The 72,089-nt window shown below is 33.5% G+C and overlaps 3 protein-coding genes and 2 non-coding genes across 5 annotated transcripts; 3 read left to right on the forward strand and 2 right to left on the reverse strand.

The window, feature by feature from the left end:
• Nucleotides 1-6,527: 6,527 nt before the first annotated feature.
• On the forward strand, nt 6,528-6,634 carry LOC113868232. The gene has a single exon (XR_003505256.1). It is a non-coding gene; the product is annotated as a small nucleolar RNA R71 (small nucleolar RNA).
• A 9,460-nt stretch (nt 6,635-16,094) lies between these two features.
• LOC113866598 (E3 ubiquitin-protein ligase SIRP1-like) lies at nt 16,095-17,054 on the forward strand. Its single transcript, XM_027501416.1, has one exon. It carries the CDS (start codon nt 16,095-16,097, stop codon nt 17,052-17,054), a length of 960 nt encoding a protein of 319 aa, XP_027357217.1.
• Nucleotides 17,055-17,794: 740 nt separating this feature from the next.
• On the reverse strand, nt 17,795-20,661 carry LOC113867545 (probable pyruvate kinase, cytosolic isozyme). The gene is made up of 3 exons (XM_027502936.1): nt 20,413-20,661; nt 19,072-19,533; nt 17,795-18,608 (listed from the first exon to the last, which is right to left on the reverse strand). Exons 1-3 carry the CDS (start codon nt 20,659-20,661, stop codon nt 17,796-17,798), a joined length of 1,524 nt encoding a protein of 507 aa, XP_027358737.1. The 3' UTR covers nt 17,795.
• A 3,127-nt stretch (nt 20,662-23,788) lies between these two features.
• LOC113866599 (probable serine/threonine-protein kinase cdc7) lies at nt 23,789-31,109 on the forward strand. Its single transcript, XM_027501417.1, has 15 exons — nt 23,789-24,110; nt 24,188-24,246; nt 25,309-26,259; nt 26,404-26,464; nt 26,550-26,612; nt 26,905-26,968; nt 27,068-27,161; nt 27,848-27,931; nt 28,027-28,116; nt 28,200-28,227; nt 28,520-29,035; nt 29,169-29,230; nt 29,778-29,887; nt 29,960-30,047; nt 30,464-31,109. Exons 1-15 carry the CDS (start codon nt 23,789-23,791, stop codon nt 30,770-30,772), a joined length of 2,901 nt encoding a protein of 966 aa, XP_027357218.1. The 3' UTR covers nt 30,773-31,109.
• Nucleotides 31,110-47,473: 16,364 nt separating this feature from the next.
• On the reverse strand, nt 47,474-47,580 carry LOC113868206. The gene has a single exon (XR_003505232.1). It is a non-coding gene; the product is annotated as a small nucleolar RNA R71 (small nucleolar RNA).
• Between the last annotated feature and the right edge of the window lie 24,509 nt (nt 47,581-72,089).

The following is a 72,089-nucleotide window of genomic DNA, read 5'->3' on the forward strand; positions in this document are numbered from 1 at the left end:
ATAATTCTCATGAGCTATGCTCCTGAACCTTGGATCATGTTGAGGATTTGGCCTTGATGAAGAGGCTCCTGCTAATCTTCCTCTCTTTGTTCAAGGAGTACCTCTAGAAGAGCCAACTGGAGTGTTTTCTGATGTCCTTACCATTTTTTAAAAAAAAAATTTCATGCATAAAAAGAATATTTCAATACACTGAAAGACATGAATGCAATACAATGTAGGACATTTTCAATTTCAGAATAGCAGAATATGAATAATGCAGAATTTAAGAATATCTTAACAATGCAGAATATGGTTCCTTGAAGCATTTAAACTTAGATATTCATGATTTTGAATGCAAAATGCTAGAGTTCAAGAGTTACATTTATGCAGAAATTTCTTCCTAACTATTTTTCACTTTAAGCCCTAAGGTTAACTCATGCAATTTGTCAATGTAGGTCCTTTTCCATCTAAAAATCTATCAATTGAAGTGGGAATTACTCTACATTGCCTTGTAATTGCATGTTCAGATTAGTTATTAACAAGAAAATTTCTGTTTTTCCATTACTCAGTGTTTTCCACAATTCTACAAAATGAAGAACCCTAATTTCTAACTCAGAGAAGTAGAATACTGACCTGGATTTGGAGAAAATGTGCAGAATAAACTTCAATTGATTGCTTAGAAACAGATTTCGTTCAGCAAAGGGTCAGAAAGATCAAGAATTTGAGAAATGAGATGAAGAAATGAAGATTTGAGATTCTGAAAATGGCTCTGCGTGGTTCCTTTTATGCATTTTAATGGACACGCTTACTGCACGTGGCCACTTTTTTCAGAAAAAATGGAAGTTGTAGAGATGATGTTGTGTGCGTGTTCACTATTGCTAGCAAAAGTGAACACTCTGAGGGTAAATAGCATGCGCGTGTTCACTTTTGTTAGAAATAGTGAACGTTCCAGAGGGCTTTGCATTGAGTAATTTGAAATGAGCTGCGCATGTTCACTTTTTCCAGAAAAAGTGATCACGCGCAGGTAATAACCTTCTGCGTGATTACTATTACTAGAAAAAGTGGTAACGCGCATCAACTTTAACTTGAAACTACACATAACTCATGCGCGTGATCACTATTATTAGAAAAAGTAACTACGCGCATCACATTACCTTATTTAAGCTTGGGCATGGTTACTTTCACTGGGAAAAGTGATTGTTCCAGAGAAGGGTGTCTTCCAAAGGGTTCTGCATGTTCACTTTCATCAGCAAAAGTGATTGTTCCAGAGAAGGGTATCGTTCCTTGCTCCTCTACGTGATCACTTTCATCAGCAAAAGTGATTGTTCATAATGGAACCCTGTAATTGAAGCTCTGTGTGATCACTTTTCTGCAAAATAGTGACTCCTTTTGTTATTCAAAGCTCCTTAGAAACTTAATTTCCTAATGCATTCAATTTCAATCATCTCATTTATGCATCCACAGCATGAACCTTCATTGAATTAACACATTATTCCTAAAACACATATAAAATAGAATCTAAAATCAGAAAATTGCAGAAATTGAAATAAAGAATTAACAAAAGTTTAAGTAAAATGCAAATAGAGTAAAAATGGTTCAGAAATGTGAGTTGCCTCTCACAAAGCGCTCTTTTAACGTCACTAGCTTGACGTTAAATTTCCTCACTGCTGAGAAACCAAGTTAATGCAAAAAGTGTTCCTATTGAATTCTCCTCCATTGTAAATCTTCAATCTTTGGCCATTGACTTTAAACTTTCTCCCTTCTCTTTGATCTTCAAGTAACACAGCACCAAAGGGAGATACTTCTTTTACCATAAAAGGTCCTAACCATCTAGACTTGAGTTTTCCAGGAAACAACTTCAATCTAGAATTGAATAGTAGAACTAAATGCCCTGGTCTGAATTCTCTCTGCAAGATGAATCTGTCATGTATTCTTTTAGTCCTTTCTTTATACAGTTTTGCATTTTCATATGCAATTTGTCTGAATTCCTCCAGTTCATGTAGCTGTAACACTCTCTTTTCTCTAGCCTTGATTGAATCAAAATTCAGCCATTTAGTAGCCCAATATGCTCTATGTTCAAGTTCCATAGGAAGATCACATGATTTTCCAAACACTAATTGATATGGTGACATACCAATTGGTGTTTTGAATGCAGTTCTGTATACCCATAATGTATCATCAAGCTTCCTTGACCAATCTTTTCTTGAGTTACTGACTACTTTCTCTAAGATCTTCTTGATTTCTCTGTTTGACATTTCCACTTGTCCACTTGTTTGAGGATGATACGGAGTTGCTACTTTGTGTTTTACTCCATACTTATCCAGAACATTATCAAGGTATTTATTGCAGAAGTGTGATCCTCCATCACTAATCAAAATTCTTGGCACTCCAAATCTTGAAAAAATGTTTTTCTTTATGAAGGAAATCACCACTTTGGCTTTGTTTGTTCTGGTTGGTATAGCTTCCACACATTTAGACACATAATCCACTGCCACAAGTATGTATTCATGAGAAAAAGAAGTTGGAAAGGGTCCCATAAAGTCTATTCCCCATACATCAAACAGTTCCACCTCCAAGATATTGTTCAAAGGCATCTCATGTCTTCTGGAAATGTTACCAACTCTTTTGCATTTATCACAGTTTTCTACATAAATTTTTGCATCTCTGAACAATGTAGGCCAGAAAAATCCAGCTTGTAATACTTTGGCAGCTGTTCTTGATCCACTATGATGGCCTCCATAATCTGAATTGTGGCAATACCATAGGATATCAGCTTGTTCTTTCTGTGGAATACATCTTCTCAAAATGCCATCTACTCCAATTTTGAATAGATGAGGATCTTCCCAAATATAGAACTTGCTGTCATGAAGAAATTTCTTTCTTTGCTCCCAATTCATTCTCTTTGGAATGTGCTGAGTGGCCTTAAAATTCGCTATATCAGCAAACCAAGGTACTTCATCCACAGTTAGCAGCTTTTCATCAGGAAATTCTTCATTAATATCCAAGTAATCTGATGGCATTGTATCCAACAGAATTCTGGATAGATGGTCTGCAACACCATTCTTTTTTCCTTTCCTATCTCAAATTTCTAACTCAAATTCTTGAAGTAGTAGAATCCATCTCAGCAGTCTTGGTTTAGCATCCTGCTTAGAAAACAAATATTTCAGAGCAGCATGGTCAGTATATACCACAACCTTGGACCCTACTAAATAAGACCTGAATTTATTAAAAGCAAATACTATAGCAAGCAACTCTTTTTCAGTAGTTGTGTAATTAATCTGTGCAGAGTTTAGGACTCTACTAGCATAGTAAATCACATGTACTCTTTTATCTTTTCTTTGTCCTAATACAGCATCCACTGCATTGTCACTTGCATCACACATTAGCTCAAATGGTATAGTCCAGTCAGGTTTAAAAAGAATTGGAGCAGAAATCAATTTTTCTTTTAAGATAGTAAAAGCATGCATACAAGATTCATCAAATACAAATGCTGCATCCTTTACAAGCAAGTCACTCAAAGGTTTGGCAATTTTAGAAAAATCTTTAATGAACCTCCTATAAAACCCAGCATGGCCTAAGAAACTTCTAATTCCTTTCACATTCACAGGTGGAGGTAATTTACTAATCACTTCTATTTTAGCTTGATCAACCTCCATCCCTCTAATTGAAATCTTATGGCCAAGCACTATTCCTTCTTGCACCATAAAGTGACATTTCTCCCAATTCAACACCAAGTTGGTGTCTTGACATCTCTGCAAAACAATGGACAAGTTAGATAAACAATCATCAAATGAATTCCCAAAAATAGAAAAATCATCCATGAATACCTCAATTATTTTCTCAACTAAGTTAGAAAAAATAGCTAACATGCACCTTTGAAATGTAGCTGGAGCATTACATAGCCCAAAAAACATTCTTCTATATGCAAATATTCCAAAGAGACAAGTAAAAGCAGTTTTTTCTTGATCAATTGGATCTACAGCAATTTGGTTATAGCCGGAATATCCATCTAAAAAGCAGTAAAATGCATGTCCAGCTAACCTTTCTAGCATTTTGTCTGCAAAAGGTAGAGGAAAATGATCTTTTCTGGTTGCATCATTCAACTTTCTATAATCTATACACATCCTTCATCCTGTGACAGTCCTTGTGGGTATCAACTCATTCTTTTCATTTGGTACCACAGTCATACCACCCTTTTTAGGTACCATTACACAGGACTTACCCGATTGTTGTTTGAAATAGGATATATGATCCCTGCATCTAATAGTTTAATGACTTCTTTCCTTACCACTTCCTTCATGGCAGGGTTTAATCTTCTTTGAGGCTGCACCACTGGTTTAAAATTTTCTTCAAATAAAATTCTGTGCTTACAAAAGGATGGATTTATACCTTTCAAATCTGAGATGTTCCACCCTATTGCTGATTTATGGGTTCTCAAAATTCTCAGCAACTTCTCCTCCTCTTCTTCCTTGAGTTCATTACTTATGATAACTGGATTTTCATGTTTATGATCTAAGAATGCATATCTCAAGTGAGATGGAAGTTGCTTTAATTCCAGCTTCTGACTTTTCTCTTCTTCTCCTTCATTTTTCAACTCCTCTTTGATTGATTCTTCTGTGGGTATTAAAATAGGTAGAGTTTCCAACTACTGCTCCATTTCAAATACGTTTTCATCTTCAAAATTCAGAGATTTAGTATTTCCTGCAGCTATGGTTTCTCTCAACACAGAAATTTCATCAAATCCATTTAAAGAATAAGGAGTGATCATAGAATCCAATGTATCTACTCTCATACATGTGTTATCATCAATTGGATATTTCAAAGCTTCAAATACATTAAATATTACCTTTTCCTCTTGAACTCTAAGCATTAACTCTCCTTTTTGCACATCAATGAGAGCTCGTCTAGTTGCAAGGAAAGGTCTGCCCAAGATTAATGGTATGTTTGCATCTACCTCCATGTCCAATATGACAAAATCTGCAGGAAAAATAAATTTGTCAACCTTAACCAACAAATCCTCTACTACTCCATATGGATAAGTATATGATCTATCAGCTAATTGCAATGTAATGTTGGTTGGTTTCACTTCCTCTATCCCCAATTTCTTCATAATGGCTAATGGCATCAAATTAATGCTTGCCCCCAAATCACACAATGTTTTTCCCACAGTACAATTTCCTATTTCACAAGGTATGCTAAAGGATCCTGGGTCTTTTAATTTTTGAGGAAGTTTTCTTCTAAGAATAGCATTGCACTCCTCTGTCAAGGGTACCGTCTTATCATGTTCTAACTTCCTTTTCTTGGAGAGTAGTTCCTTCATGAATTTAGCATAAGATGGCATTTGCTCCAAAGCTTCAGCAAATGGAATGTTAATTTGCAGCTTTTTGAACACATTTAGAAACCTTTCAAATTGCTCCTCTTGCTTAGGATTTTGCACTCTTTGAGGATAAGGCAATCTCTTATATTTTTCTGGATCAATTGGCTTGTAAGTGTCCTCAAATAATTGCTTCTTTGTCTTTCTTTCAGGATTTTTATGAACTTCTTCATTCTTTTCTGAATGTTCTCTCTTTAGTAGCTTGAAGTTTCCTTGCTGCAATTCTTCTTTTAAATTTATTTCCTCTGCTGCATTTTCTACTTGCTTTTCTGCTGCAACATTATTCAGTTTCTTTTCAACTGATTTTGGACTGGCTACAATAGCTCCACTTCTTGTAACTATAGTTTGACATTGTTCTTTTGGATTCACCACTGTGTTACTTGGAAATCTTCCTTCATCTCTGCTTGTTAATTATTCAGCCAGCTGTCCAATTTGAGTTTCTAACTTCTTCATACAAGCTTCTTGATTCTTGATGTTGGATTGAGTGACTTTCATGAATTGTAACATTGTTTCCTCAATCTCGTTCATTCTTTCACTCATTGGTCTAGCTGAATATTGACTCCTTTGAGGTTGAGTAGAAGAATTTCCTTGAAAGTACTACTTTTGTTGGTGATTTCCTACATTTGTAAATGGAAGAGATGTATTAGTGCTTTTCATTGCAGAATTCTGAGGATTCCAATTATAAAATTATTGATTCCTATTATTAGAATACTGAAATCCAGGAGGAAATGATTGTTGAGGATAAGATTGTTGCTATCTTTGATAATTCCCCATATAATTGACTTGCTCTTGTGGTTTAGGGGTAGGTACATCACATGCACCATTAGCATGATTCCCTCCACAAAAATCGCATGTTAATTGACTTATTACCACATTTCCAGTCTGCAAATTATTAATCTGCTGAGTCAAAGCTGCTATTTGATCAGAAAATAATTGGTTCTGCAGCTGATTCTGTGCAAGAAAAGTTTCCATCATCTTTGCTTCATATTCATTGCCTCTTCTTGTATTCCTCAAGTTGGAATTCTGATACATGGATGAAGCCATCATTTCAATGATTCTTTGGGCTTCTTCCAAGGATTTCATGCTCAAAGATCCTCCTGCAGCTGCATCAATCATAGTTCTAGTTACTACATTCATTCCATTATAAAAAGTTTCCAGTTACATCCATTCTGGAATATAATGATGTGGACATCTTCTCAGCAACTCTTTATATCTTTCCCATGATTCATAAAGTGATTCTCCTTCTTGCTGCACAAAAGATGTTATTTCTCCTCTCAGCTTAGCAGCTTTTGAGGGAGGAAAATATTTTTATTAGAAATTTATTCACAAGTTCAGTCCATGTGGTGATACTTCCCTGAGGCTGTGCTTGTAACCAACATTTGGCTTTGTCTCTTAAAGAAAATGGAAATAGCCTCAGTCTTATAGCATCTTCACTTACTCCATTCATCCTTATAGTATCACACAACTGCAGAAAATTAGAAATATGCAGATTAGGATCATCAGAAATTCCACCAGAAAATTGGTCCTGTTGCACTAGGTGAAGTAAGGCTGGTTTTATCTCAAAATGATTAGCTTGAATGGTTGGTCTAACAATTGAAGAATTATAGCCTTGCATATTTGGAATTGCATAATCTCCTAGTGTTCTCATTCTCTGTTGTTCTGCCATTTCAACTTTTGGAGTTGGTTGTCTAAAAGGTAAATGTTTCCTATTTGCAAAAGGAGTGACTTGAAATTCTGGAGAATGTATAACCTCTAGATCACTGTCACTTCCTACAGATCTCTCTGCTCTAGTCTCTTTTCTTAATCTCCTAAAAGTTCTATCAATGTCAGGATCAAAGACAAGAGTAAATTTATTTTTATTTTTCCCACGCATATACAACTAAGCACAGATATAGTATAATGAAAACAGAAAATTGCACATGTAATGTAATAGTTGCAGAAAATTTAAAGAAACAAATTTTCAATCTAGTTATTTTCCTGTTACTAATGATATTGAAACAAATTATTCCCCGGCAACGGCGCCAAAAACTTGTCACAATCTTTACAACTGTTGTTACACTGAAGGTAAACTGACTAGCAAGTGTACTAGTGTTGTTGTAGCAAGTTATAAAAGATCTTAGAATCAAATTGAGTTCCAAGTATCGTCCTTATGGAATAAAGTTCTCAATTACCACTTCACAAGATCACAATTAGTTGAGCTTTACAAATTTCAGATGGATTTGGTATGAATGTATCAAAAACAAAATTAGAAAGTAAAACAGAACAGTTATTACAAAAGTATATAGTAAACAGATGTAGAAAGAGTAGTTAGGAAATTGTTTCACCAAAACTTCAACATTGAATGAATAAAGTTCTGAACTTTCAAGCTTTTAGATGGAATGACAATCAGTTTCACGTTATATTAATCAAAGGACAATCCCTTGCCTTAATGAATCTAACATCTAATCTAATCACTCTAATCCCTTAGATCTAATCCAATCAAATGTTGCATTAAGTTTAAGAAACCAAAAGATTGCAAGATTAAGATATCTTATCCCTAAGAAACCAATAACCTTGGCAATTAATTCAGATCTGAGAAACAAATTCAATTCCCATTGATAAGAGTTCCTCTATGATTAGTTGATCAAATTTCCATTCAATCACTACTTTAACAGCAAAATCAATCACTCAATCCAATCCAAAACTCAAAGTTCAAATCCAAAATCAATTCAACATTTCCATTTCAGATTCACAATTCCTAACCACAAAGAGTTTAGGCAAACATTACAAAAAAAGAAGAGAAGATAAGAGAAGAAGAGAAATGAACAAAGAAGAAACATCTTCAAGCCAATCTCCAATCTGATCGCTCAAGAAATAAAGCTTGGTGTTCGTCCTCAATCTCCCTCTCTGACTCTATCAACAAAAATAAATGGAAAATAAAAAATGAACAAAAACTACAAATTTCCTGAGCTAACTGCCTTTTATAGAATTCCCGCTCTACTGGCGTGATCACGTTTTCCAGCAATAGTAATCACGTAGAGGCTAATTCTTCATTTGCACTTGCGCGTGTTCACTTTTGCTGGTGATAGTAGCCACGCGCACTTCAAAGTGTTCACTTTTGTTGAAAATAGTAGCCACGCAGAAGCTTCCCTTGCTAATGTCATGCGCGTGTTCACTTTTGCTAGAAATAGTGAACATGCAGAAGCTGCCTTCTTGCGCATGTTCACTTTTGTTGATAATAGTGAACACGTGCAGCTACTCTTCTTGGAGAATTCTCTAGAACGCTCACTTTTTCTAGAAAAAGTGATCACACAGAAGCTTTTCTCATTGCAACTTCTCTGGAACGATCACTTTTGCCAGCAAAAGTGATTACGCAGAAGTTCTTCTCAATGCAACCTTTCTGAAACGATCACTTTTGCTAGCAAAAGTGATTACGCAGAAGCTCTTCTTCATTTTATGGTTCTGGAGTGATCACTTTCACCAGCGAAAGTGATCACTCACAGGCTGTTCTTCAATTATCAACTTCTTTCCTCTAATTTTTGCTACTTTTCTTCTATTTTTCCTGTGATCATCTAATCCTCATGAACTTAGCTCAGAATTCCCTACAAAAGCATACTTGAAATGTCACTTTTTACATAGAAAATCAATGAATTTTAAAATAACTATGTTTAAAAGTGACATACAACATTTTATTATTTTTTTAAGGGTTTTCTACTATTTCTAGCATGTTTTCTTTATTAATTGCACTAAAAACTATGGTAAAATACTATTAAAATATGGATTCATCAGTTCGCCAGCTAAACTCTACCTCAAGAAAAGGGATATATCTCCTAGGAGGCATTCAGGACTTGCTTTATGGCAAACTACTTCCCGAGAGACCTACAAAAGCAAAAGGCACGAGAGTTCCTTGAGCTGAAGCAAAGATATATGTTAGAAGGGGATTATGTAGCTAAGTTTCATGAACTAAGGAAGTACTGGTCCCACTTCCAACATGAAGGTGGTGATGAAGATCTGTGTGCCCAATTTGAAAATGGGCTTAGAGTTGATATACGCATGGCTGCTAGCGTATTCCAAGTAACGGACCTCCCTACCTTGGTAAGCAAATGATGAGTTTATGAAGCCAACACGAAGGGAAAGTATAACACCTTAAATTTAATTTCAATAAATAAGAAATTTTGCAAATTTTTGAAATAATAAAATTTTTATTTTTAATTTAAGTTTCATCAACCATTTTAAATAAAGAAAGATGTTACAAATTATATCAAACAGTTACTACAGGACTTATTCAAATACAACAGTTTTTCAAAATAATATCCTAAGTCCTATAACAGTTCTATCCACTCCTTCACTGAGTCCGGTACTGATCATCTTGATTACCTAAAAAATGAATGTAAGGGTGAGTACTCTACACTACCCAAAACACATAGTCAACGTAGAGTCTCACCTTCAGCACATTTCCAATACATTAAACAAACACAATCACAGGCAGCATTTCACATCCATAAGTACAATACACAAACTCATGCATATGCACGCTAGCCACACTCTCTGTGGCACTATGATCACAGATTTTACACCATGAATGGTCGTCGGTTACCCCCGCCTCACGGATACCATGTGGACAGTCACGGGTCGCTCAGCAAAAATAGTAGTAAGAGGTTTAGTCAGGAAGAGAGTGTGTGGCCTGTGGTGCACCCGTTCCGCAGTCGGTGTCACCACCACTCTCTCTTGTACAAGGTATTTCTACCGTCCTCATCTTCCACATACCAAGTGTATCGCTGAACCATTCACAGCACATTACAATAGTGCTATACCCCTATTCACATACATTTCATTCACACACACAATATTTATGCTTGCACACAGCACACAGCCTATATTCAATTCACAGTACTCGGCACATAGCCCATGTTTTATCCATAATATACGGCACATAGCCTTCATTCATTCACAATATCATTAATTCACCAATCAATGGCATTCCATCACACACAATCACCTCCACGGGGCCTAACTATTCCAGCACACATCACATTACACACCAATTTCCATTCAACACTTAATTTCTACTCCCTATCTCAGCCATATTGCATTAATCAACAAAACACACAAGAATTATAACACATTAAGATAGGGTAGAGTCTCCCCTTACCTTGGATTGAAGACTCACACGCTAAATCCACCAAGAAGTGCTTTCCCTCACGGATTTTGTCTTAAACACATGGAGAAACTCAATGAGAACCCAAGGAAACTCAGAAATAGAGAAAAGGGGATGAGAAACAGAACCCTAACCATTAAAACTCACCTCTAAGCGTTCTCCACACGGATTCAACCTTCAATCAAGCTCCTGAACGACTTTGGAAGCAATTTAATCGGTGGAAAAGGGTTCTGGGTCGAGAGATTCGAAGGAATTTTTGAGAAAATAACTTCTCAAATCCTAAACTACCTTTAAATCCTTTTTTGGTCGTGACACTCTCGCTACAGCGAGATATTCTCGCTGCAACGACACACCCTCATGCTGCAGCAAAAATATAAGATGAAACTGCACCCTGATTTCTGCAGAATCTTGCTACAGCGAGACCCTCTTGCTACAGTGAGACTACACCCAGAAATGCACCCTAAACTGTCGCTACAGCGAGAAGGCGACAATTCTGGTCCTTCCTCCCAAGGCCCTCTTGCTACAGCAAGAATTCTCTCACTGCAGCGAGAACAGCCCAGAATTACTCCCTGCACTTAGATACTTAGCCAATTTCAGCCCTATCCAGTCATGCATACACACATCCATATACTTAATATACATAATCATCATTATCAAGTAAGTCAACACACACACATATATGCATTTAGATTTATATAAATACAATAATTAATATTACAAAAATTCAGGGCGTTATAGAAAGTCTGTAGATAACAGGATTGGGACACCAATGAGGCAAGACAGAAGGCCTCTGAGATTCTAGAAGAAATCTTACTCAAGTCTAACTCAATCTAAGGCGAGCGGGATTGCACCTCATAGATGTGGTAGCTACAACTCCAACGTCTCTCGAGAACCATTAAAGTGTTTCCAATGCGAGAGACCCCACATGATTCAAAACTGCCCACAATCAACTTCTGCATGTGGTCATTATGGAAAGATGGGGCATCCAACCAATGCTTATTGGTTTGCACCCTAAAGGAGTGGAAATGTTAATGGGAGTAATAAGCCAGCACCTAAGAGCAGTGATGGATCAAAGTCCAATGTGCAAGGCAAGGTATTTACCATGACTGGCTCTGAAGTGGCAAAGTTTGATGATCTCATCTGAGGTAAATGCATTCTGAAAGACAAACTCTTTGATGTTCTTTTTTACTCTGGTGCTACGCATTCTTTCATTTCCTTAACTTGTGTGCATTGCCTTAAATTGGTAGATTTATATTATTGATGAAAAATGTTTGAATGTTTTTGGATGAAGAAAGATTATTATGTACAAAAGTGAATAATGTAATATGATCATGAAATTATGAGATGTGTGATCATAATAAGTGATTATGATTATTGTAATACATTGAAGGGAGTAGTTATAATACATATATTGTAATACATTGATGTATATAAATTATAACTCACGTATTATGACATGATAATCTATAAAAAAGAATGAGAAAATGATAAATGCTGAGAAAAAGTATAGATAGTCATAGAGACACACTAGAGGTGTGGAAGACGAGTGATTTTGAAAATCTGGGAGAAATAAGGGTGATGGGTGTTTTTCTTTAAAATGTGCATAATTAATGAAAATAAAGGAAAAAAAACACAATAGGCCTCACACTCATTTCCTGACCTAAACTCCTAACCACACTTTTTCCGTGTGTAACGGCTAACCAGCAACTAGATATGCTATGAAGTCCTCAAGGAATCCTAGGGGCAATTGATTATGAAAGTATGATGAATATAAAATAGTGTAGAAATTGTGTGATTATAGTATATGTATTGTAACATATCGATTGATATTGTTATGATATGTGTTATAATATATCGACGAGTGTGATTAAGACACATATATTGTGACATATCGATTGATGTGATATAATACATATATTATATACAAATTAGTGTAGAAATATATGTTATGAATATTACAATATGTGCTTGATTTTTTGCATGTGCTTTGTTGTGGTAATCATTTGTATGAGCTGTGTGTTATTGTTAATCAATGTATGATAAAAATACGTTAGAGAATATTTTCAATATTGTATAATTCTTCTTTTAAATAAGAGATTTAGTGGGGCAGAGAATACTCATCCTTACTAACTATTTTCAAGAAATGGATTTTGAAGAAAAATTAAAGAAGATTGACCGATCTAATAAGGAAGGACTGCTCTATAGGGTTTATAATATCTTGAAGAATTGTATTATTTAATAAACTTTTATTTAAATTAATAAGGTTATGTAATTATTCTAAATGTTTATTTTCAATTTATAACACTTTGACAAGTCTGATTATAAAGATTAATTTGAAGTATATTGATAAGACTAATGGTTAGCTATTTTAATTATAGATTATATTTATTTTATAGAAATTTACTCTGCTAGAAAACATGCCTTTTATGTTTCAAATTTTTACGTATCTATCATGAATTAAGTAAATTTAGGAAATAAAAATGTTAGTTTTCATTCTATTGGTAAATTTAAATTTTATAAATGCTTCCCTTGAAAATTTTGAATATCTTTAAGTTTTTGTAAAATTGAATAGTTGATGAAAGTTTAACTTCTTTCCCAATTACTTAAACCATAAAAATAAAAAAATTTACCTTATTTTTTTTCTTCGTCATACTTTATGTCATAATTTGGAGTAAAAATTTGAAGATGTTACAAAATCTACTTATATTTTATTTCAAAAAGGGTTTTTGACACATTACTCAATAGATTTGAAAATAGGAAAGAAAGAGTAAAGAAAATGTGTGAAATGACGTTATTTTAACATTTATGTGTCATTTAATAAGACAATTTAAATAAGTAAAAAGCTAATATGTATGACCATTATTATCTAATAAATTAATTTGAGACTTTATTTTTAATAAAATATTTTATTTAAGGATAATAACCTTTGATAGTTAAATCTCCCTAGACTAGCAAGAGAATATGAATGAAAATAAAAATAAGTCAAGCTTGTGCCAAGTGTTATAAAGGTTCAAATATTTCAAAGTGTAAATATCTTACGAGGTTTGTTTGAAATTTGGATTAGTCTAAATTTATTATCTTGTCTAATAATTTCTAGAATAAAAAAAATACTCTAAATTTAACTTGCTTGATCATACTCTATTTTAAGATTTGGCAACAAAATTTAGTAATTTAGGCCTAATAATAATAATAATGAAAATAATGATGACCATAATAGTTAAATATTATAACTATACATTTAAGTGTTTTTTTTGTTTGCTTACTAATATTATTAGTGAGTATAGAAATCAAATGTGTTTAGAAATATAGATCTAGATAAGAGAAACTGTTTAATTAAGTTCAATAATAAAATAGATATTAGGCTAAAGATGGAATTTGAAAAATTATGACAATTTTTTTTAAAATTATATTAATAACTTTTATATTAAGCTATCATATTTACAAATTTTAATTTATTAGAAGTTAGTTTAAATTCATATAATGATTATTGATAGTGATAACATTTACATATTATATAATCATAAGGTTTGTGAAGTTTTTTCTTGCAACTTTTTAATAAGGATTTTACTTTCAATTTATTTACAATACCTTTTAACGAGATTCTCGTTTTCAATGTCTTGAGTAAATACCTTTCAAAAATAGGTTTTTCCATTCAGAACTAGATTTTTTAAAAAATATTTAGATTTCAAAGCATGCCTCCAAAGCTTAAGTTTGGATTTAACATTTTTTAATTTCATAACTATGACTATTTTATTTACAAAGAACATGTACTTAGGGATAATTTTTTGTACATCACTAATAAACACATCAAATACTAGGTCAAATAATTAAAGACTCAAAGGAGAGTCTTAACATACATTTATTCCTATAAAAAAATTCTTAGATATGCTTCTAGGAGTTCTCACACATGAAATTATCTTCTCATGTACAACCTAACTAAATATATGCTACATGAACTCATTTTCTGTCTAAAACCTTTCACATCATTTCTCTCTATACATGGTTATATGTCTTTTTTCAAATCAATAAAACTCATACATACATCTTTTCATTTGTAATAGTACTTTTCTATCAACCTTCATAAAAAGTATATAGCCTCTATTGTAGACATTCCTAATATAAAATTAATTTTAATTTTTTTATATAGGGACTAAATTTTTCCTTTTTCATTCATCTAACATATTTTTAGATCCCAAAATATCTTTAAAAAGCTTAATAAATCAATTAATTCATTGTTATTCCATATATTTTCAAACACTAATAATTATACTATCAAGACTAACTGTTTTACCATTCTTCTAAGAATTTTATTTACTTCTCTAATTTAAATTATGCAATAATATACCAAATTTAATTCATTTTTTTGGTTTCTAATCATTCAATATTTCCATTTACTCCATGTTTATCATTAAAAAGTTATTAAAATAATTTTTTCATCTATTTTTGATATCTTAATTTGTACTTATAACTTTTTTTCTTCATCTTTAATACATTTCATTTGTTTCAATCTATGATTTTCTTTTCTTAATTTTCACAAGCTTATATATATATATATATATATATATATATATATTTCTTTCACCATTTTTTGTTTCAAGTTATTAAAGGCATCGAACGTATAAATTTTACATAAAACCTCAGAATCACATGACACATCTTAATAGATTACGTTAAGCGTTGAATTTCACGAATTAGAATGGTAGATAACTCCCCCTAAAATTCTAATGGGATAACGTTAAACTTTTGATTTACCAAACCAAGATTAAAAGACATGGAGTTAAATCAGAATCGTATATAAACTATAAAATATCTTTTCTGAATCCTTGGAATCAAGGCTGACCATTAGGATGCCACACACGTGCATGATTTTTTTCACCAAAATTCGCTTTCAACTTTAGAAAACGCCAAATTCAGATTCACCAGTTGTGATCACAATTAAAGTTGATGGACTTTATTAGACGTTATTATACTCTAGCTAAAAAAGAGTATGTTACAAATTTACCATCCAATCAACAACATAGCTTTGCATAATAAAAGCAAAGCAAGCAAAATCTGAATTCAAATTTAACCTTAAAGAGCCATAATAGAGATTAAAAAAACGATTGGTGTAAACCCTCTACCTAAAACAAACCAAAACTAAAAAAGAACATTTGTAAGAGGTATAAGAGGGCATTAAACCATTGGATGTTATTTCTTAATCCACTTCCACTAGTCAAAATGGTATGAACAAACTTTTGATTGATAACCAAATTTCATTTGATGTTACGTTTTTTTCCCTTTATATTATGAACTTATGGGTTATCACAACTGGAAATTAGATTGTTCGTGTTTTGCATAACATGTCTCTTTCAGATTCTTCTGTTCCTTGGATGATGCTCCAACTTTGCTATGTGTCACAGGATTTTTGGATAAAAACTTACGGTAGCTAGAAAAGGTTACGATATCTGCTTAATCAAAACAAGACCAGGTACCTTCATTGAGTGGTTATTATTGATTAACTATTACTGTTGCCCATTTAGATAAACAAGAAAAGGGAGGAACTAAGGGAGTAAAAAACAAAACAAAACAAAAAAGAATTACAACAAGTTATGTTAAAAAAAGGAGATGGAGAATGATATGGAGGCTGTGCAATGGTGCAACATATGCTCCAAAATGGTTCACCCAATGACTAATGCTGAGAACAAGTGCCCATTTTGTGAGACAGAATTTTGTGAGGTAATGGACAACCTAAGGGACCAGAATGATGTTATTGATTTAAGGTCAGCTTGGGTGTTCTCACTTTATGCCCCAATCTTTCTTGGCTTATTGAGTGCTTTTAGCCCTTCTGTAGCAAGCATTTTTTCACAGGGGAGTAGCAGCTCAAGAGGGGAGGAAGAGGTTGAACAAGAGAGGGATAATGAACTTGTTCTTGGTGGAAGGAGAAGCACCTCAACTTACATGATGCAACTTTTCAGGGGTCTTCATGTAAGGATGGTGTCTGAATTTGAGAACCTTGAAGACACTAGGAACATGGATAGTAGTAGTATACTTGTCCTTGATCCATTCAATGAAGGTGCATTGATTGTTAGAGGTCCTAACTTGAACCACACAACTAGTCCAAATGAGAATGTTGTTAGCCCCTTCAATGACATTGTGGTAGGATCTGGCTTTGATTTGTTGCTGCAACATTTGGCACAGATTGGCCCTGGTGGATATACAAGTGTGAACCCTCCAGCACAGAAGGCAGCAATTGAAGCAATGCCTTGTGTGACTAGTGAGGAAAAATTGCAATGTACAGTGTGTTTGGAGGATGTTGACATTGGAAGTGAAGCAACGGAGATGCCTTGTAAGCATAAATTCCATGGTGACTGCATAATCTCATGGCTTAAACTTCATGGTTCTTGTCCAGTTTGCAGGTTTCAGATGCCATCTGATGATTCAACTGTTGAAGCCAATGTGAGGATTGGAAATAGGGACAATCAAAACAGTGAGCTAGTTAGAGCTGGAGAAGAGAGAACAAGAAATGGAAGGAGGACTTGGTTTCCAATGCTGCAGTCATTTAATAATTTTCTTCCTTCACCTTGATCAATACTATGATTGTTCCAAATTGTATATATGTTTTAGATTTCCCAGTCTGACTTTCTTGTACCATTCAATTATGTACATGTTTGTTAATGTTTGCAAAAACTAATAAATATTAGTAATATTTTCTACTTAGATTTATGCATTCTTTTTCTTCCTCACCAATTTAAAAGGAAAATGAGCGTGGTGCCACTGCCGATGTTTAATTCCCAAGTAAACCATCAAATTAAAGGTGCCAAAGAAAAGGTTTCTGAAATTAGCAAATGTTCATTTCAATCCTTGATATTAAGGGTCCATCAATTTGATCCTCGACTCTAACAACAAACAGTCATTTTGATCCTTGACTTTGGTGCACATCAGTCGAATTGATCCCTAGCTTTGTTAAATTCAGAGACCAAATTGATGGTCATCAAATCAAATTCAGACTAGAATTGATTGATTTTGTAGTGTTTGGGACAAAATTAATTGGTTGTGTCGATTTCAATTTGAAGGACTTAATTGATTGAAAGTTATACAAGTTAGAAATAAAGTTTTCTTTTCTGTAATACAAAAGACTGCTCATAATTAGAGGCACTAGTTTAGAGTATTATTCTTTAATTCCCGCATGGGATCTCATCTTCAATCAAGTGAAGAAAAGGACAAAAAGCTATATTTTGAAAAAGTGAACGAGTAAAAGAATAAAACAAGCCCAAAACTAAAAAAATGCAAAACTCAAAACAAGGGGTTGGTCCAAGTCTCATGTCTTCAGTTAACATCCAATATCTTGATCACAGTACCAGATTCAACTCGATGCAGCGCTACAATACAGTCTCGAGGCTTGCACAACTCATTTTTCTTTGCATATGCAAGAGCAAACTCTAAGGTTTCTTCTGTTGACTCAGTTTGAGAAGCTCCACAAGAACCTGTGCCCAAAACAGGTATTAGACCCCGGTAAATAAGACTATGCCTTGCAGGGGTTTCCTCACTACAGAACCATTCAAAAGAATCTGTTGTTATCTCAGGAACTACCACAGATAAAATAGGCATGCTTGGTCTATACTTTGCCACCAACTTTGCAGTGGTTCCACCTCTTGTAAGGACTATGATTAAAGCAGCATTGATGCAATTTGCAGTTCTAACTGCTGCAGAGGCCATACTCTCTAAAGTACTCATTGGAGTTGGAACTGTTTCCATCATTCTCTTGAACAGTTCACCGTAGTTTATGAAATTTTCTGCTTCTGAACATATTCTAGCCATGATTTGAACAGCAATGTCTGCATAGGCTCCTGCAGCAGTTTCTCCACTAAGCATGACACAGTCTGTGCCATCAAGAACCGCATTGGCAACATCGGTGGCCTCGGCTCGTGTCGGCCGAGGAGATTTGATCATGGACTCCAACATCTGGGTTGCAGTCACCACAGGCTTGCCTTGTATATTTGACTTGTGTATCATAACTTTCTGAGCAAGAAAGATCTTTTCAACGGGAATTTCCATTCCCAAGTCTCCTCTTGCCACCATAAATGCATCTGAATTTGCCAGTATTTCATCAAAATTGGCTATGCCCTCTTGATTTTCAACCTAACAAGAAAACAAATAATACCATGTGGTCGATTAATTAATACAAGGTTTGAGAAAACATGTTTTGTTTTCACTTTCTATTCTCATTAGAAAAATATTAATGTTACTTTGTTTCTTTCTTTCAAAGATTTGTATAGGAAATGATAAAAATAATTTTGAAAACAAAATCAAAGGGAAAATAAGGTGACATTTTGGTAGATATTCCATGAGTACTTATAAGAGAAGAAAATTAATATAAAAAATGTATAAACTTCTCGCGTAAATTAAAAAAACATAGAAGTGTTAAACAAGAGAACTGTTAAAAACAGAAAGAAAGCATATGTTGCTTTTATCTCATGAGAAGAGTTTGTTTTATTCATATAAGTACTTAGTTAATCCAAATTCAACCATTTAAATTTACTTTGCATTTCTAAAGGAGAAAGGATGACAATTTTTTAATTTAGAAAATTGACAATAAAGATACCTTAGACATGAGAAGTATGCTTTTTGCATGCTTTCCAAGTAGTTCTCTAGCTTGTACAAGGTCTGAACCTTTTCTAACAAAAGAGAGAGCAATCATATCAATCTTATTAGGAACCCCCCAATCCAAAATGTCCTCCTTGTCCTTCTCTGTGAGGGTTGGAAGATCAACAACTACCCCAGGAAGGTTTACATTCTTCCTTTCTCCAAGAACAGCCGAATTTTCGCAACGACAACGAACCAAACCATTCTCCTTGTCACATTCAAGGACAGTGAAACTGATTGTGCCATCAGCACAAAGAACATTGCTTCCTGGATTCAAATGGTGTGCCAACTTCTTGTAGCTCATACTGATCATCTTTTCATCACCTTTTATGCTATAATCAGTTGTGATTGTGATTTCTTGTCCTCTATGGATTTGTATGGCCTTCCCTTCTTTCAAAAACCCTGTTCTGATCTCTGGACCCTGTAATAATGTTTCCAACATAAGCACCATATATATATATATATATCACTGGCAGAGTGAAGCTCTAAAAAATCCATCACCAATGCCATCAAGGATCAAGCACTTAGCTTTAAACAGTTTCCCCAGAGAGAATAGTTCATAGATTTCAACTTTGCTTTTACTTTTTTTCGAGAATGGAGATGTAGTAGTTTATACAATACAAAATCCTAACTCTTTTCTTTTGTAATGTATATGTAATTTTTAAGTTCAAATATGCTTTTAATCTTTTAAAATATAATTTTTTTTATTGAAATTAATCATATTTAAACTTTATACATTTATTAAAACGAATAGAATTGATAAAAATGTCATTTTAAAACAATAAACTGAATTGAAGCCTTTTTCCATAATGAAAATAAAATTCGAGGAATTCTTGCACAATACTTTCGTATAACAACAATAATAGTAATAAACTTTAAATGTGTTTTTGATTTCTAGATTTTATTAATTTTTTTATTTCTTTGAAATAATTTTTTTTATCTTTATAATTTTGGGAATTTTAATTTTAAGTCTCTCTGGATAACGTACTCTAACCCAAAAAAAAAAAAAAGGGATAAAACTAAAAATTTATAAAAATGCTGAACCAAAATTATTTTAAAAAAAACTAAAATAAAAAATTCAGTAAAATATAAGAATCATTTTAACCTTGATGATAATAATAATAATAGACGACAAACTCTGCAGATTCATCATCTTTTACTGCCATTGAATTTGTGGTTGAGTTGGAATATAAGGTGCATACCCAGAAGAAGAATGAAGCAACCTTGGAAAGAACAGTAAACAATTTGAACAAACAACACAAGATAAAATAAAGGAATAAGTACAACGTCGTAAAGTAACCTTGGTATCCAACATAACAGCACAGAGAATGCCTGTGTTGTTCATTGCAGTCCTAAGATTGTGAAGGGTCTCTTGGTGGTAAGAATGAGAACCATGAGAAAAATTGAAGCGAGCCACATTCATCCCTGCCTTGAGAAGCTTCTCTAGCATCTCCACTGACCTGCTTGATGGTCCCAATGTGCAAACTATCTTCGTCTTAGGCTTCAAACTCTCTCTCCCCATTGTTCCTCCTACTAACATCTTTTCCATTGCTTCCTTAGATTTCATTATGTGCTCAAAACATGCAAGAACTTTATATTAGAGAAAAGGGTTTTCTAAGAACTTTCTGACACACAAGGAATATATAGGTTCTGGCATGGTCAAGATGCTAGGAAACGTATTTGACACATTAGTGTAGTGTAGCTTCAAATCCAAGCACAAATAAATATGGACGATCAATTTTAAACGGTTTAAACTTTGAAATAGAATATGCTCTTAAAATTCCACGGGATGAATAAATTGAATGGAATTTATACCCCCACCTAATTTATTGCCTGAAAGAGAGCTCAGAGCAAGAAGATTTAGGGTAAAACTTGAGATGAAGCTATGTGCAAGCAACAGAGAAATCTTCAGTTGTGCTTCCCGTTGAATTATGAATACTAATAATTAATAACAAGAATATTCCGTACCAATACAATGTACGGATTTTAAGATATTTAATATTTATATTTTATTATTTATAAAATTGAATTTTTTTTATCTATGCTAAGTTTATATTTAATAAAAATACTTAAAATAAAATATTAAATTATTTATAAATCCTAAATATTAAAAAATATATAAGATTAAGAAACATATCTATAAAATTAATAAAAAATTAACAAAATATATAAAAAAAGAACTCTAAATAATATATATATATATATATATAATATAAAAAAAATATCTTCTTATCCTAGTGTAAGTTTAAAAACTCAAATAAAAAATTTAAATTGAATGTAAGAGTTTTTAAACTAATACTAATATGAAAAAATCTTGCCTCATATATAATCATTAATATTGTATTATTAATAATATTTAATAATTTTATTTATATTGAACATATATTTAATAGAAAAACATTGACTTATTAGAAAAATTTAAAATATTCATTTAGTATCTAAAAATTGATTTGATATAATTTAATTATTAAAATTATAAAATATTTAATAATAAAAAATAAAAGATTTAAAATATAAAATGATATATATATATATATAACAAGTATCAAGTTGCTTCAAAATAAGTTTAACTTGGATGAGTAGTGATTCTAACGAGAGTTATTTTACATAATAATATTTATTAATATTAAATATTGTTAATCAAATTATGAAATATTTTTAAAATTATTTGTTAAGAAATATTATTTCAAAGTTTAATATACATTTTTAAAACACTATTAAATATATATATATATATATATATATATAATTTTATTCAATGGTTGGACTGAGGAAATTAAATATTAAAAAAATTAATAAGTGGAGTGACTTACGTCAATGTTATCCTAAATCTTAAAATATTCAATAATACATACTAGTTTTTCAATAATTAATTTATTTTTAATCTAAATATAAATGTAAAAGGTATTTGTTTTATTTAATATATTTTATTTTTTAAATAAAAAAGATTTTGATATATTGTCAATTACACTGTTATCATTGTATGATTACTTCATGAAGTCACACTCTTTTAGTTACACATAGATATAGGGCGTGTATCATATAACAAAACCTTTTAAAATGATAAATAAAACGATTTAATTATAGCCATTAAATTTAAGCAATGGTCGAGAGTTTTTGGATTAAATTTTCACGTGATATATCAATGCTTGCCTACATTCTTACCGATTAAATAATTCAAAAAATTACGTTAAAGACTAATTTAAGTACATTTTCATTGAATTTTTTATATCAAATTAATATAAAATAGACATTTTTTTTAAAATTAAAAATATCTTATTTTTTGGGTTTTTAAAAAAGTTAAACGAACGAGTTTATCTATTTTATTTTTAATTTATGAGAAAAAATTTATTTACTTTTTATGCAAATTTCTCTAAACTAAGTTTAGTGATAATTATTATTATACTCTCACGCAAATTATTTTTTCAAAAAGCATATATGCTTTCAACATGAATTATAAACTTTATAGAACGAAATATAATAAGGATGAGATGACGGATTATGATACATTGATTGGAGTATAAGGATGAATAATGTACCATGTCTTGTTATGACTACGAAAAAGGGTGTAAGCGGTGATAACAGGCGCAATTTGCAAGGTGAACGATGATATATGATGTGAAGATTTTTATTCCAAAAACTAATCTCAATATTTTATTCAAATTTAATGACTATAATTAAGTGTTCTCATTTTGAATAAATATTCTCACATAATACACTTCCCTATTTATCTATCTATATAATATATATGATAGTATAATTCTTATTTTCAAATTTTACATATATCTAAATATATAATATTTTTATACTAATATATTTACTAATTAATAGTATTTAATAAGAGTAAAAAATTCTATAATCAATACACATATACAAAATTTAAATTTGTAAAAATCAATTGAGAAAGAAAAATAATGAGATACACGTGAAAAAATAATTTTTATTGAAAATTTAACAATTTTTTTTGAAAAGGAACAAATATTTATTTTTATTATGAAAAAAATTTAAAATTTTAAAAAAATTTTAAACATGGATAAAATATTTATAAAACACATTAAAATTTACAATTATTATCCTCTTTTCATATATTTATTTCATATAATAAAATTTTATAATTTTTATAATTAAACACAAACTAATCTCTCATACATAAACTACTCATTTAACTATCTAGACAATAAGAGTGAAATATTAATTGTTAACATAAAGAAGAGTTTTGTATTTTCAACAAAATCATGAGTGGTGATGCTTTGATCTCAATCATTATATTCAAATTTCTCATTTTTCTGACATTTTAATTTTCTACTATGCAATAATTTTGTTTTATATATTTAAATTTTTTTTTTTTAAATTACAATAAACCTATTCAACGTACAGGTATGACAACCTGTAGTGTACAAGAAACGCTCCTTTTGTTTGGGTACACAAGAAACATAAGTGTGGGCCTAGACAAGACAAGGGAGCAAGCCCGAAAGCCCATCAAAATTAAAAAAGAAAACAAAAGAAAAAAAAAAAAGAAGAAGCGGGAAAACCCCCCAAAGCTCAAAACGCTCCAAAATCCAAAACGATTCTCACTCCATTTCCCGCTCCACTCTCTCTCTCTCTCTCTCTCTCTCTCTCTCTCTCTCTCTCTAAAACCTAGTTGCAGTCTTGCAGATCCAAATTGCGAGCCAGCCATGGCTAATCCCTGGTCCGAATTCGAAACCAGTCTCGAACTCGAAGAGAAAGCGTGGCACCTCCTAGCGCTTCTGCTTCGAATCGGCCACGCCGTTTACCCTCAAAACCTCGCATCTCAATGTCGTTTATTCACAGCTTCACCGGATTTCATCTGCCACGTCACCTCTCTCACCGGTTCTCCTCTCTCTGTTACCGATAACGGACTCGTCACCCCCTCCGTAAACGCCGTTTTCGCTCTCGGAAGTTTCTTCTCTCTCCATTTCCCTCGTTCGCAAACGCACTGTTTCAGAAAACGCAAATTGCTTTTCTCAACCGCCGAAGGTTATCTTGAAATTGAATTTGAATTTGAATTTTATTTTGTGTTCCGATGATTTGATTCGATATTTTGGTAAAAGCAGATGGAAGAGCTTACAAGAGATTAGCAATTAGTAGTGGAGTTCAAGAAGTTTCTTTTCAGGTATTCCTTTTTTATTTTTATTTGCCTAATGAAAAGGTTATATGAATGTGAAATCGTAACCGTGTTTGCTGATGAATTTGATTGGCTTGTGAGTAGTTAGTGTGCCTTTGATATGTGACAGCGCCAGTAGCTTGATTAAGCATGGATTGCCTTTTCTTAAATTTAGGATGCAATTTTTTATTTTTTATTTTATATAGTCTGGTGAAAAAATATAGAGTTACAACCATTTGGATAGGAATGATTATGGTTATTATTCGTAATTAATTTCTGAGGGTATAATTTGGTTGCCTTTCCTTTCATCACAGGCATGCACGGGATGCTTGTTTGAATGATAATGTTTAGAAAGTAATTTTAATGCATAGTGAAACACAGTTATTTAATGATACATTTTTATTGAATTTGATAAGCTGCTATGTACTTTTGATATTTGATAGTGAGTGAATTTCATTATCTTGCAGTTAGGGTGCATTATAGTAGGAGTTAAAATTATAGAAATACAATCAATTGTTTTTAACTGTTTATTATGAGGTCTGTTTGTTTTGAAATTTACTATAATTAATTTTGTTTAAATTAATTTTACAAATTAATTTTGTTGTGAAAATTAATTTTACAAATTAATTTTGAATCGATAAACGAAATTGAGAAGTGGGAATATTGATCTTTGAAAACGGTAAAGCAACGGGCACATCGGGTTTTTGAGTGTATAATTTGGTTGCCTTTCATTTCATTATGCCTTTACGGTCAGTCTGTTTGAGCATCTTTAAAGAAAAAACTTTCTCAATTAAAAACATGATTAAATTTTATAATAATTAGAGAAGATTACTGTAGTTTTTTAAAAGCAAAAACTAAAAAAAAAAAAAAACACGTTTTAGTGCTTTCCTCGTAGGTTATCTTAAGTAACTTATAAGGATAAAGTACATTATAAAACGCTTGTTTTATCAGGGCTTAAAAACACACCCTCTTAATCAGCTTCATAGAGTGATATATATCTTTTCTTTGTCTATGATTGTATTTTGTGCTGAATATGGTACCGAATTTTGGGACTTTTTCTTTGTGATGCAGAGTTTTCCTGATACTGTAAAGGCTGTGATGAGAAGAAATTTCCCTGCCATAAAATTTGAACCACCGAATATAAGTAGAGGGAATTTTGTATTCCCCTTGCGTATTGAATCTATTGATACGAATGGAGAGTGTTCAGGTTGTTCAGTGCCAAATTTTAAACATAGGGAAGCTAATAATGATGCCAGCACTAGTATGTCTCATGGAGAGGTTTCTAGATCTGTGACTAAAGCTAGTGATAGTTTGTTCATGACTGGAAGTGCCATAAATTGTTGGAAGCTAGCGAGCATAGATAGATTCAAGGAATGTAATCTCTTTGTGAACCTTGCTCTGCCAACTTGTTTCCAAGATACCTCGTTATGCCATGGTGGTGGTGTTGGTAGCATTGAGTTCTGGAAGAAAATGGATTACTTTGACACATTTAGGCATGGATATCCTGAACAGGACATTATCCATTCTGTGGACGTGGATGGTTTATGTAAAAGTAATACATACAAAGATCCAAGAAGAGAATCCAATGAAGATGACAAAATGGAAATTGGTTCAAAGAAAGGGCTGATTGGTTCTGACACAAATAGAGATAAGGAAGATGTTGCTCAGATGGTCAATCCTATTCCACGTGGAGAAGAATTGACTAATGGTTCGGAACAAACAAACCTTATCCATGAAATAAACTTGGAAAAAAATAAGAGTGGGAGAAACACTAAGTCTACTTATAAATCAGCTCAGTCCACTGCAAGTCCAAAGCAGCTTTTAAAATCTTCCAGCATACTAAAGGGAGGGCAGAAGAATGATCTGCACCCGAAGTCACAAATTCTCAAAGAGTCACTAGCCTGCAATAAATTTGATAATGTTCCCAAAAATGTTGATCGATGTAAAAATGATCAGAAACTTATTACGAGGAAGCAAAATCGTAAAGAAAACATGGCAGGAAGTGTTTCCACGACTCCCAAGGTGAGCTGTTTACACTAAGAGCTATAGTTTGGAATAACCTGTGCTTTTGAAGATGTTTTAGGATCATTTGTCCTGTTTGCCTAAGATGTATAATTTATGTGTTCACTATTCACATTAACCATTTTGGTTATTTTGTTGATTTAGGTGGAGAAAAAAGTATATCCATCTTTTGAAACTTTTACAATAGAGGAAGAAGAAGGTTCAGGTATTAGGACTCTACTTCATTTCCTTACTGACAAAAAAAAAATTCTATTTAAATTGCATTGACATCGCTCATTTTTTTCATTTAGGTGGTTATGGTACCGTTTACCGTGCTCAAAGAACTACTGATGGAAAAAGAGTTGCAATAAAATGTAAGTAACATCTATCTTTTATATTAATTTTTAGCTGTATATTTAGTGTTGCGATTTAACAAAAGGGGAAAAAGGGGCAGTGTCCTCCACTACAAATTGGTGCTACCTATTTATCGTCAAGAACAAATATCCAGTTTTTACTTGCGTTCAGTTTCCATCTTATAACAGAAACTGAAAACGATTCTTTGTATGTAATCGTTTTTATTTTTATATTACTAATTACTATATGATCAGCGTAGTGATTTTTGAGAAATTGATATTGATGCTACAACATATACATGCCATTTTACAGGTCCTCATAATAATGCTCATAAAAACCACGTAAATAATGAGCGGAATATGCTCGAGCGTTTTGGGTAAGTATATGACATATGATTCAATATTTGTTTATTTAAGCTGCAACGCGTCCTGCTATTGTCAAATGTCAATATGTGTATTTTTTTGTCATGATGCAGAGGTAAGAACTTCATAATAAAGATTGAAGGTTCTTTCAAAAATGGCAACAGTGACTGCTTTGTTTTAGAACATGTTGAGCACGACAGACCTGAGGTAATTGTTGAACCCATTTAAAATATATATTTTCTTCATCAGGAAAAATAGCTGTTTTCGGTTTCAGACATTTAAACATTTTTATTTAATCAACGAGTTGAGTTCAGGGGATGAATTTCCCGTTTATCATTTCCCAAATTTTAACCGATTAGCTCAGGAGAAGATCTCTAAACATTCTTTGGAGTTTGGAATTTGTTATTAACAATTCTAGGAGAAGAATTACTCAAAGAACTGTAGGAACTAGGGAATCCAATGAAAGAATAAAATTGAAAAAAATTGTATTGGATTAAGAAAGAATTGAGAATGTTAACAATGAATTTGAATAATCCCTCTCAGCCTTCCTCTTTTCTGTTTATAGCTATTCATTATTAACCGTTTTCAATATGACAACAAAATTAACGACAACGGACTTAACTGAACGACAACTCTAATAACAATAACAGAATTAACAAAACAACACTATATAAAGTCCTATATCAGAATTCCTCTTTAACGGACCTATTTTTACTTCTTGATTGTTAGGTTTTGGAAAAAAGAAATTAGTATATGCAGGAAATGGATAAACCTTTCCTGAGATATTCTTCTTATTTAAATTAAATGATTTTAATTTTATATGTTCATGATAATACTCTAACCTGCTCTACATTCATGTTTAATGGAGATCATTTTCCCTTCTGGATCTGTAGGTTTTGAAAAAAGAAATTGATATAGTTCAGCTTCAGTGGTATGGGTATTGCATGTTCAGGGCCCTTGCTTCCCTGCACAAGGAGGTATTTTCCCCTTTGCATATTCAGAATCTCATATGACTTTGACTTAAGACAGTATATGCAATTGTTTTGAGAAATTGAAATTCTATTCAATGTAGGGAGTGGTTCACAGAGATGTTAAACCTGGAAACTTCCTTTTCTCTCGAAAGCTAAACAAAGGCTATCTTATTGATTTTAACCTTGCCATGGTTAGCTTGCTTCTCTTGGAGCTACTTTTTGCTGATCATTTAATCTAAAAATAATCTGATGAATTATGATATTTTCTTTCCAGGATTTGAAGCAGAAGTACAACATTGGAAGTAAGCTCATGTTCACTATCTCTTGCTTATTCTTTTGACTTCGAGAATTGAAAAAACTTGCTGAATCTTTTCTTTTTTTCTTGCCTGTACTTTTCATAAAATAAGACTAGGCGCCCCTTTGGATACTTGGGTAATTAATCTCAAGTGATAGGACAGCATCTTAGAACAAAAGAAAAAGATATCTTTCTTGCTTCTACATGAATTATATTGATTTCCTTCAAAAATCCCTTAGTCAGTGATCTTCATAATATAATCTGGTTAATTAATTTAGTCAATTTGTGCATTTATTCAGGTAAATCAAAACCAATCCTTGATACGTTCAGTAATGTTCCCCTCTCTTCTGGTACTTCTCCACTGGTCCAAGACAAGAAACTTGGTGGAAGCAAGTGTTTAACATCTAATAAAAGGGTGCTGGCAGATTATAAGAATTATTCTGAACTTAATAGGCATGTGAAGCAAAAGGCTTATGCCGGTTCTCTGAAAAATTGTCCTGATAAGGCTGCTGGGAGTTTACTTAGAGCACAAGGAACAGATGGCTCGGGTATAACCTCTGCCAAAGATGTTACTAGCACTAGAACTGCTTCTGCAGAGAGGCTCAGAGAACCCATACCTTTCCGAGGAAGAAAGGAGCTTATCAGCCTTGTGAAGAATTCTATGCAATGTGCAAATAACAGTTCAATAAAAGGTCCTTCTTCTCATAGGAAAAGGGTCACTGCTCCGTCAGGCAAGGTAGATGGCAAGATTTTTTATCTCACCCCAATGCCTCTACATTCAACCACTGTTGCTGCAGGTTTATTGAGAAGCAAAGGTGTGATTCTAATTGCAATACTTGAGTTTTGGGGAGTTGCATTGCTACCTTAATCTACTCCTTATTTCATCACTTTCTTGTTTCTTTCCTAAACTAAACGGCTTAGCATGCTAACTGCCAATATGTTATCTAGGAGATGGAAAACATAAAAGAGAAGGTTCATGTGTTGGAACCAAGGGATTCCGGGCGCCAGAGGTAGGATCTTGTTGTCACTTCTTTTCACTTCTATTTTCAAACAATAGTAGGTCCAATTTATGTTGATACAGATAAAAATACTATCTATACCGAATATTGACTTAGGGAGTGCTACTTTCATATGCTTGTAAAACAAGAGAAAAATAAGCTACAATTTAGCACTTGGAATGGCGAATTATACTGCCAATAAGTTTAAAACGTGAAGCATTTGCCTACCCGAAAAGAAATCATTTTGCGTACCTAAGGATACCTTGTTTCTCCTTAACCCAATTACGGTTCATTAGAATAATAATCAGATAGCTTAAATATCAAATTGCTGCTGTCAGGTAGTTTCCTCGATTCAGCAGTATAAGTTCCAGTATCCCAAATTTCCATTTGTTGGGGTGAAATTCTGCTTATCTGCTGATTGCTGAGATAGTTATGAGAATTTGGCTTTGGCAGGATACCTTTCCTGTCTTTACTGAATTGGATATTACACCTTCAAAATGCAACATCTAAAGTAGTCACTTAGAGATGTAATCGTACTATCTAATTATTGTTTCTTCAGGTTTTGTTTAGGTCTCAATTTCAGGGAAGCAAGGTTGATATTTGGTCGGCTGGAGTCACTCTACTGTACTTGATGATCGGAAAGACTCCTTTCACTGGCGACCCAGAACAGTAAAATCACCTGCAAATTTTAATTTGTGATTTTATCTTTCTGTCTTCTATGCTGACTGAGTTTTGTTGTAGGAATATAAAAGAAATTGCTAAATTGCGGGGCAGTGAAGAGCTTTGGGAAGTGGCCAAACTACATGACCGTGAATTATCTTTTCCAGTGGTAATTCCTTTTAATCCTTATATTTTATTATTTTATTAAGTTTATGCGAAAATGTATTTATAGATGATTTTGTTTTTGAGATTTCTAGCACTATTAAATTCTTTTATCAGTGTGAGTGCGTCTCGCTTGAGGTTTTTCTTTAAACTTTACAAATTCAGGTTAATGTTTACTGGTAAATAAATGGTCCATGAATTAATTATACTGACATTTGGATAATATTTGAAGATGGTGCCTGCGCAAACTTCGTTTTGGTTTTTACCTAGTTTGCAATCAACTGCAATTATGATTCTAAATTTTTCGCACTGATCTCATGTTACTGTAAAGAAAAGCAGCTCTTGTTTTTCAATATTGTAAATGAATCAAAATGATTAATGTTTGCCTATTAGTCATCCTTGTTAATATTCATTGGATTGCAGGAGTTACTTGATGACCGGTACTTACAGTCATGGGACATAGAAAGCTGGTGCAAGGTTCACACGAAGAGGCCAGAGTTTCATGAACACATCCCGAAATCATTATTTGATTTAATAGACAAATGTCTAACAGTAAACCCAAGAAATAGGATCAGTGTCGAAGATGTTCTAAGGCACGAATTCTTTGCCTCATGTAATGAGATTATGAGGAAGCAAAGGATGATTCGACGAGGTCTCAGCTCGGACACCGCAGCTCAGAGCAAACTGAAATCAGTTGCATCAAGTATAGGTGTTTTTGGTAACAACAGTTAGTGGATAACTAACTACTGTATTTTTTATTTTTCTACCTACGGGGGTTGACACAAGAGGGTTTCCTATACTCATGATAGCTGTATATATGACTATTTCAGAGTAAACGAGCGCAGCGTAACTTGTAAGTTGTGTAAGCTGGTTAAATTTAGAACAACATATTTTGTATTTATTCTTTTATTGCTGTAAAGCGTTTTCCTTTTTTTCTTTGGTTCCTTCCTCAAGGTGGTTGAAATGAATTTTTGTATTTAGTTCAAGCTTTTTTTTATAACTTTTTCAAGGAGGGGTCACCTTCAGAAATGTCACATAAAAACAACCATTAGAGATATTCAAAAGTTATTTGATCGCATATGAATTTGTATTTTAGTATACTTATGTACATATCTAAATGCAGATTTGATGTGCTATATTGATGTAACTTTTATTTGTTTCAAAGCTTGGGGGTATTGTAACTATATTTTTGTCTCAGATTGTAAACAAAGCCTAAGCTTCAACAGACTTCCTATGGAGATAAATGCTTGCAAACACACCATTAAAACACATACAAAACAAGATATTTAACAATAAACAGTATATTATACATTTACACACTTAAGATGCTAAGAAAAAGTCAATTATGTTGTGTTTTGGTATAGATATTGAAGGAACAGTAATTTTGTAGGATTATTTAAATTAGCACTTAATGAAATTATCTGTTTAGGTGTTTTGTAAAAAGATTTTAAAAAATTCTTCGGTATTTTAATCTTATAACATTTGTTTATCTTAAAATAAGAAATTTAAAATTTAAGCTAAATAGATAGAATCTTTCAATAATAATTAGTCTATTACTTTAATCTGCAAAACCATGAGATGAAGGAGCAATACTTGAGTTCATAAACAAATTTAAGTATAAACATAAACAAGTTTGATCTTAAATATCAATTATATCAAAGACAAAACTTAAATGCAGTTCATGAAGTGTTACTCGTACTATTTACTAATAAAAAACAAATTTATTATTAAAACACCTTCAATTTTATTATGTACACAACATATAAGAAACAACACATAAGTTTCGTCCTTTTATAAACTCATTTCATCGTTCTGCTAGCAATAGATTTTCCTTAGTGTGGTTAAGAGAGATTTCAAATTCAACAAATTCATAGATAAATAGACGAGATCCATTCCCTTCTCAATTAACCATTAATGGTTAATTTCAACTACGATCGTATTTCAGTGGCTTTTTCAAAGTTCTTACACTTAATGGTGGAAGAAAATTAACCAGTAGCTTTTTACTTTAATTTGCAAAACCTTGAGATGAAGGGGCAGAGCTCAAGTTAATAAACAACAATTTACCTACACACTTCACTAACAAGTTTGATCTTAAATATCAGAGATTTTAAGAATTCTGATATCATCATTCTGCGAATAGATTTCCTATACACCTCTCAATGACTTTAAGAAACATTTCTATTGGTCCTTGCTTTCAAAGACAAGACCTTAGAGACAAATGCTAATATTGTGCTTTAATCTTGCAATTAAAAAAAAAAGGTGTTCAATGATGCTTTCAACTTTGCACAATTACAAATAGTTTACCAATATTGTATGAGACAGAGAACGTCTACCATCATAAAGTACGTTTAAAGGTTGAGTAATAGTAAATAGAATTCTCCCAAAAGAAGGAAATAAATTGAGGACAAGTATTAAAAAAGAAAATTAGTACCTGGAATAACTACACTTAGAGAAATGAGCCAAAACTGATTACAATGATGAATATGAATGCAAATAAAGTAGCTAATATGATTACACATAAATAAGTACAATTTGTGTAAAACAATTACAATTAGTTTAGACTAAAACTTAATAAAAAAACTATCATTCAATATACCATTTGATTTATCACATTACAATAAACATATGGCCCTGTATTCAAAATTAGCATCTGTATAAGAATTTAAAAGTTCATTCAGCTATTTAGGATCAAACAATTCACTTATAAGACTCGTAATCAAGTGGAGTAATGATTATAGACATCAAATAATATACAACGAAGATGAATGCCACAAGAGAATATATATTCCTACAGGAACAATAAGACAAAGTACAAAGTAGTAGATATACATAAGCAACATTATATAATTCTGCACAACTAAACAAGGCTCAAATGATTTTCTCATTCTAGTTTACACTGATAATACATAAAGAAGGGTTATACCCCAATGTTGTGATACCAGAGGTCAAAAGAAACGTTGCAGACAAATTGTCTACTTTTCTGAACATAAAATTAGACAAATTTGTAAAATACAAATCCAGAATATTGGTAATCTAATGAGAAAAGTAATTAATTAAATGGATAATAAAATGAAAAGCCCTAAGTAGGCACCAGTTTGTCATTTCTAAAACATGCATGTCTTTTGCAATCTTGTTACCAAAGCAAATACTAATAATTCTCACATATGTAGCATCATCTTATTTGACAATTTTGCATGTTTAAGTTCAATCAAATGGCAACTAATTCCAATATTATATGAGGCATAGGAGACAAATCATCACTATTAATACAAAATTAAGCCACAGTTAACAAAAAAAAAAAAAAGCAGAACCGATGCTTCCTTGTACACACATCTTTTCTGAAAATGAGAATATAACAATCAGCTAAAAATAAAAAACTTACTAAGTTAGCAAGGCCAATCCATAATTACTATTTAGGAGTCTCTATCTCAGTGTGAAAGTAAAAGGCTGCAAATTGAGAGTCTGTCATAGATCTAAAGCATTTACTTACGAGAAACCTCTAGCAATCATTTCACAAAGAAGTTTCTCGGGCTGTATTATTTTCATTTCTTTCAAACAAAGCACAGATAATTATTTCATAAGTTATAGCATTAGGGCTGTAACCATTGTCTTCCATATTTGACCGCAAGGCTAAAGCTTCATCAAACAAGCCCTCCTTACAAAGCCCATTGATCATAGTATTATACATTGGGGCAGATAGATGACAGCCTTTAACCAAAAGATCCTCAAAAACCTTGCATCCTTAAGTCTTCTGCCTTTGCGTAGTCCATAAATAAGTATCGTGTCGCATTTGGATGAATGCTTTGTCTAAAACTTTGTTGAATAATGTAATTGCCTATCTAAATGATGGTTTTTGAATAACGTGTCTATTAAGGAATCGTAGGTAATTATACTGCACTTTGACCCATATCATGCATCTCATCAATGAGCTCTCTCAAACATAAGATATTTTCCCTAATTTGCACAAACCATCAACAAGAGTTTTTAAGTTATTACAGTTGGAACCATACTTTTGCGACGCATGTCTTCAAAGAGATTTATGGCTTCATGCGCCTTTTTAGTCTTGCATAATTCATTAATCAATATGTTGTAGCTTTGTACATCAAGGGTTACTCCATTTCGGATCATGTTGTTGAATACATGTTTTGCATTCTTTACTCCATTAACAAAGCAGCAGGCCCATTAAAGTATTATAAGTAACAGCACTAACTTTCAAACCTTTTATCATCGCAGCTAACACATTTATAGCGCCTCTTTTTTCCTTCCTTACACAGTGCATCGACCAATATGTTATAGGTATATAAACATTTGGGTGGATGCTTTTACATACCATTTCATTGAAAAAACCAACTGCTCCTTTGACTGACCCAGCAGCAAAAAGCCATATATTAGACTATGTGACAGAGGATAAATTCCTTGACAATTAAAAAAAACCACATGCCTCGTTTGCAAATTTATCTTTGCACAGGCTATGAATGATTGCACTGTACATTACCGCGTGAAGCTGAATCAACTGCCCTTCAAGCTGTCTCAGCAACTTTACGGCAGCTCTTGTTTCTCCCACTTTATATAATCCATTGATCAACTTCCGGTAATGTGCTACCACCATGTCATGAGAATGCAGTGCTTTTCTAACGTTACCGTGCTGCATTTCTAACGTTACCGTGAAGACAGAGACCATTCATGAGTGTGGTCAATATTTTGCTGATAACTCTGAAGATCTTGGCCAATACCGAAAAAGATAAGGTCGCAGTTGGCTGAAACAATTGATGAGAATGATAAAAGTATAAATGTGTTGCTCAATTCCTTCGAATCCCAATTGTTGTAAAAGTGAAATAGCAGTGTGGAAATGCTTAATCTTAACAAGGGATCCCAAAATCTGGATGAATTCAACGATGGGTGGAGAAGGACGCAGGGTGAGCATGCAATTGAATGAGGCAACAGCATCATCAACATTGTAAACAAATGGAGGCGAAGAGTGACTGTGAAGCTTTGCAGTTTTACAAAGAAGAAAAGGGGAAACTTGAGAACAGTGAGGGAGAGAGCATACTCTAGAGAATGGCATGTTCCGTTTGTCCGAAAATCCAAATCAAATGTGAGAGAATGGCTGTAGACTTTTAGAGGTTAATTCGTGGAGGAACTAACTGTCTATGCTGCTGCTCTTGATTTCTTTATTCGAATAGAGAGATAGAAACATTAGTTAGAATAAATAAATATTGTAAATAAAAGATTTTAAATTTAGTATACCAATTAAAATATATTTTGAATACATTTTTTATATTAATTATTATAAAAATTAATTATCATTAGATGACATTGTTAATGTATTAAAGTAAATTCTATGTAATGTTTAACAAAAAAAAAAACTTAAATAATATCTTTTTCATTTGAAAGAGTTCATAAAAATAGATTATATTATTATACTTTTTAAGTTTATTTTGGTAAATTGTTAAGTATAACTATTAGAATAAGCCCTTTTCAATTATTTAAAAAATTAAATTATAATGTTTAGTTAGAGATTTGAAAGGGGAAGTATAATTTTTGAAAATATTTAAATTAGTACTTCATAAAATTAATTATTTAAGTAATTGATAGAAATACTTATAAATATTATTTGGTATTTTAATCTAAAAAAAAATTTAAAAATTTAGCTAAATGAATGAGAGATCTAAATTTTCTTCTCGATTAATTATTGATGGTTAATTTCAACAATGATTGTATTTTTCATAGATTTTTCAATTTTTTTTTGCATTTAAGGGTAGAAATAAGTTAACTAACAAGTAGCCTTTTATTTTAATTTATAAAATTTTGAGATGAACGGACAATACTCGAGTTGATAAACATAATTTAGGTAAAAACTTGGATCGCATCATTATGCAAACAACAATATCTTTTAATGAGTTCGAGAAATATTTCAAATCTCAACAATTTCATAGATGGACTTTGTGCTTCTTTTCAAAGATTAGTTGCTCAATTTTTTAACTATGCAAGTGTCTAGAAGAAATGTCGATATTGTGCTTTAAGCTTGCTTTTGAAAAAAATCATGTTCAAATATATTGCATAAGTCCTCGTATACTAAGTATTTATAGCATAAAATTTTAATTAAGTTGTGTTTTCAAATATAACTATAATAATATAAGACAATACACTTATTTCATTTTTATCATGAATATTGATGATTTACATTCCCCGCTTAACAAATTAAACTTTAGATGTATTTTGAAAAAATTATAGTTATAACTTGTTAAATAATAGCAAGTGTATTGATGATTTACCTTCATTGTGCATATTCAAACAAGAGTTTGATTAAGTTTTAGCATAATATTTTGAAATAGAAAAGAAAAAGTTTTCAAAAAAATATTCTTTTTTTTTCAAATATGATACCAACATTATAAAATTAATAAAAATATATTAAGATTTAACTTAAATCTTCTCTCTTTCCCTGCTTAAGGGATCAAAAGAAAATGAAATGAAATAATTTAAAAAAAAAAAGTAGTAAATAAAATTTCCTTTTAGATATTTAAAAGTTCTACAAAATCTTTAAAATTGTTATAAATTTATAAAGTACGTGAAAATATAGTATATGATAGAATGAAAATTAGGAGTATAAATAAGTGAAGTTAAGACGAGTATTTAAAGCTTAATCTTAACTTGTAAAAAAATAAGCTAAAATTTAACTCATTTATTTAAATAAGACAAATTTAAAGGTTGAGTTTGACGTAATTAACATATTTAGAGTTTGATTCATTAGCTTGTTTATAATTTTTTTAAAAAATTAATTTAATATTTAATAATTTTTTTATGCTCAAATGTAAGTAAAATTGTAATAAAATATTATTTTATTTACATGAACATGATTTGAGGTTAAAAATAAAAATTTTAATTATAAAAATAGTATATTTTTTTTATAAAAATTACGGTCACTTATTTAAAATATAGTTCTTGAAAATAAAAAAAATTAGATAAATAATACACCACATATTTACAATAATTAAAAAATAATTTAAAATAAATATAATAAACAAAATTATAATTATCTAAGTAGGCTTATATTTGTATGTTATTCATGAATTATTAATGTAAAGCTTGCATAGCTTGAACTTAACTCATTTAAACAATCAAACCAAATTTTAAGCTTGAATTTGTTTATTTAATTAAATAAATGAGTTTAGTTGAACAATTGACGAGCTGAGTTTGAATAGATTACGAGTAACTCAAGTCATTTACATCATTAATGACAATCTATCACCTTTTTTCTCCCTTGGTCAAGACAAAGATCTCTCCAGCAAGTTTGAAACTTCATGTTTTTCTTATTACTCTTTGTTTTCCCTTTCTTCCATACAAACATAAGCTATGTAAATGTCATTTACAAGTTCAATTGGATTATTTTTTGTGAATCTCACTAGAAATTATATATGTACCTTGTGTATCCATTATAGACCCAAACAAATTCATTTGTGCTTTTCTCAACCTTTAAATTTGAGATTATTTAAGAAGTAAAACTTTGAGCAATGTAACCTAATTCGAAATTAAATACTTGACCCCAGTCAAAGTACTTTTACCATCACCATTCAATCCAACTTCGCCAAAAGGAGATGATTCACCAAGCTCACCACGGAGCATGGCCATAAGTTTGATTATGGTCACATGCTACTTATTCACCTTGGATGAATCACCACTTAAATTTGTAACACCTTATGTTTAATTTTAATAAATTATAATTTTGTAAATTCGGAATAAAATAAATTTTATTTCAAATAAGATTCTCAATCCTTGATTTCATCAAATATTTTAAAATAAAGAAAGGGGTTACAATTTCTATCAAGTCACTACTACAAGACCCATTCAAATACATTAGTTTTAAATTAAAATCCTAGTCCTATAACAGTTTCATTCGTCCCTTTCATTGAGTCCGGTGTTGATCGTCTTGATTACCTGAAAAATGAATGTAAGGGTGAGTACTCTACACTACCAAAACATACAATTAAGCATAGAGTCTCACTTCCAGCACAAATCCAATACATTAAACAAATACAAGCACATGCAGCATTATCACAACCAAAAGCACAATTTATGAACCCATGCATACTCACACCAACCACACTCATATTGACACTGTGATCACAGATTTACAACATGAATAGTCGCCGGTTACCCCCGCCTCACGAATACCACGTGGGCAGTCACGGGTCGCTCAACAAAGGTAATGGTCAGAGGTCTAGTTAAGAAGAGAGTGTGTGACCCGTGGTGCACCCGTTCCACAGTCGGTGCCACCACCACTCCCTCTTCCCCAAGGTATTTCTACCGTCCTTATCTTCCACACCCCCAGTGTATCGCTTAACTATTCATAGCACATTACAACGGCGTTACACGCCCCAATCACACACATTTCAGTATACGACACATAGCTCACAATTCATTCAAGACACATGGCCCCCAGCCTATTTCCATTCATATTACACAGTCCTCGGGCCCACATTTTCACAATGTTCATTCAGATATACACACATGTATAAACGGCACAAGTGCCCATATCACATATCTCAACAATTTCCTACCCTTTACTCAGCCACATCACAATATCACACAAAATATCATCAAATCACACACAAAGGAGAAGGGTAAAGTCCCCCTTACCTTGGATTGAAGACCCACGCCCAAACTCAACCACGAAAATGCTCCCCACACGGCTTTCAGCCTAAACACATGGAAGAATTTCATGAGAACCCCAAAAATTACCAAGAACAGAGAAAGGGAAGAAAAAATGAAAACCCTAATTGTTTAAAACTCACCTCCAAGCGTTTCCCACATAAATTTAAGCTCCAATCTCGCTCCCGAACGGCTTTGGAGGCAATTAATTGGTGGAATAGGGTTTGGGAGTGAGAGAATCAAAGGGATTTCGAAGAGAGAGGGAGAAATTACTCTCCACGAACATGCCATCCTGATCGCGACACTCTCGCTACAACGACACGCCCTCTCGCTACAGCGAAAAAAAAAAAGAGAAAACTGCACTCTGATTTTTGCAGAATCACGCTGCAGCGAGACCCTCTCGCTACAGCGAGACTGCACCCAGAAATGCACCTCAAACTGTTGCTTTGTCGCTGTAGCGAGAAACGTCTCGCTACAGCGAGAAGGCGACAGTTCTGGTCCTTCCTCCCAGGGCCTTTTCACTACAGCGAGAATCCTCTTGCTGCAACGAAAATAGCCCAGTATCTCGTCCTGTACTTAGGCACTTAGCCTATTTCAGCCCCACCAGTCATACATACACATATCCATGTAATTAATACACATAAAACATGATTTTTAAATAAATCAACACACATATGAATATATATATATATATATATATATATATATATATATAAGAAGAATAATAATAATAATTAATATTACCAAAATTCAGGACGTTACAAAATTCATCTTAGATTCATTTATAACCCTAAGCATTGACTATTGCACAAACATCTATCCACTATCTAACAACTTTGACATTCATGACACATTGTCAATTTTATTAGACAAGTCATGCATACTGTACATGTGTTGGATGCACTTACATACCTAAATAGTTACATTGCCAAGTGCATTTAGCAACAAATATACCTCAACTAATGATGCCTACATATATATGAAAGGAATCCCTTATTCTAGGTATGCTATCTCACAACCCTATACCCTTACTCTAGCCAAATTTCTATTAACTTTGGCATTAAAATATTTCTTGCAGGAATACCATCCTTTGGAGATTGTTGGAACACTATAACTAGCACCTTGAAACACCATGTATTAGGAATTCAAGTCAATCTTGACCCTTTAATACGCATCACAACCCATCTTGAATTTTAGTATTCAAATCCAAAAGAAAAAAAAAAAAACTACAATTTAAGATAAGTGATTGTTAAAATGCACATGATATCCACTTTTGGACATCATTATACAAAAATTATGTATACATTAAATTTTCTTTATATCTATCATGCTAAACATAACAACTTTACAAGCCTTTGTTCCTCTTAATTTATTTAATGGAAAGATAACGAGCTCACATTCTCTTTACTTTTTTAAGCTTTTTATTTAATTTGTAGTCTCTCTATCACACAATTGATTCCTCCGCTTGAGTATTGTAAAATCCTCTTTTTAATATTGCATAATCATTTTATTTATTGTTGTATTTCCTTTTAATTGAAAAATAATTTAGAATTGTGGAAGTTGCAAATGGTTTCGCTCACAAGACAAAGTTTTCTAGATGATAAGTCCATATTTTGATATATTTTATGACTTATATTTATACATTAAAACCCTATTTTATATATTTACACTAATTATGCTATTAATTGTTGCAGTTTATCTAGAAGTTGTTATCAGAACATTATGGACATATTCTAGATAAAAATTAGATAATTTTAGCCCTTGACCGTGATATGAGAATCCGAGTTTCAATTTTGAATTTAAAATTTAAACTTAGATAAAGATTTAAACATGAAGATTTGGAGTAATTTTTAGTTGAGATTCTGGTTGTGAATAAAATCGATTCGAAAAGATAAAGCTCAACTGACCAGGAACTAAGGGCATATCTTATATAAAGAGACCTTATGCTCCACACTTGACACACTTTTTCCACTTCATTCTACGCTTTTTCCACTTCATTTGACACATTATCTTCCCTTTCTTAGTTCTTACTTACTTTACTGTTGAGAGTTATTAAACATCATTGGTAAAGATAACGAACTCTTTTCATTTTTTTTCCCTTTTGGGTTTCTCTTGTTGGAATTCTCCCTTGTGTTTTATGGATTGGTTCATTATGTTTTTGGTTGTTTATTTCATTATTAGTAACTAAATTCATAGCTAGGGCTATGGTGGATCCTATAGCATATTTTGTGTGATTTTTATTTAAATGTCGGTATTGGTTTTTCTTTAATATTTGGCTTTTATTCTATTGAATTATTTTGTGCATGTTAAAAATTAATCACCCTTAGCATCTCATAATTAGTTGCATTGTAGGCAATCATACCACGTGTAATTAATGAAATTATAAGATAAAACGAGAGATGGAGTTATGTTAATCACACTTAATTCCTCTCTTTTAACCGTTATTGACTTAACAAACTCATAGAGTCTTTATGCTTTCTCAACCATTTGCCTCAGATGATCATTGAGAGCGATTGCTCAGGGAAAAGAATATTAACATTGCATGATCATTAGGTGTTAATAGAACTAGTATGAGTGGTTGGTAAATATCCGGTTACCAATACTGGGATTAAAATAATCAGAATATAAAGAAGTGTAATAGGTGAAATCATAAGTTCTAGGCTCAACTGATTTGATTTCTCTCATATGTTGCATTATGGTCCTCTTTAATTAATTGTTAACATTAAGTCATGTTTTTAATTCATCATACTCCTTTTGCGTTTAAATAATTGAATCAAGGTATTTTTGGTACTTAAAAATAATCTCTGTGGGAAGATCACTTGAAAACTTTTTTTAAAAACCCTTTATTACTTTTCGATGGATACACTTGCCGACAAACAAGTTTTTGGCGCCATTGCTGGGGATTAGTTTTTAATATCAAAGAAAATTAAGTATTTTGTTGATTTAAACATTTTTGTTTTTATTTCATTTTATGCTCACTCATTCTAAACCTATTGCAGAACTCGCTTTTGATCCAAAAATTGAGAAGACCGCACATAGGCTAAGAAAGAAGTGTAGAGAAAAGAAAAAGATGGCAGAAAAATGACTGATCTTAGAGTACATGACACCCACTGCTGAGGGTGATGTCGAGAGCATTGTAGCACCTAACATAGAGGCCAACAATTTTTAATTAAAGCCGGCCTTGATCAATCTAGTCTAGAACTCCACATTGTTTTCAGGATGACATGAAAAAGACCCCCATCTTCATTTGAAAAAGTTCCTCCGACTCACGGACACCATTAAATACAACGGTGTCACCAAAGATGCTATAAAGGGTTGCCTCTTTCCATCCTCTGTCACGGAAAGGGTGAACGCATGGTTTTTCACACTCCCATCAAATTCAATTACAACGTGGGATGACCTAACACAACAATTCTTGGCCAAATATTTTCCACTATCACTTTCTGCTAAGCTGATGATAGATATCTCTAATTTTCAACAATATGAGTATGAATCTTTGTTCAAGATGTGGGAGCTCTTTGGGAAACTCTTGAGGGGATGTCCACACTATGGTTTCCTTGTATGGAAGTAAATTCATATTTTCTATGCTGGACTCTCATCTTCCAATAGAGCCACAGTTGATGCAACTACTGGAGGATCCTTCTTATGCTTAGGGCAAACTGTGGCCTATTCATTGATAGAAAAGATAGCATCCAACAATTTTCAATGACATACAAACCATCACATAAGCAAAAAGAAGAAAATCACTTCGATCTATCAGGTAGAAAAGAATGACACATTAACAAATAAGTTAGAAACTCTGTCAAGACAAATTGAATTATTATTAAGGGCACAAGATCCATCACAAAACCTTTAGAGAGCAAGGAGGTCAACTTCTTAAGCAATAACTACAATTCGGGATGACGAAATAATCCTCCAAATTCAAATGTTTACCGTCCTCTCCATATACAAAATCAAGAAGTAAGACCAGAGGGAAAAGAGTCTCCTAGATTTTAATCCAACTTTCAAGAACAAATGATGCAGTATGTGCACTATTCTAACAAGAGGATGATAGAGCTTGAATCTAAGTTAGATCAGCAAAACCTTTGAATAAAGCAATAAGCCCAAACAATGGATAGAAGGTGCTCTGATATAAACTCTAACGTGAAAACCCAATCATCAGAAATGAAAACACAACTTTAACAACTTACCAATCTTCTAAGTCAAAGAGCATTGGGAACATTACCAACTTAACTAGAACCTAATCTGAGGGAGCAATGTAATGCCATCACCCTTAGAAGTGGAAAGAAGTTGCAAGAATCGTAGAACAAAGCCGCAAGCACGCTATGCTTACTAAGAAGCATGACCCTAACTTAAAGGAAACACAACTGTGTTTTGTTGATATGCATGCCCAGTTCATAAACATGCCCATGCCTACTCTATACACAGTCGTGTTGATGTCACAAAGACAGAGCAAGAAGAAAGAAGAGCCATGTGTGATGCCCAAGTCTCAAGAACTTCAAATCCATTTTCTGCAGAGGCTGAGGGGCAATTAGAGAGACCTGCAGTTCAGTAAATTTCTTGAAATCTTGAAGAAGTTGCACATTAATATAACCTTTGTGGAAGCTATCTTTTAAATGTCCAAATACGCCAATTTCTTGAAGGAGATACTGAGCAACAAGAGAAGGCAAGAAGAATTTGAAACTGTGATGCTAAATGAGGAGTATTCTGCAATTCTTCTGAGAAAGTTACTCCCAAAGCTTAAGGATCCAGGGAGTTTTACTATCCCTTGCACCATTGAAAAAACTCATATTGATAAGGCCTTGTGTGACTTAGGAGAAAGTATTAACCTTATTCCCTATTCTATTTTCAAGAAGCTCGAGATGCACAAACTAAAACTGACCTCTGTGTCACTTTAGCTAGCAGATAGGTCAATTACTTATCCCAAAGGAATAGTAGAAAATGTGCTTGTAAAGGTTGGAGAACTCCTATTTCCTATAGATTTTGTGGTGCTTGACATGGAGAAGGATGATGATATTCCTATCATTCTAGGTAGACCATTCTTAGCTACTGCAAGAGCCCTTATAGACGTCCAAAAAAAAAAAGCTCACCTTGAGGCTAGAGGATAAGGAAGTCATTTTTAAAGTTTTCAGTTCTTTAAAGTACCCATCTAGCCTTTTTGCTTTCTCGACCATTTATCTCACATGATCATTGGAGGTGATTGCTCAGGAAAAAGAATATTAACATCGTATGATCATTAGGTGTTAATAGAACTAGTATGAGTGGTTGGCAAATATTCGGATACCAATACTAGGATTAAAATAATCAGGACATAAAGAAGTGTAATAGGTGTAACAATAAGTCTTAGACTTATCTCATTCGATTTCTCTCATATGTTGCATTATGGTCCTCTTTAATTAATTGTTAACATTAAGTCTTGTTTTTAATCCATCACACCCCTTTTGCATTAAAATAATCGAATCAAGGTATTCTTGATACTTGAAAATAATCTCTATGGGATGATAACTTGGGAACTGATAAATCCACATTTCACTATATTTGTAGTATAGTTTTGTTAATAAATAAGTAGTAAAGTACCAAATAAACTTGAAAATACCATAAAAATTGCATTAATATTCATAATTGTATAAATAGTTTGGAATTTTAGATTTTATTCCAATTCTGGACAATTTTGCTTAAAAAGACTTAATTTTATATAGAAGCTTGAGCTGAAGATGTTTGAGTTAAAAATTGAAGTGAAGAAAGTAGAGAAATTGAGCTTAAAAGATGAAGAATCAAGTGTTATGTGTAGGGCGTAACCACTTTGAGTACATAGAATTAACAATTTGAAGAAGAAAATCCATGAAGACTAAGAAAGTAGCAACTCTAAGTGGTTAAAGTGAACACTCCAGTAGCAGAGAGCCTAAAAAACCTTGTGCGTGTCCACTCCAAGTGTTCAGAGTAGCTACGCAGTAAACACGTGTCCACTCCAAGCGTTCAGAGTAGCCACGACCAAGGCTAATTCAATTACGCAGTAAGTGCGTGCCCACTTTATGCGCTGAGAGTAGCTACACATAAGGCTTTTCTATACAGAACACTTGCGCGTGGACGCTCTTACTACTTAAAGTGTCCATGTAAAAGTAACAGAATTTTGAATATCTGATCGCGAGTGTCGTGCTCGGATAAATTAATAAAAATTGAATTGCATAAAAATTATGTAGTAAGAGGTGCAATCCGAGTCATCTCCTAACGATGATAAAGTTATATGATTATAAAATTAGAGGGAGTTTGATTTATAGAATAACACTAATTAGAATCAAAAGTTAACAAGAATTAAAACTTTAATCCAAGAATTTAGAAGAACTATGACCACTCTATCACTGGATTCCAAGAAGATGCATCAACCAACAAATTAGTGATTAACATTAAATTTGAATGAAATCTCAATTCAAATTAAGCATTCACACGAGAACCCTCATGCATTCGATTAACACATAATTCACTCAAAGTTCAGAAACCTCTAGAACCTAATCGATTTATGTTAATTTAATTCACCAATGCCATTAATCTTAGATCTCAAACCTAAAAATCCAATTCATGTTCCTTAAAACTCAATTACATACAGCAATCGAATAATACATAATCAACCAGATGCATAATCATCAATCCAAACGAAGAACTTCAATTTGAAAATATAATTAGCAAAAGGAGAAAATAAGGAAGAGATGAAACCGAATTTGTTGTTGAATAAATTGTGAAACTGATCCTCAAGAGTGTCTCAATCCTTAGACTAGATGAAAGTCTAAGCCTCCATTAATGGAGGAGAATGAAAAGTAAAAATGGAAGAGAAAAATAATGAGAGAGAGAAGAGAAGAGAAGAGCCAAAAATTAAATTCAAAATTCCGTTTGTGACTTTGTTCCATTTTTTCGGCTAGGAAAACGGCCTCGTTTTGGTTTGTCGCTTGAAGGACAATTGTAGCCTTGGATGTCAGCTTCAAAACTCAACTGAAATGGGCTTAATCGGATGTCTGTGGACTAAGATATGGCCCAAATACTGCACCTTGCTCAGGATCAAACACTGCAGCGTTCTGACTTTTTTCAGGCCTAGTTTCAGCTTCTTATAATCAGAATTAGTTTCTGACCTCTTCATAGGAATTGTGAACCTTTTTCTTAGCTTTCCTACAAATTAGGAATCATAATGAAAGGAGTTCTACAACTCAAGATATGGTCCATAAACCAAAACAGTATCAGAATTTGTCAAATACTGGAAAAATTAAATAATGCCCAAATAAATTTCAAACATCATAAAATGATCCAATTCAACCAATTAGGCACAAAAGAGGATTAATGAGCTAGGAATGAGAGGAAATAATGTTATAAAAATCCAATTGATCAATATCATTTATAAGTGTCGACTTTGGATGATTTGAGTTCCTAATTCAGTTATATAAGCTTATAGAAGACCTTTTATGCTATAAATCTCAGAGATTAATGTGTGGAAGTGAAAAAGGTGGAAAAAAAAATTATAAATAGAAGTTAGAGGTTAAAAAAAAATGCACTTTGGTTCATTTTTGTTATTTTTCACTTTGTAACAATTTTAACTTCCAAGGGAAGTCAGAGAGAGATTGAGAGAGACTTTCAAGCTTGATTACTAGAGGAATCAGGGTGAAGTTTGTTACCTTTTATTGTTCCTATCTCTTACTTTTACATATTACAAATCTTCCAAATGAATTGTGTGGCTTAACTAATTGTTAAATTGTGAAGTGGTAATGAAAATAAGATCCTTATGGGACGATACTTGAGACTCATATTGATTTCTAAATTTTATTACTTGCTACAACTACCTTGTACACTTGCTAGTTAGTATTTCTCCAATTCTTTGTAATAAGTTTTTTGCACTGTTGCCAGGAATCTTTATTTTTCAATATCATTAGTAGTAAGGAGACAACTAGATTGAGCTGTTTGTTTTTTGTTTTCTTTTTAAATTCTGTTTTATCAATTAAATTTTGTAGAACATTTTCTACTAGTTTTTCTATATATCTTTGCTGTCTAGTTTTGTATAAATTTTGTACCATTGTATTATGTGTAGTTACATGTTTAGATATTAGTTTTCTTTATTAATTTCTTGTAGGATATTCTGCTAGTAATTCTTTTGCATTATACTGTTCTATATTCTTATAATTTTTCAAGTATTTTGCTGTGTTCAGTTTTTCTTTTTGTTATATGCATGGAAAAAATAAAAACAAGACTGCTCTTGTGTTTGATATGAATATAGATAGAACATTAAGAAGGTTGAGAAACGAATTAAGAGCAGAAAATTTAGCAAGGAAAGAGCAAGAATTAGAATCTACACCTTCTACTTCTAAATCGGAAGAACTTCAAATTCTTTCTCCTACACCACCAACACCTCAAGAGAAGATAATGGCTGAACAGAACATGATGAGAACTTTAGGGGATTATGCAAGGCCTAACATGCATGGATACAACTCCTCTATAGTCAGGCCTACCATACAAACCAACCATTTTGAAATAAAACTAGCTTTACTTCATTTAGTTCAGCAAGATCAATTTTTTGGTTGAATTTTGGATGACCTTAACTTACGTATCTCTAAAATTTTGCAGCTTTGTGACACAATAAGAATAAATGGAGTCAGCGAGGATGCAATTAGATTGAGATTATTTCCATTTTCTTTAAGAGATAAAGCAAAGTGTTGGCTACAAGCTCAACCACAAGGAAACATCACCACTTGGGCAGACCTTGTTAATAAATTCCTTACCAAATATTTCCCACCATCTAAAGCTGTCAAATTAAGAGGAGAGATTACATTATTTTTGCAGTAAGAAGGGGAATCTTTATATGAAGCTTGGGAAAGATATAAAGAAATATTAAGGAAGTGTCCACACTATTGCATATTGGAATGGATGCAGTTGAAAACTTTCTATAATGGAATGGGTCCAGCCACTAGAAGTATGATTGATGCAGCTGCGAGAGGATCCTTGAATACCAAATCATTGGAAGAATCTCAACAAATTATAGAGATGATGGCTTCATCTATGTATAAAAAATCTAATTCTAGACACTCTACAAGGAGTGGAGGATGTGAAGCTAAAATTCTTGAGACTTTCCTTGTGCAAAACTAGCTGCAAAATCAAGTGTTCTCGGAGCAAATTGCTGCACTAACTCAACAAATAAGCAATTTACAGGCTGCTCTAATTCAAAACATACAACTTAGTTTTGATTTTTGTGGAGGAAATCATGCTAATGGTGCATGTGATGCACCTATAAATGAACCTTAAGAGCAAATTAATTATATGAGAAATTTTCAGAGACAACAACCTTCATTTCTACCTGGTTTTCAGTACTCCAATAGCAGAAACCAACAGTATTATAATTGGAATTCTCAAAATTCTGTTGCAAAGAATTCTAATTCTGCTTTACCTGTTTCTGGTGCAGGTCTAGCAGCACAACAATCCTATTTTCAAGGGAATCCAGCCACTCAACCTCAAAGGAATAAAAAATTCTCTAAGCCTATGACTGAAAGGTTGAATGAGATGGAGGAAACCATGTTACAATTTATGTGAGTGATCCAAACAAGCTTTAAGAATCAAGAATCTTCCATGAAAAAGCTTGAAACTCAAATTGGATAGCTTGCTGAGCAATTGTTCAGCAGAGAAGAGGGGAGATTTCCTAGCAATACAGCTGTTAATCCAAAGGAACAATGTCAAGCTGTAATGACTAGGAGTGGAGCTGTTGTGGGGAGTCCTAAACCTGCCAAAAAGAGAGGAAATAATTTTGCTACAGAAGAGAAGTTAAAATCTGACTTGGATGAAGGAGAATTTACCTTGCTAAAAAGAGAAAATTAGGAAAAAGAAAGTTCTCCAAGGGCTGTGAAAAAGACAAAGAGGCAAATACTTGAGGAACCAAATTAGCCTATTGATGAGGAGAAATACAAGAGACTTCCTTACCCTTAAAGAATGTCCAATTCAAAACAAGAAAAGCAATTTGAGAGGTTTCTAGATGTCTTTAAGAAACTTCAAATAAATATTCCTTTTGCTGAAGCACTTGAGCAAATGCCTTCCTATGTTAAATTCATGAAGGAGTTGTTATCTAAGAAGAGAAAGCTTGAGAATGATAAAACAGTCCCTTTGACTGAATAATGCAATGCTATTTTGCAAAGAAAGCTCCCTCAAAAATTAAAGGATCTAGGTTCTTTTAGCATTCCATGTTCCATTGGAAATTGTACCGTGGGGAAAACTTTATGTGATCTTAGGGCCAACATTAATCTCATGTCTTGTACTATCATGAAGGGACTTGGAATAGAGGAAGTCAAGCCTACTAGCATAACTTTATAAGTTGCGGACAAATCTTGCACATATCCTTATGGTATTGTAGAGGATTTGCTAGTTAAGATTGAATTATTTTTTTCTTGTAGATTTTGTAATTTTGGACATAGAAGTGGATGCCGACATTCCTTTAATTTTGGGTAGACCATTCTTAGCCACAGGGAGAGCTTTAATTGATGTTCAAAAGGGAGAGCTTATGTTGAGAGTGCAGAATGAGAAGGTTATTTTCAATGTATTTAAGGCACTTAAACATCCCAATGATGATGTTACTTGTATGAGGGTTGATATTTTAGATTCCATTACTTACTCTTATTTTATTGATAATGCTGATGATATTTCATTGTTAAAGGAAAAACAATAGTCGCAAGGAATAATTTTGCTACTGTAAAAAAAATAAGAACACTTGAGAGAATATGTGCAGTAGCTAGACACCTTGTCAATTGTTGCTTTTTCAAAAAATTTAGTAAGGATAAAACTAAAAAGTGAAATAAAGGAAGATAAGACTGAGAAATTGAAGCTGAAACAGTTGCCTTCTCACTTGAGATACTCTTTCTTGGACCAAGAACATGAAAACCCAATGATTATTAGCGATGATCTCAAGGGAGATGAAGAAGAAAAATTGTTGAGAATTTTAAGAGCTCATAAGTCAGCAATTGGTTGGCTTATTTCAGATTTAAAAGGGATCAATCCAGCTTTTTGCAAGCATAAAATTTTGTTTGAGGAGCATTTTAAACCAATAGTACAACCACAAAGAAGACTAAATCTAGCTATGAAAGAAGTAGTGAGAAAAGAAGTAATTAAGCTGTTGGATGCAGGGATTATTTACCCAATTTTGGACAGCCAATGGGTTAGTCCAGTGTAAGTTGTCCCTAAGAAAGGAGAGATAACCATTGTGCCTAATAAAAAGAATGAATTAATTCCTACTAGGACTGTCATGGGCTGGCGCATGTGTGTTGATTATAGAAAATTAAATGATGCAACTAGAAATGATCACTTTCCATTGTCATTTGCTAATCAAATGTTAGAAAGGCTAGTTGGACATGCATTTTATTGTTTTCTTGATGGATATTCTGGCTATAATCAAATAGCGGTGGACTCTATGGATCAAGAGAAGACTGCATTTACATGTCCATTTGAAATTTTTGCATATAGAAGAATGTCATTTGGATTGTGCAATGCTCCCGCTACCTTTCAAAGGTATATGCTGTCCATTTTTCTAATTTAGTAGAGAAAATTATTGAAGTATTTATGGATGATTTCTCTGTTTTTGGTAATTCTTTTGATGATTATTTAGCTAATTTGTCCATTGTTTTGCAGAGATGTCAAGATACGAACCTTGTTTTGAATTGGAGAAAATGTCATTTCATGGTCCAAGAGGGAATTGTCCTTGGCCATAGAATTTCAGAAAAAGGAATGGAGGTGGATCAAGCAAAAATAGAAGTTATTAGTAAATTGCCTCCACCAATTAATGTTAAGGGAGTTAGGAGTTTGTTGGGTTATGTAGGCTTTTATAGGAGGTTTATTAAAGATTTTTCAGAAAGTGCAAAACCTTTTAGTGATTTACTTGTTAAAGATGCTGACTTTGTATTAGATGATCCTTGTTTGCATGCATTTTCTGTTTTGATAAGTGCTAAAGAACAAGCAACATCTCTAGGAAACATGAGCTGCCATTAACAAATATTTTAGAAGTGGAGTTATTTGATGTATGGGGAATTGACTTCATAGGACCCTTTCCACGTCTTTCTCTCATGAATACATTCTTGTAGCAATCGATTATGTTTCTAAGTAGGTGGAAGCCATCCCAACAAGGACAAATAAAGCCAATGTTGTGATTTCTTTTGTTAAAAAGAATATCTTTGCTTAATTTGGAGTGCCCAAATTTTTAATAAGTGATGGAGGTGCTCATTTTTGCAACAAACATCTTAAATTAGTTTTAGCAAAGTATAATGTAAAACATAAGGTTGCTACTACTCATCATCCACAAAAAAGTGGACAGGTTGAAGTGTCAAATAGAGAAATTAAACAATTTTTAGAAAAGTGGTGAATAATTCAAGGAAGGATGGTCAAAGAAGTTAGATGACTCTTTGTGGGCATATAGAACTGCCTTTAAGACTCCAATTGGTATGTCACCATACCAATTAGTCTTTGGAAAGGCATGTCATTTACCCTTGGAGCTGAAACATAAAGCATATTAAGCCACTAAGTGGTTGAATTTTGACTTGGCTAATGCTGGAAAGAAGAGAATTTTATAGCTACATGAGTTGGAAGAATTTAGGCAAGAGGCCTATGAAAATGCCAAACTGTATAAGGAAAGAACCAAGAGGATCCATGATAAATTCATTTTGAAAAGAGAGCTCAAACCTGTACAACAAGTTTTATTGTTTAATTCAAGACTGAAATTATTTCCAAGGAAGCTCAAATCAAGGTGGTCTGGACCTTTTCTAATCAAAGAAGTATCTCCCTTTGGAGCAATTTTAATTGAGGATAAAAAAATAGAGAGAGAGTTCAAGGTCAATGGCTAAAGGTTGAAAGTTTATCATGGAGAGACATTCATAAAGAACATCTCTTGTGTTAAGTTGGTTTCTCATGAATGAGAAATATGAGGCGTCAAGCTAGTTAAAAGAGCACTTGTGAGAGGCAACTCACATTTATAACCCTTTACTCTTGCTAGAATCTTGTTTAGGAATTTTTACTTATAGTTATTTTTGAATTTTAAAAACTCTGCACTTTCTGAATTTTTAATCTGGATGTAATGGTTTAGTATAATTTTCAGTGTGTTTTGTCTTCACTCACACACTTCCTGAGACCTCCCCAGAAGATCACCCATCCCATAATTTCCCCAAGTTAAGCATGCTTAACTATGGAGTTCTTAAGTGATAGGCCACCGAAAAGTAAATGCATTTTGTTGATATAGGTAGTCCTAATCAATTCCTTTAAGTTATCCTCAACTGTATACACAGTCTCTGGATCCCACTCTTATTTCGATTTAAATTCAATTTATTCATGTGCCTTTTAATGCCGAAAGCCTGTCAAGAGCCACTCATTGTCTGTGCTATAATGCACCGTCGATCACTCCCCGCCCTCGCCTAGCGCCTGGGTGTCACATACATTGTTAATTTTAGTATTTGCAGGACTTAGTTCAAGTAAGAACAATGTGTGGAATTATATTTTGAATGATGCTCATCAATTATGTAAGCACTTTGAGGAAGAAGAGTTGAGGCGCAAAACCTATTTTTTGAAATTGATCATTCACGTGGACACTTCAAGTACATAAAGTGTCTACGCAGAAGTTTATTAATTCTGAATCTTGCAGCAAAGCTAGCTTGTAGACACTCTAATCATTTAAGTAGACATGCGCAACTGGGCGTTACTACTCTAGTTGCTCAAAGTGAACATGCACAAAGGTTGAAAAGGAGTATTTTGCAGCAGACTCTGCATGTGGACACTCTCACCACTTGAAGTGGACACACGCAACATATGGTCTTGGGCGCTACTACTCTCATGATTTGAATTTGCCACATGCAAACTCGCGTAAACACTCTGATCACTAAGAGTGTCCACGCGCAAAAATATATGAGAAAATTGAAAAGGGGGCTTCTGCGTGGCTACTCCAGGCGTTTAAAGTGTCCATGCGCATGTGCGCTCTGTTACTCTAACCAATTGAAGTGGACACGCATTTGAGCGAAGCAAGTGTGTGGCTACTCTAACCAATTGAAGTGGACACGTGCATATGTCAGCATTTTTAAGTTCTAACTTCAAACACTTAAAGTGGTCGCGTGATTTGCACATTTCCATTCAAGTGGACACTCAGAGTGCTTAGAGTGAACATGCTCACTTATAATTCACTAAAAAATTTTCAGCATGTCTACTCTCCTTATTTAAAGTGTCCACTCATTCTGCATAGCCATATAAACCCTTCAGAGTGATAATGCAGAAGCACCAAAACCTAACCCTCACATCTACCCTAAACCTCAGCTCTAAAAATTTGTTTTTCCTGCTCATTATTAACTGTGTTTTTTTTTGTTATCTACTTCTTCATCATCTGCGAGTAGGATTACATTATTTCTGCACTTCAATTCTAGGTAATTCTCTTTTCAATTTTAAAATTTTTTATTGGGGTTCTTCAGAGGTGAATTGGGAAAAATTTGGGAACTTAAAATTGGGGCAATTTCTGTGAAATTGTTGTTTTGAATATGAAATTGAAGGTTGATAGGGTTGATTCCATTCTTAAATTGTAATTTTTAATGGAAGATTAAAGCTACATGAAGGATTCTCATATGAACATATTGTTGAACTTGTGCTTGAATGTGAGGCTTGATTTTTGAGCAAATTATTGTGAAATTTTTGCATTTTATTATCTGAAATTGCTGGAAATATGTCTTGAATAATTCTGAAATGAATTTTGATTAACCAATTGTACAAAAATTATGATATATTATTCACAGCTAAGACTCACATGCCTAATATGCACAACTGACGCCTAAAAATCTCACCCCGTAGTTTACCTAGACCATGTTCTGATACCACTAAAATGTCACGACTCCTTTTTATAAAGAACCGAGAACATTATTTTTACACCACTTACTTATGTGAGATAAATAAATGACGAAGAATATAAGTATAAAATTCACTTTTCAGTTCAAATAAACAGAATTCTTTATGACAAATATCCAACAGAACAACATAATATTATATTTAGTTCATAATACTCAAAATACATAAAATTATACTACATAGCTCCCTCTATATGAGGTCTCAAAATATAAGGAAATAGGACTTTAATGCAAAATTACTTAACTCCAACTTCTAACATTTCTCTACTGGCCCCTCAGCCTGTGAAGTAGATGCAACATCTGCTACATCTACTCACGTACAACTGTACGATCATCACAATACACATGCACACAAAAACATAGACAAAAATGCAAGGGTGAGCGTACAAAAATAAAATAAAATCATATATATATATATATATATATATATATAGAGAGAGAGAGAGAGAGAGAGAGAGAAAGAGAGAGAGAGAGAGAGAGAAAGAGCAAAGTATTACTCATAGCAACAACTCCATGCATTCCCAGCCTATCTAATGCACAAAATGAAAACGGTTTCCAACTGATTTCATAGCCTAAGTAATCTAGAAGGAACCATGCCATTCTGGGAGTGACTCAGTCCAGTATCTGGGTCCAGACAGCACAGCACAACATAGCTCAACATGCTCTATCATTACACGTCTACCCACCTTAACGTGTAACTTCGCTCTATAATGATGCAAGACATATATCTTAGCATGATGCAACACGACTAAAATCATTTCAACAGCTCAACTAAGACAGGTTTATAATAAATTAGCCAAATCTCTGTGTTATTAAATTAGTTATCAGCAATTACAACATTGAAAAATAACTTTTAAGTATTAAATCCTTTATATCTCAGATTTTATCAAAGAGATATAATAAAATCAACTCAAACCTTTCTTTAATAGCATATCAAACTGTTCAAAATATAGTTCATAGGCTAAAGTAAACTCCCCTTACCTTAGAACGGTGATTCACACCAGATCTATCGAATATTACTTGTTTTAATGCAAGATTCAATGAAGATTTGGCTTTAGAACGAAGTCTCTCCTAAGAACACCATGAACTTCTATGAGAAAGAGAAGAAGAAGAGAAACGAATGGTGAAACTAACTTCAAACTTAGAGAAACTTACTTCAAATCCCTTAGAACGGACGCAGAATCACAGATCTTGAGAGAAATCTAAGTTTAGGAAGGTTTAGTATGAGATAAAATAGTGATATATGGCCTTGGAATCTTTGAGAAGAAGTGAAAATTTCGTGCAAGGACCCTTATTTATAGAAAAAAAAAATTGTACTGTTCACGCTGGAGTTACTGTTAACGCATTTTGCACTGTTCACCGACACTGTTCACTCTTTTTTGTTTAAAAATAATTTAAACCTCTGTCTAAATCTAGTTCAATACCAAATAATCCTTCAATCAACATTTAACAAGTACAAAATATTATAGATTACTCAATAATAAATGATATGCCTAACAATTCTCCCACTGAAAATAAATTTTCGTCCTCCAAAATTTCAACCCTGAGAGAAAAGATGAGGGTATAACTCTTCTTTCCTCTAACTCTCATGTGGCCTCACTAGTGACTGGGTCTTAAATAACCTTTACTAATTGAATAGACTTGCCTCTAAGCTCTTTAACTTTAGTGTCCTCGATACGAGCAGCTGAGACCTCCACAGACAAATCATCTCGTATCTCCACAACATCAGGCTAAATTACTTGAGATGGATCAGGAACATACTTTCTTAGCTGTGACACATGAAAAACATTATGCAGTCCTGACAACTCAGATGGTAAAGCTAATTCATAGGCGTTAACTTCTTGGCCCTTAAGGCTCGCCCCATACCTGTAGTGCATGACACTCTCAGGAATACATGACCACCTACCTCATATTCTAAGGGTCTTCTACGTCAGTCATCATAAGACTTTTGTCGATTCTAAGTAGCTCTCAACTTTTCTCTGATAATTTTAACTTTCTCCTTAGTTTTTTACAGCATTTCAGGCCCAACCATAAAATGTACTTCATCTTGGAACCAACATATAAGGGTTCTACACCTTCTGCCATATAGAGCCTCAAATAGTGCCATGTCTATACTCGAATGATAGCTATTATTATAAGTGAATTCTACCAAAGGAAGCACATCCTTCCAATTACCCCTCTGCTCCACAATACAAGTCTGCAACAAGTCTTCTAAGATCTAAATAGTACGCTCAGATAAACCATTTGTCTGCAGATGATATGTAGAACTCAATCTCAACTGTGTGCCCATAACTTCCTGGAAACCCTGCCAAAACTAAGAAGTAAATCAAGGATCTCTATAAGAGATAATACCAAAAGGTACTCCATGCAACCTGACAATCTCTCTAATATACAATTCTGCTAATTTCTTCACGCTATAGGTCATGTTGATCGACAAGAGATGTGCACTCTTAGTCAGCCTATCAACTATGACCCACATAACATCATGATTCTTAACTGTTCTAGGTAGATGGGACACAAAATCCATAGTCACATGGTCCCACTTCTACTCTGAAATTTCCATCGTCTGCAACTCTCCTGGAGGATTCTGGTGCTCTGCCTTTGCCTTCTGGCAAGTCAAACAAGCTTTAACAAACTCAGCTATCTCTCACTTCAATCCTGGCCACCAAAACATCTGCTTTAAATCTTGATGCATCTTGGTAACACCAAGATGAATGTTAAAATTACCCTAATGTCCTTCTTCTAGAATTGCTCTTTAATTCAGCATCTCTAGGGACACAAACTCGACCTTGGCATGTAAGAACACTATCAGCACCTCTACTAAAATCCTTTGTCTTATTTGTCCCTAAGAAAAATACAATCTGACATAACATAAGATTCCACAGTTGTTTGTTTTTAATTTCCTGTAGGAAATTGTTAGTTACCACAATTCTGCCATAACTAATCTTTCCAAGGATAAGTCCAAATGTAAGTTCATGTCTCAGAATTGTTCAACCAAAAGGGTTTCCTTAACTCTTAAGAAAAATAGCTGAACCACATTCCTGCTTAATGCATCAGCCACCACATTAGCTTTTCTTGGATGGTATTGGAGCCGAAAATCATAATCCTTAAGGAATTTCATCCAACGCCTCTTCCTTATATTTAATTCTCACTGATCAAACAAATACTTCAGACTCTTATGATCACTATACACATCAAATTGAGCTCCATAAAGATAGTACTGCTACACCTTCAAAGCAAAGACTACAACAACTAACTCAAGGTAATGGGTCGGGTAATTTCGCTCATGAGTTCACAACTAACGAGATGCATAAGCTACCACCCTCTTATCTTGCATTAAGACACACCTTAATCCCTGATGTGAAGCATTACAATACACCTCAAATTGTCGACTAGTATCAGGGAGATCAACACTGGCGAGGAAGTTAGTCGTTGCTTCAATTCATTAAAACTTTGCTCATATTTCTCAGTTCATACAAAGGGTTAATCACAACGAGTTAATCGTGTCAATGGTGCAACTATCTTTGCAAATCCCTCTATAAATCTCTAGTAGTAACCTGCTAGGCCCACAAAACTACGAATCTCTGTGGCTGTCTTTGGCCTTTTCCACTGCAACACTGCTTCAACTTTGAAGGGATCAACTGCAATTCCCTTAGCTGAAATAACATAGCCAAGGAATTTCACTTCCTCTAGATAAAACTCACAGTTAGACAATTTAGCATACAACTATTTCACCCTCAAAACACTAAGTACAGTCCTCAAATGCTTTGTATGTTCCTCTGATAAACTAGAATAAATCCAGATATCATTAATAAAGACTACCACAAACCGATCCAGGAAAGGTCTAAAGATCTGGTTCATGTAGTCTATAAACACTGCCGGAGCATTAGTGACTCCAAAAGACATCACTATATACTTGTAATGACCATATCTAGTGTGAAATGCTATCTTTGGGATATCTTCATCCTTTACTCGGATTTGATGGTTCATCAAATCAATCTTAGAGAATACTTTAGCGCCTTTTAACTGGTCCATCAAATCATCAATACGTGGCAATGGGTACTTATTCTTCATTGTCAACTTATTCAGCTTATGATAATCAACACATAATCTAGAACTTTCGTCCTTCTTTTTCACCAAGAGAACTAGTGCTCCCTAAGGTGATACACTTGGCCTAATCCACTATTTCTGCATTAGATCCTCAATCTGCTCCTTAAGCTCCATTAACTCTTTTGGCGTCATTCTATAAAGTGCTACACACACTGGCTCAACACCAGGAATCAAATCTATAGCAAACTCCACTTCTCTACATGGAAGTATTGCAAGAATATCCTCTGGGAAGATCTCTGTGAATTCCTATACTACTAGTATTGACTGCAAACTATGCTCATTCTCTACGTTCATATTGGCAAAAAGAACATAACAAGAGACCCTTTCACTTAAGTATGCTTCTACTTGACAAGTAGAAATTAGCTCAACATAGTCCTGCTACTTAGGAAAAATTAGACACCTCTGCCTATAATCAATCAATACACTATTGGTAGTCAGCCAATCCATCCCTAGGATTACATCTAATCCTAACATCGGGATACAAATAAGATTTACCTTATCCCTCAACTACTATGGGACACTTAACAAAAACTGTCGAAGTCTTGATCGAACTCAAAGTAGGTATCAATACTACCAATTCACATTCTAGATCGCTCACTGACAATCCTAAGTTTCTCACACAAATAACTCTAATCCATTGCTCGGCTGCATCTAGCCTATCAAATCTAGTAAACTGAGGAGGATCATTCTTCCTGAACTCAGACAATCCCTGATATTCAGGAAGAAGGTACAGTTGAGGTAGTGGCTGCTGCTGCCTGTGCTGTTGTAGCAACTTGATTTGCAACCTGTTGCTGCTATATCACTTCTAGACTTTGCCTCACTGTGGCTGCTATAGTCTCCATGGTGTGAGCCATTTGGTTCATTTTGTAACATCCTGTGCTTTGTGTCATGCCTGTAGTATATCATTGAGAAAAATCTGTAGTACTTTGTGAGCAGAAAGAAATCGTGTATGTACAATAGCCCTGATGTCAACAGTGATATCACACTGATGTCATAGGTGACATCACGCTGATGTCATTAGTGACATCATGCTGACATCATCACTTATGTCATCGGCAACCTCACGCTGACATCATTGCTTATGTCATTGATGATCTCATGCTGACATCATCACTTACATCATCAGTAACATCATGCTGACATCATCACTTGCATCATGCTGACATCATCACTTACATCACGTTGACGTTGACATCATCGCTTGCATCATGATGACATCATCGCTTACATCACGTTGACGCTGACATCATCACTTGCATCATGCTGACATCATCGCTTACATCACATTGACGCTGACATCTTCAAAAAAATTTTCTATAAATAGGAGGCTTCACATGAAATTTTCATTCCTATCCAAGGTTCTCAAAGGTTCCAAGGCTATATCTCGCCATTTTCTCTCATACTAAACCTCCTAAACTTAGATTTCTCTTCAGATCTGTGATTCTACGTCCGTTCTAAAGGATTTCAAGTAAGTTTCTCTAAGTTTGAAGTTAGATTTACCGTTCGTTTCTCTTCTTCTTCTTTTTCTTATAGATGTTTATGTTGTTCTTAGGAAAAACTTCGTTCTAGAGTTAAATTTTCAGTTAAATCTTTGTAAAAGCTCTGTTTTGAGGTAAGGGGGCTCTACTTTATCATTTTGTTATGTTTATTACTTGTATTCTCATAGATCTTGTCATGTATGTGATTATATATGAAATAATCCTTGTTTTATGAAAAATAATCGGTGAAAAGTGAGAATATTTGCCGTTTATGTGATTTTATGATGAATACATGGTGAAAATGTGATATTCTGTTCAAATAGGGCATAATAAGCTATATTGAGGATGGTTGATATGATTTTTATGATTTTGTGATATGAAATATACAACGAGATGGATGTTTCATGTTTGAATATATTGTGTTTCATGTAAAAATGATGTGTATTGTGAATATGTCATGGTTTGATGGATATGATGAAAAGTATGTGGAAATATAATGAAAAATATGTGTGAACATGATAAATGGCATAAGTGAACATGTGAATATGCTCGAAAGAGTATGAAATGGAAAATGATATGATGTAAATAGTTACAGAGATACACTGGGGAGTGGAAGATGGAGATGATATGGGATATCTTGGGAAAATGTAGGGTGGTGAGTGACATTCAGGATTGTGCACGGAATATTGTGTTCGAATGCACCACATGGCCACACACTCATTTCCCGACTTAACTCCTGACCATTACCTTTGCTAAGGGGCCGTCTATTGCATGCGTTGTATCCGTATTACATTGGGCCATCCAACGACTATTTACATAGATGTGTAAGACCTCGGGATAGAGGCATCGGATAACTGTGGCCACAGGGCACGGTAAGCGCAGATAAAAGTAAAAGAAATTGTGAATCTGTGGAATACAATACGTGTTGAGATGAGAACATGCTTTATATAACACTGTGATATGTAATTCTATGATGTTTTCTTTAATCGTGATATGAGTGGTAGGGTAAAGACTCACCCTTACACAACAATTTTTAGGAAACCAAGATGAATAGTACCAGGCTCAAAGTGCATGGATGGATGAGAACTGCAATAGGACTTAGTTATTTTGAGTTATGTAATGGATATTTTCAATTCTATAGCATTCTTTTGAAATAGTTGTAAAACTACTATTTCTCTTTGTTGCTAATGAAAACTTTAGAATCTTTGTTTTCCTAAAGTACTTATATGAACATTATATCATTTCAATGTCTCTTTCTTATTAGAGAGTTTTTGAAAGAAAAGTTTATTTTATCATTTAAATATTTATGAAAATTTATCGTACATTGAGTAAAGAAATATAAGGTGTTACACATTTCAGCAAGAGGAAGAGGATTTGCAGCAGACTTTCTCGGTGTAGTCATCTTTAACACATAAAGCAAAACTAACTTTGATTACCAATAATCTACACATTTAGCAACATCACAGCATAGCTTTTACACACCGATTCAACTTATAGTGAGATATTCAAACCAAAGATATTAAAACAATTTAACTAACTAAGCACAACATCACATCAACATTCTCAATATTCACACAACATAGTAAACACTTATTTTAACAATTCATTTACAGCTTAGCTTAACAGCCTATTATTCACGCAACATGACTCACCTATAGCTCACTCAAGTATCATATACCAAAATTTCTGACATTTGTCGTGTTTGAGAATTGAGGTGATCAAGCTCATTCCCTCATAACCTGATGATCAGAAATTATGATATATGATTTAAAGCTAATACTCACATGCCTAATATGCACAATTGACGCCAAACAACCTCACCCTATATGTTGTTTACCTAGACCATGCTCTAATACCACTAAAATGTCACGACTCCTTTTTGTAAGGAATAGAGAACATTATTTCTACACCACTTACTTATGTGAGATAAATAAATAACAAAGAATACAGGTATAAAATTCACTTTTCAATTCAAATAAACAGAATTTCTTATGACAAATATCCAACAGAAGAGCATAATATTACATTTAGTTCATAATACTCAAAATACACAAAATTATACTACATAGCTCCTTCTATATGACGTCTCAAAATATAAGAAAATAAGACTTTAATGCAAAATTACTCGACTCTAGCTTCTAACATTTCTCCACTGGCCCCATGCGAACTTAGTCCTAAATACATGAAAAAATCCCATGAGAACTAAGGGAAACTGAGAAAACAGAGAATGAGGATGAGAAACCAAAATCCTAACCATTAAAACTCACCTCCAAGCATTTCCAACACTAATCCAACCTTCAACCTAGCTCACGAACAACGTTGGAGGCAATTTAATCGATGAAATAGGGTTTTGGGTCGAGAGAATCAAAGGAATTTTGAAGAGAGGAATGAGAAGTAAATTTCCCAAACCCTAACCCTTCAAATACCCCTCTGGTCGCGACACTCTCGTTGTAGTGAGGCATCTCTTGTTGTAGCGACACCTCTTGTCACTACAGAAAAAATCTCAAAGTAAATTGCACTCTGATTTCTGCAGAATCTCGCTACAGCGATACCCTCTCGCTACAATGAGACCGCTTCTAGAATTGCACCCCAAATTGTCGCTCTTTCGCTACAACGAAAAGGCGACAGTTTCATGCCTTCCTCCCAAGGCCTTTTCGCTACAGTGAGACTCCTCTCGCGACAGCGAGAATACCCTGTACCAGACACTTAACCAAATTTTCATCAACACATTAGTCATAGCCTAACATTCTCAGTACACGCACACATATATATACCTAGATATATACTCTTATAATTGCATATTTATCCATTCACATTTACACACACACACACACATATATAACAATAATCAATATTACAAAAATTCGAGGCATTACAATTACAACAGCTATGATAAAAGAGATATATGCCACCACACCAGTCACTGCTGCCTCACCCATTCCTACAAAGTTTAAAAAGGATTCTTCTCTCAAACTCAGGGCTTAACTGCAGAAAATTCTGGACAGACAAGATTCCTTGCTAAGAGGCAGAATGCCTTACATGAGAGCAACAAGATTGGAATTCTTTTGCTAGAAAATATAATGCTGAACATTGGTAAAAAGATGGGCATGACAAAAGAGCAACTCTTTGAGTTAGAAGTAGAAAATGTCCAATGCCTTAGAGCCACCACATTCAACAAACTACCTCTCTTCAACCCTTGCTTCAACACTCCAAGAAGAAGGGAAGGGTTCAAATGAAGATGTTGCAGAAGAATAGTTTAGGAATTTAGTTTTTACTATTTTTCTTTTAATTTTCAGATTATGTAATTTCTAGCATTTAGGAACTTTAAATTCTACAAGTTTAGTTAGATAATTTTCAATTGTTTAGAACATATTTTAATACTTTTTCAGTAGTAATGAAGTATGATTTCCATTTGATTTTATATTTTTGTATTTTAATTACTCTATTTTTTTGCATTATTCATGAAAATTTTGGTGTTTTGTGCAGAATATGTCACTACTGCACAACACCCAAGCACTTGGATTTGACACTTGCACAAGCTGCCATGAAAGGGAGGTGAATTCTGTACCTCTTTTTCATGAGTTTAGCTTCACATACACTGAAATTTTTTTAGAAAAACATAAAAATATTAGTTTAAATTTTAAGTTGCATATAAGTGAAAATTCTATGAATTCTGAATTTTTTAAAGTTGTTTTTCTTATTCTCACATGATTGTCACACTTGTAATTTTTAAAATGAGGTAGTCTTGCTACTTTGTGCATATAGTTCTGAAAAAGTGGATTGTGAGCTTGATTGTTTGACATGTTCATTTTAAAATTTCTTGGTGAGATTTGAGCCTTATGCATAGCAATTCTTGTTATGTGAAATTAATCTCATTAGTTGCTGCACTTCTAAAACTTGTTTGTTTCTTGATTGAATATGTAATTTACATATCTCATATATATGATGGAGGCCTTCTTTGATCATGCTTAACTAGCCTAAATAAACCTCCCTTTATATTTGAGAAAATCCTAGTTTACCCCATTGTGCCTTTAGCCTTTTCTTTGAAAAATCTCAATATAAGCCTTGCTGAAAAACCATGAGTCCTATCCAAATTAGAAAGAGACAGTTAGAGTTTAATCAAAGATGAATTTTTAAAATTAAGTTTGGGGTGGCATTTTGTTTTGCATTGCTTGAGGACAAACAAAGTTTTAAGTTTGGGGTGGGCAGCAGCAAAACTCTGAATTATTTGAAAAGAAAGATGAAAAGCAAAAGTGTTGAAAAGAAGAAATAATAAGTGTGAAAAGCAAAAAAGAATTGAAAAAGAAATTCTCTATATAATTGATGCAATGATAGTTCTTTAAATGCTGTAAAAAAAAGAAATTTTTTTTTGTAAATTCTATGCAGATTTGGATGAATGAGAAAGATGATGTAACCTCAATTTAAGTTTTGAACATTCATCTACTTGAATTGCATCTTTTTTGTTTGGAAGTAACCACATTGTTTCCCTATTTGATTGAACATTTACTTGTCCTTTAACCTCAATTTCACTTGAAAAAGTGCTCTTGATATGTGACTTGCTATATATTTGTAGAGGAGATTAAGAATAATTGCAAGCTTATGGTAGAGTGTGGTAAAAATGATGATTTTGAGAGCAAACATTAAGCTTCAATACTGCTAAGTGATGAGGGAAACACTACTTGTGAGCTGTGAATCATGTTTTACAATTTTGGTCACATGAAACTTTGCTGAATTACTTAAACTCAGATGATAAGTTTTTGTTAGTTATGTGATTAATTCAGTATGATTGTCATGATGATTAAATGGATGAATAACTTGATTGAGAATGATAAATCAGAAAACACAGGATTAGAAATTAGAAAATTTTGAAAAAAAGTCAGTATTATTGCTTGATTTTAATTAATGGATGAAATTTTCCCTTTGAGTTGATTTGATTTGCTTGAGGACAAGCAAAATTCTAGGTATGGGGTGGTGATAAATCCATATTTTACTATATTTTTAGTATAATTTTTGTTAATAAATAAGTGGTAAAGTATCAAATAAACTTGAAAATACCATAAAAATTGCATTAATATTCATAATTGTATAAATAGTTTAGAATTTTGGATTTTATTCCAATTCTAGACAATTTTGCTTAAAAAGACTTAATTTTGTGTAGAAGCTTGAGCTGAAGATGTTTGAGTTGAAGATTAAAGTGAAGAAAGTAGAGGAATTAAGCTTAAAAGATGAAGAATCAAGTGTTATGTGTAGGGCGTAACCACTTTGAGTACATAAAGTTAACACTTTGAAGAAGAAAATCCATGAAGACTAAGAGAGTAGCAACTCTAAGTGATGAAAGTGAACACTCTAGCAGCAGAGAACCTGAAAAACCTTGCCTGTGTCCACTCCAAGCGTTCAGAGTAACTACGTAGTAAGCGCGTGTCCACTCTAAGTGTTCAGAGTAGCCACGCCTAAGGCTAATTCAATTACGCAGTAAGCGCGAGTCCACTCTATGCACTGAGAGTAGCCACGCAAAAGTAACAAAATTTTGAATATCACTTCTAAGTGTTGACTTTGGACGATTTGAGTTCCTAATTCAGTTATAGAAGCTTCTAGAAGACCTTTTATGCTATAAATCATAGAGATTAATGTGTGGAAGTGGAAAAGGCAGGAAAAATATTATAATAGAAGTTAGAGGTTTAGAAAAAGGGACTTTGGTTCATTTTTGTTATTTTTCATTTTGTAACTGTTTTAACTTCCAAGGGAAGTCTGAGAGAGAGATTGGAAGCAACATTCAAGCTTCATTGCTAGAGGATTTAGAGTGAAGATTTGGTCTTGGAAGATGTTCCCTTGCTTCTTGTCTTCTTCTTCTTTTACTTCCCTTTCTTCCATTGTAATGTTGTTCTAAACCTTTTTTGTTAAGGATATATGGATCCAGATTTGATATTGTGATGTAATTTTAGATTTGGATCTTGAGATTTTAATTGAATTGAGTATATGATTTTGTTCTTAATGCAGTTGTGAACTAATCCTTCATTCAATTGAACTTAGAGGAATCTTCATCAATGAAAATTGAGTTTATTTCTCAGATCTGAATCATATGCCTAGGTTATTGAGATCTTAGGAATAAGTATCATGATCTAGTAATCTTATAATTTCTAGAACTTAATGCAGTTTTTGATTAAATTTCACCTAAGGAATTAAGGAGGTTTAATTAAAATTGATTATCAATCAATTAAAATTCTCAAGAGTCCAGAACATGATTATATTATAATTCAAAATCTGGTGAAGTGATTCCTAACAATTTTCCATATAGCATTTTTAATACAAAATTTGTACTCTATTTTTATAGCAAGTTTGTTACCTTTTATTATTCTTATCTCTTACTTTTACATATTACAAATCTTCCAAATGAATTGTGTGGCTCAACTAATTGTTAAATTGTGCAATTGTAATTGAAAATAAGATCCTTGTAGATGATACTTAGGACTTATATTGATTTTCAAATTTTATTACTTGCTATAACTACCTTGTACACTTGCTAGTTAGTATTTCTCCAATTTTGTGTAATAAGAACTCTTTTTGAAAATCCTTTATTACTTTTCGACATATACACTTGTCTACGAATACTAGACTAGACATTCTAGAATATTCTCACTTAGGCAAGATGAGTCTTGCCCAGGTAAGAAGGGATAATATCGCTCCAACTCTCCTTTAACCTAGGTGAGAAGGTACAAGTTAAATGAGGAGCTCTCTGAACTAGTTTTCACTTAGGCAAGAAGGCATCTCGGTTAAGTGAGATTATTAGAAAAACTAGGTAGCCTTTGGTCTGCTGTTCTCGCCTAGGCAAGAGGGGATTTACACAGGCGAGAATGCATCTCATTCCAATGAGAATTTGTTCGCTCAAGCGTGAATGCGCGAGTTTAAAGAGATATTTAAGGGACTTCCATTCTAAAAGCTTATATTAGAAGTCAAGAATCCTTTTCTCTTATTTTTCTCTATTCTCTCACCTTTCCTTTTCAGAGAAACCTCCTAAAACCTAACTATCTGTTGAATCTAAACTTGAACGTTCATTTTGATCGACTCCAAGTATGTTTCTTGGAGCTTAGTTCTCTAATCTCTTTTCTATTTTTCTTTATTTTTGTCTCTTCTCAAAAGTGTTTCACTTTGAATATATAAGAAGATCTGGGTCTTTGGACGATATCTTCCATCAAACCTTTTGGATCTTGAGGAGGACTTAGCTATAAAGACATTGTCTCTCATTTCTTTGGTTTTGAGAAATTTTCAAGTAAAGGGAGTTAATTTTGAACCCTAAGTCTTATTTATGTATTTTAATTTGAAAAACTCAAAATACTCAATTGGAAATAGTAGATCTATTCATTTCCTTGAAATTATAATGATAAAAATGGATTTTTTAGGTATATAAACCTATGGTTGGGTTTAAGATTCACCTAAAACAAAATTTTATAGAAAAGACTATGAGTAAACCAATGTTTTAAGAATGTTTTCATGATTTATTTTATTGATTATAGTAGGTGTAGACTACTAGTTTTGCACAACGTATGTTTTAGAAAATGAAAATAAGAAACATTAAATTATAGCATAGATGATTTTATTAAGATACAGAGAGTATGATCTCCAACAATATATTTTTGAACTGCATAAATGGTTTGAGTTTGAAGGTCTCTCATCTTCAGCGCATTGTACTGGTTGGTATGATGATGTGTTTCCTATTGTATAAATATATGTTTAAATGAGAAGTTTGATTGTTGTATAAGGTTGATGAAAATTGTTTAGCTATCCTTAACTGATGAAGGGTATTTTATTATAAATGTGTGTGACCTTAGACACATTTTATTTAATTGAATGATGAGAAAGAGATGAAGAAAAATATGTTATTAGTAAAAAGTAATAAAAAAATTGACGTGAATTGTCACGACCCCTTTTATAAGGAACCGAGAACATTGTTTCTACATCACAAACTTATTTAAAATAAATAAAGTATAGAGAATAAGTATGAAATTCTCTTCTCATTCAAAATAAAACAGAGTTTCTTACAACAAATATCCAACAGAACAACATAATATTACATTTAGTTCATAATATTCAAAAATACCCAAAATTATACTACGTAGCTCCCTCTACATGAGGTCTTAAAATATAAGGAAAAAGAACTTAGATGCAATATTACTCGACTTCAGCTTCTATCATTTCTCCACTGGCCCCGCAGCCTGTGAAGTAGATGCAACACCTGCTACATCTGCTCACGTACCACCGTACGATCATCGCAGTACACACGCACACAACGACATAGAAAGAAATGCAAGGGTGAGCTTACCAAACTTAAAATAAAATCATATATATAGAGCAAAATATTTCTCACAGCAATAATCCCATGCATTTCCAGCCCATCTAATGCACAGCATGAAAACGGTTTCCAACTGGTTTCACAGCCTAAGTAATCCAGAAGGAACCGAGCCGGTCCGGGAGCGACCCATTCTGGTATCTGGATCCAGACAGCACAGCACAGCAGCTCAGCATGAACTTACCGTTACACGTCTACTCACCTAAACATGTAACTCGGCTCTATAATGATGCAAAATATATATCTCAGCATGATGCACACCGCCAAAGTTATTTTAACAGCTCAACTAAAGCAAGTTTATAATAGATCAGCCAAAATCTTAGCATTTTAAATCAATTAACAGCAGTTACAGCTTAGAAAATAGCTTTTATTCAAAATATCTAACAAAATCATATCAAAACATTTTGAAATAGCATATTAAACCGTTCAAAACGTAGTTTATAGGTTAAAGTAAACTCCCCTTACCTCAGAACGACGATTCACACTAGATCTACCGAATATTACTTGTTTTATAGCAAGATTCACCGAAGATTTGGCTTTAGAACGGAGTTTCTCCTAAGAATACCATGAACTTCTATGAGAAAGAGAAGAAGAAGAGAAACGAACGGTAAATCTAGCTTCAAACTTAAAGAAACTTACTTCAAATCCTTCAGAATAGACGTAGAATCTCAGATCTGGCGAGAAATTTAAGTTTAGGAAGGTTTAGTATGAGAGAAATGGTGGTTTTTGGCCTTAGAATCTTTGAGAACCTTGGATAGGGGTGAAGAAATGAAATTTTCATGTGAAGCCCCCTTTTTATAGAAAATTTTCAAAATTTACTGTTCACCGCGCGGAATTTACTGTTCATCGTCGGAAACACTATTCACCGCCTTACTGTTCATGCCGGAAACACTGTTCAGGGCACTATTCACGCCGAAAAATACTGTGCACGCGTACTGTACACGCACTGTACGCGTATGTGACATTAGCCATGACGTCATGATGATGTCACTGATGACGTCAGCAGTCACTGTACATACACGGTTTTCACTGTTCATACGCAGTTTGCACTGTTCATAGGCGGTTTTACTGTTCATCTGACAATGTTCATACGGTACTGTTCACTTTTTTTTTTTTTTTTTTTAAAATAATTTCACACTCCATCTAAATCTATTCCAGTACCAAATAATCCTTCAATTAACATTGAATAAGTATAAAATATTATAGATTACTCAATAATAAATCTCTAGCCTAACATGAATATTTGAGAACTGCTGAGAAAATTTGAGTAAAAGAGAAATGGTGACTAATACATGTGTCGTAAATGCATTTATTAGTGTGATTATAATTGTTGTAATACATCGACAAATGCGATTATAATACATATGTTGTAACATATTGATTAGTGTGATTATAACACATGTATTATGACGATATTGATTGGTGTAAATAGTATGATCTTAGTGTATGCCACTGTTAAATTCCCGTATGGATAGTTACAAAGATACATTAGGAGTATAGAGTTTAGAGTCGATTGTGAAAATTTAAGGGAAACAAGGGTGGTGAATGTTGTTTGCTGATGTGTACACGATTGAAAGGGAAAACATTCACATGCCTCACATTTATTTCTTAACTAAACTTCTGACTAAACTTTTGCTATGAGGGTCGTATAACGCACACACTGTATTTGTATGTGGTGGCTAACCGGTGACTATATATACTAATGTTGTAATAGTCTGGCAACTTATACGGGATTGATGACTGTTCCCACAAACCAACACAAGACTTTTCAGCGTACTTTGACTATATTTACTAACGTTGTAATAGCCCGACAACTTATACGGGATTGACGATTGTTCCCACAAACCAACACAAGACTTTTCAGCGTACTTTGTCCTCACTCACACACTTCCTGGGAACTTTCCAGAAGGTTACCCATCCCATAATTTTTCCAAGTTAAGCATGCTTAACTTTGGAGTTCTTAAGTGATAGGCTATCGAAAACTAAATGCATTTTGTTGGTATAGGCAATCTTAATCAATTCCTTTAAGCTATCCTCAACTGTATACATAGTCTTTGGATCCCTCTTATTCCGGTGTAAGTTCGATTCATTCATGTGTCCCTTACCTCTGGAAGCTTGCCAGGAGCCGCTCATTGTCTGTGCCACACATTGTATCGGGGATCACTCCCCGCCCTCGCTTAGCACCTGGGTGTCACATGCCCACCAGCTTCTGCTTGGTTCATCCTCGAACTATAGCATACTAGAAGAAAGGCCTGCTCTAATACCATTATTGTAACAGATCGACAACTTATTCGGGATTGATGACTGTATTAGAGCAGTTCATCTAAATCAGACTGGGGTATCAAGCTAAAGTGTCCAAGTTGCGTGCTGATATGTTTTGTTTACCTGAATTATAGATGTTGTTATTAATCTGATGTTTTACTAGCCTAGATTATAATGGCTGGTAGAGGTAGAGGAGCTAAAGGCACCAACGATCTCATGGAGCGCATGGCTCAAATTCTAGAGGCCTTGGTGCACAATCAAGATGTAGAACCTGCTGAATACCGAGGGTTGTCTGCCTTCACTAGGCACAATCCTCCCAAGTTTGAGGGTGAATTTGGCCTCGAAGGAGCCCAAAGGTGGGTGGGTGATATGAAGAAAATCTTTAATGCTATAGGGTATCGGGAGGAGCACAAAGTGAACTATGCCACCTACATGTTATGTAGGGAGGCTGAAGACTGGTGGAGGTTTGCTAGTCAGACTTTGCAACAAGAGGTGTCTATATCTAGTGGGAGGCACTCAAGGCAAGCTTCCTAGGGAATTACTTTCCCTGGGATCTGAAGATGTAGAAAGCCCGTAAATTCCTTGAGCTGAAGCAAGGAAGTATGACAGTAGGAGAGTATGCACCAAAGTTTCAAGAGTTGATGAAGTACTAGCCTCATTATCAGCATGAGGATGGAGAAAAAACCAGTGTGCCCAGTTAGAGCATAGGCTGAGGCCAGAGATTAGAGCTGCTGTTAGTGTGTTTCAGCTGATTGACCTGTCCACTTTGGTGAGCAAGTGCAGAATCTTCGAAGCCAATTCTAAAGGCAAGACAGTGGACACTAGGGGGAGTGACTCGATGAGACATGATGAAGACCCCCTAGATTCTCAAAGGGACCGTATTTGGGCTTTAGCAATTCTTAGTCCCGAGGGAGTTTATCGCAAGTGCATTCTTTCACCTTCTCAGCCTTCATTCCTCTTGAATCAGCATGACCTTAATTTCCTATATACTCCATTTGTCCTTAATTGTGTTATAATTCACCTGGAACTGACCAAATTCAGGAGAGAGTGAGTTCAAAATGAACTGTACTAGAAAGAATTCCTTTACCTCCATGCCTATTGATTTCAACTTTGCTGCTTGATTGATTATGTCAGTCACATGGTCATGAATAGGCTGTGACCAATCAAACTTCTTAGTAGTCAGCTCAGTCAATAGGGTACCTGACATAGACTTGTCAGTAATGTCCGATTGTGCATACTTTTTTACCTTTATCATAAATTCCTTAGCATTTTAGTCTTTGGCATTGATGGCTTCACATTTTCAGCAATAGTCATCTTCAGCAAGCTCAAGCTCAGCTTGTTCAACCTTTCCCAAGCCTCACAAAGAGTCCTTTCCTCTTTAGTACTGGTCTCTGTGATGGCTGTAGGCTCTTGTTCCATAATGATTGCTAGGTCTAAGTTCGTAACACCTAGTTGGAATCAAACTTGTTCATCCCAATTGATGAATCTATATTTTGACTGATATTTTAGCATAATTCTAACACATTTGATAAGAAAAATATATAAAGAAAGCAGAAAAACTCAGAAAAAGAGAAGGAATTGAAGTTTTGTTTAAATTTGTAGTTATTTTAGCAATTGTGAAATTTTTGCTTAGGAATTAAGTTTTTAATCTTGTTTTTGAAGGAATAAATTGAGAAAGGATCATATCCATGGAGGTTTGATGACAAGGAAGAGGAAAGAAGCAAGTCTGGACTCCAAAAACACAAGAATAAGAAATTGCAGACTGGGCATGATCACTATTGTCAGTGAAAGTGATCACTTCAGAGCTCAAAGAAGAAGTGAAGCCTGGGCGTTACCACTTTTATCATTAAAAGTGATAGTTCCAGAGAGACAAAATATCAGGAAAGCTCTATGTAACCACTATTGTCATCAAAAGTGATCGTTCTAAAGAGTCTTCAACTTGGCGAGTTGCGCGTAGTCACTTTTATCAGCAATAGTGATAACGCGCAACTACTTTGGCTCTGCGTTGTCACTTTTATCAGCAAGAGTGATAGTTCCAGAGAGCTCTCAATATCAGGAAGTTGCGCGTGGCCACTATTTCTAGGAAAAGTGTTAACGCGCAAGCAAAAACTCTCTGCGTAACTACTATTTCTCATAAAAGTGATGACGTGAAAATCTGCGAAATTCTATAAATACCAGAAACGATCCGGAAAAGGGGGATTCTGTTCATTTTCAGTTTTTTTTGTTAGATTCTTGTTAGAGAAAGTGAGAGAGAGGAGTGGGGATTCGAATCTCGGAGCTTCACGAAGAGGAATTGGAGTGGAGCAAGCTTCCATGGCGATTCTGATTTT

Source organism: Abrus precatorius, unplaced genomic scaffold (genome assembly GCF_003935025.1).
Source record: "Abrus precatorius isolate BTA unplaced genomic scaffold, Abrus_2018 Scaffold5, whole genome shotgun sequence".
Lineage (NCBI taxonomy): Eukaryota > Viridiplantae > Streptophyta > Magnoliopsida > Fabales > Fabaceae > Abrus > Abrus precatorius.

Bases quoted from the DNA above. Each gene is read 5' to 3' on its own strand.
- LOC113866598 (XM_027501416.1), top strand. From the start codon at position 16,095: ATGGAGAATGATATGGAGGCTGTGCAATGGTGCAACATATGCTCCAAA.
- LOC113866599 (XM_027501417.1), top strand. From the start codon at position 23,789: ATGGCTAATCCCTGGTCCGAATTCGAAACCAGTCTCGAACTCGAAGAG. The intron at 24,111-24,187 runs GTTATCTTGAAA...TGGTAAAAGCAG, and splicing joins GCTTTTCTCAACCGCCGAAG to ATGGAAGAGCTTACAAGAGA. The intron at 30,048-30,463 runs GTAATTCCTTTT...ATTGGATTGCAG, and splicing joins GTGAATTATCTTTTCCAGTG to GAGTTACTTGATGACCGGTA.
- LOC113867545 (XM_027502936.1), bottom strand. From the start codon at position 20,661: ATGGAAAAGATGTTAGTAGGAGGAACAATGGGGAGAGAGAGTTTGAAG. The intron at 19,534-20,412 runs GTTACTTTACGA...ACATTATTACAG, and splicing joins CTGTTATGTTGGATACCAAG to GGTCCAGAGATCAGAACAGG. The intron at 18,609-19,071 runs GTATCTTTATTG...TTTTCTTGTTAG, and splicing joins GCATACTTCTCATGTCTAAG to GTTGAAAATCAAGAGGGCAT.